A 69,607-nucleotide genomic window follows, 5' to 3' on the forward strand; every position below is an offset into this window, starting at 1 on the left:
GACTTGTATGTGCTCAAGGGGGACCAGATTTTGGTGTCAATTAGCAATCTCTACCACATTTCCTATAATGCTCCTGAGCCTATCCAACAGGTACAGGCTTTTCCATAGCCAAAGACATACTCCACCATTCCCCCTGGCTGCCTGGGTCCCCCTTCCTTCAAAGGTTGGAGCTAATCGCCCTTTCCTGCGATGTGAGCCAGACTCCATGTCTTGCTTCCAATTGATAGAACGTGGTAGAAGTAATGGTGTGCGGCTTTGGAGGCTAGGTCGCAAAAGACATGGCCCCTTTGTCGGCTTTCTCTTGAAATGTTCACTCTGGAAGAAACCAGCTGGTATACCTTGTGGACCTTTGAGAAGCCTGTAAGAGCAGGGATTTGAGGCTTTCTGCCAAGGGCCAGTACCAGCTTGTGAGGGGGCCACAGTGAAGGAAGTTTCTCCTGCCCCAGTCTTGCCTTCGGATGACTACAGCCCAGGCTGATATCATGAGTCTCTGAGCCAGCATGGTGTACAAGCTCAGCCACTTCCTAATTCCTGACCCACAAGTAACTGTGAGATAACAAATGCTTATCATTATTTGTAGGCACTGTGTTTGGATTTTTTTTGTTGTTGTTACAGTGATAGGGGACTATTACACTGCCCACCATAGTGGTATAATAGAACTTCTCTGAGCCAGTCCCAGACTTGAGGGACAAGTTGTCTCAGCCCTCAGATCCCTAAGCTTAAACTGGGCTTCGAGCCAGTCATTCAAGCTGCTCACAAATATTTCAACTCTCAGTCCTTCTGCATACATGAGGGGTTGCTCTTCCTCATGCTCATGAAGTATGGTATGGCCAGGAGACTCAATTTGGCCAAGGAGCAGGTGTCATCTGTGGGTGGAAACTTTTAAGAATGAATGTGGGTTTTCTTCTTTTTTTCCCTCTCTGCCAGAGTCTTGACCAGCCAGCCATAATGACATGAGTAAAAAATAAGTTTTCTGTTTTAAGCCACTGAATTTTGAGACTGCCTGTTACAGCAGCATAACCTAGCTCGCCCTGACTAATACAGGCATCTTTCATGTCCTTTCACCCCTGCCACACTCAGAAGCCCCCATGTTCACCTCCAGATCTATTGTTTCCCCTTGTCCTTGAATCTCTTTCCCCTCCCCAGCTCCAAAGTCCCCCCTCCCTTCCTTTTTTTTTTTTAACTTTTTAAACTTTTATGTATGTATTTATTTATTTACTTATTTGGGGGGAGAGGGACAGAAGGAAAAAGTAGACTCTGAACTGAACGTGAAGCTCAAAGCAGGACTCGATTTCACAACCCTGAGATCACGACCTGAGCTGAAACCAAGAATTGGAGGCTTAACCAACTGCACCACCCAGGCACCCCTCCCTTCCATTTTTAATAACCTCAGGTGCAAAGATTAAGTAAATCATAATCTTCATTTCATAAAGCTTATAAAAATAGCCAGCACTTCGATAGTGTTTGGTATGTACTACTCTAAACACTATCTGTCTTATTTAATCCTTGGGATAACCCCATAATGTAGGGACACTTGTCATTTCATTTTATGGATGAGGCAGCTATGGCACCGTGAGTTACCTAATTTGCCTGAGGCCACCCAGTGATTAAGTGAAAGAGCTTAATTATTAATTAATTCAAGCACAGGCAGTCTGACCCCAGCAGTACACTTAACCACCTGGTTCACACAAAGCAGGTGTTAGTTTGATTTATTTCCAATTTAGTGACTCCACATTGCTTTCTTGCTAGAGCCGCCACTGTCGTGTTTATTGTATCCTTTTGTTCGTAGGTGTTCTTACACATTGTGTATTTTTGGTTGGGATAGATGGATCTTAAAGTTATATCAGCAGCACTGGGTGGGAGGTCTGGCTCTGTTTCTTACTATTGTCACTCCAACCCAGCCTTCTTGGTGCAGGCATGTCTGTTGCTTCTGGTGGCTGCAGAATCCTCTGCCCTGGACACTCTGGGGCACCTCCTCCTCCCTGGTGAGGGACACCAGGTTGCCTTTGACACACCCGCCATGAACAACATTGTGATGAACACTTTGCCCCCTAGTGGGTGAGTGTGAGAATTTCTTCAGCCTCCGCCTCAAAAAAAAAAAAAAAAAGGAATTGCCAGACTCTGAAATCTGGAGATGCTTGATTTAACTAAGTTTTACCAAATTGCACTTGAACGTGGAGGCATTACCAGAGAAACAAAACCGGTTCTGCTTCCTGATTCTTCCTGCCTTGCACCTGGACCTGAGGATTTGGTGCTTAGAAGCTGGGGGATTTACAGTTTTTGTTCTCCTACCTTTGTTTTCCATCCCCTTCTGAAAACTTCTTTGGGCAAATAGTCCCTTGACTCACTGGCTACATGGGGCATAGTAATGGAGGAAGAGGAAAGACCATCAAATTCATAGATAGCTCAGTTCTTATCTCAAATGACTCCATGGCATAAGCTAGGATTATAGGTGGCTAATTCTGGGTGGGCGAGGGCCACAGGAAGTCAAGGGTGAGACTCAGGTGGGAGTGAGGGGAGAATTTCATCCGGGTGTGAGCGTCCCCTTGTGGCCAATTTTCTCATTACACTTTACGTGATTCCCCGCATCAACCCCCAGCTAATTTAATCACATGTAATCGATTCAAATGGTATGAATTGGGTATCACCTATGTGCTAGACTAGCGATGTCCATTTGAAATATAATGTGAGTCCCACATGTAATTTCAAAATTTCTGCTAGCCATGTTAAAAAGTAAAAAGAAGGGGCGCCTGGGTCGCTCAGTTGGTTGAGCTCAGGTCATGACCCCAGGGTCCTGGGATCCAGCCCACGGTGGAGCCCCCTGCTCAACGGGAGTCTGCTTCTCCCTCCCAGGTTGAATGAATGAATGAATGAATGATCCAGGGATACAAGGCAGAGACCTGTGTTTTTCTAGACTCTCTCCCTAGAGAGACCAGTGTTTTTCTAGACTCTCCCTAGCTTCTAGAACCATGCTTGACGCCTCAGCAAACACGTGCCTTTGCGCAGTGTTCCTCCTTCCCCCACCGCCGCCCTAACCCGCCCTTACCTAGGGGGGGGTGGGGCTGGGCAGCTTTCCTCTGTGAGGTCACAAAGACCCTGCCATGCCTCTGGCCTCAGCCCTCCTGCTGCTGTTGGGCCTGAGCGCCCACGGAGGCTGGGGCTGCCTGCAGTGTGACCGCTCAGTGCAGGAGGCCCTGAGACAGCTGCACTCCGCCCTCATCCCCAAGCGCTTCCATTTCCAGCAGCTGCTGGAGCGTGCCCAGGCCGTGCTCCTGGGCATGGAGGGGCCTTTCTTCCGGGACTACGCTCTGAACGCGTTTGTGGGGAAAGTGGGTGCGTGCTGGAGAGGGCAGGGTTTCTGGCACTGAAGGAGGTGGTGTGGAGGAGGGGAGACCCGTGGGGTAGCCCGAGGCTGGGGTGGGAGACAAACACTTTGGGGTCTGCCTTTCCAAGTGGGGAGGGTGGAACCATTTCTGGATGAAGATGGGGGTGTCCCCTGGCTCTCTGAGGGACCCACTGGAATTTCCTCCCGTCTTGCCCCCAGGGATAGATCACCTGGATCATGTGACGGCCTTTATCAAGAACCAGACAAGCCACTTAATGGTTAATTCTCTAAGAGGTAGGAGCTAAGAGGGAAAACCTTTTCCCAACCCCCTTCTCCGTCCTCCCTTTCCAGGAGTCCACCACACGTTCTCTTGATATTAAAAACAAAACAAGCAAAACAAAACACATGAGTATAGCCTTTAGTGTGTGTCAGGGTTCTAAGTGTTTTACTCAAAAAAGTCGAGGGACAGTTCATCACTGTGGGCGCTACTCTGATCTGCCCTTTACAGAGCGGGAGGCTGAGGTTCAGAGAAGTTAGGTAACCTGTCCGAAGTACACAGCGCAGACTAATTCCTAACCACCACGCTGGGGTGTCTCTTCTGGTTTTGCATTCAGTGACCTTATAACATTCCCCAGTAGCGAGCAGTAGAGGGCCCCATGGATGCTTGACTTTTTCTTTTCTTTTTTTTTTTTTAAGATTTTATTTATTTATTTGACAAACAGATTACAAATAGGCAGAGAGGCAGGCAGAGAGAGAGAAGGTGAAGCAGGCTCCCCGCTGAGAAGAGAGCCCAATGCGGGGATTGAACCCAGGACCCTGGGATCATGACCAGAGCCGAAGGCAGAGGCTTTAACCCACTGAGCCACCCAGGTGCCCCGATGTTTGACTTATTTGTGCCTCAGTTTCTTCATCTGTAAAACAGGAATAATAGCACTTACTTCATGGTCACTGAGAAGGGTAAATGAGTTTGTGCATGTGCATTTAGAACAAAGCCAGGCAAACAGTAAGTGCCCAATAAATGTTAGCTATTAAGATCATTATGCTACATCTAGCCTCCCTGCCTAGAACAGAGGTTGGCAAAATACAGCTGGGGGCGAAAGCCTTTTGCCAGCCCCCTGTTTTATAAATAAAGTTTTATTAGAACAATAATAATTTACATATTGTCTTCCACACACAAGGTTTAGAGCAGCAGGTCTCAACTCAGGCTGCACATTCGAATCCCCTAGAGAGCTTTTAAGACATTCTAGAAGCCCGGGCAGTGGCCAAGAAAATTAGAATATCAGGTGTGGGGCCTGAGTATCAGTAATTTTAAAGCTCTAGTTGAAAGCAGTAGCTAAAGCTCTCACCTTTTAAAAAGGTGATTTTTGGGGCGCCTGGGTGGCTCAGTGGGTTAAGCTGCTGCCTTCGGCTCAGGTCATGATCTCAGGGTCCTGGGATCGAGCCCTGCGTCAGGCTCTCTGCTCAGCGGGGGGCCTGCTTCCTCCTCTCTCTCTGCCTGTCTCTCTGCCTACTTGTGATCTCTGTCAAATAAATAAATTTTTTAAAAAGGTTATTTTTGTATTTTGAGAAAATTCCAGTAGTTATAAAAGTTGCAAGAATAGTACCGTGAACACCTATACATCATTTGTTCACCTTAACACATTGCCTCGTTCGTCCCGTGTGTGTAGCTTTTAAGAGTTAGTGACACTTCAACATTAATTTCTTCAATGAAGGATCTCCTGAGAACAAGGAAAGGTATTTTCTGGCACTATGAGTGGACCTAGGAAATTTAATGCCAGCTCCATACTATCCGATATCCAGTCCTCAAATTTCTCCAATGGTCACAGTCATGGCTTTCATCACTACCTTTCTTCCAATCCTTGATCTGCTCTGGGATCATGCACTTCATTCGTTTCTCTTTATGACACTGACATTTTTGAAGACCCCTGGCCAGCCATTTTACCAACTATTATTGTATCATTTGGGGCTTGGTCATGTTGGTGCGGAGAACTCAAGTGGCTGACGTAGCTGCTTGGTCTCCGGCCTCTCCAGAGGTCAAGCTGCTACCATGTGACACTCTTTTTGGTAGGCTCCATGCCCAATGTGGGGCTTGAACTCACGACCCTGGGAGTGGGTCGCATGCTGTACTAACGAGCCAGCCAGGCATCCCCAGAAAGACATCCTTCCCAGGCAGGATATTCCAGGGACTTAGAGGAACCAGACCTTTTTTTTTTAATGTGCAGGGTTTGGACAAACCAGACCTGCTGAGTTAACCCTTTACTGCATAACATAAATGAGAACAAATACTATGGAAAAAATACCGCAGGGGCCAGGGGATGGGGGTACTAGGAGTAGGGTGGGGGCCGCAGTATGAAGTCAAGCAGCCAAAGGGATGTCACCGACAAGTTGGCATGTGAGCAGACCTGAAGGATAGGGGGAAGCCTCAGGAAGCAGCTGGGGTAGAAGACTGCAGGCAGAAAGAACAGCTAGAACACATTTCTGAGATGGGCCTATGTTTGGCATATTCACAGAACCTCAAGGAAGCCAGGGAGGCTGGAGTGCAGAGAGGGAGAGATGTGGAAGATGAGGTCCTAGAGGTAAGGGGGCGGGGATGGGCAAGTGGGCTAGAGCCTTCCAGGCCATGGTGAGGACTTTTGGCTTCTATTCTGGGTCACATGGGAGGCCTCTGAGCAGAAGAAGGGGGATACAGGTGAGCTTACTGTGGTTCTAAGAGCATACCTCTGGTTGTGGAGAAGAGATTTGAGCAGGACATGGGGGAGCCTGGCAGACCAGCAAGAAGCTGCTGTGGTGTCCCAGGCAAGACATGATCATGGCTAGAACAGGATGGTAGCTGGGGAAGGGTTGAGAGGGAGATCATATTCCTGGATCTGTCTTGAATATATATTTTTAAAGATTTTATTTATTTATCTGAGTGAGAGCATAAGAGGTGGAGAGGGGCAAAGGGAGAAGGAGAAGCAGACCCCCAGCTGAGTAGGGAGCCCAATGCGGGGCTCGATCCCAGGACCCTGGGATCATAACCTGAGCCGAAGGCAGACGCTTAACCAACTGAGCCACCCAGGCGCCCTATCTTGGATATTGAACAGACAGGTTTTGTTCATATAACATGCATGTTGACAGACTGCATGCAGGGTGTGAGGAAAAAGGAGGCAAAGCACCAAGGACTGGACTGAACAATTAGAATCAGACACCTCCCATCTCCTAAGGTGGAGAAGACTCGAGGGTTGGGAGTAGGCTTGGAGGAATGTGTCAAGGTTCTGTTTTGGACTTAGTGATTATAAGATGCCCATCAGACCAGAGCAGAGTTCCTAAGTGGGTATTTGACTCCATGCATCTGGACTTCAGGGAGTGAGTGCTCAGGCAGTGAGCGGTCTAGGCTAGGGACATCGATGTGGGAGAAACTGGTGTACACAGAACAGTGCTGTCCGGTGGAGATACGATGTGAGGCACAAGTAGGAGTCACACGTAATTTTAAATTCTCTAGTAGCCGCGGGTTTAAAAAGGTAACAGAAACAGATGAAATTAATTTTAATATATTTTATTTAGCCCAATACCTAAATGACGTTTGCAACATCAAGCAACATAAAAATTATTGAGGTTTTTTTTTTTTTAGTTATTTTATTCAAACCATGTCTTCAAACTCCAACACGCATTTTATACTAACAGCAGACCTCGATTCAGAATAGCACATTTCGAGTACTCAATAGCCATGTGGGCTAGTGCCTGCCAATATTGGACAGTGCAGATCTAGGTAATATACAAAACCATGAAGCTGGATGAAATCAGCTGGATGAAGGAGTGAGTGTAGACAGGAGAGGAGAACAAGACAGAGGAAAGGAAGGGAGAGCTAACCAAAGTCTGTTCTACTACTTACCAGATCAGAAAACTGAGGCTAGAGGAAGGTGGATTGTCCTGGCCCCCACAGTGGATCAGAAGCTAGACATAAGACCACCCAGGCCACAACTTAAGTAATACCTGATCTTGTTACTCTTGGTGAATGAAAAGGGGTTTCCTCATCTCTTTGAAGCTGCAGATGGGGTGGGCTTGCTGGACACCTCCCACCCCACAAGGATATCTGTATCTCTCTCTCTCTCTTTCTCCTCAGATGGGCCTCTGCTAGAGGAGCTGGTGGCTCTCAGGGAGAGAGTGATCAAGGAACTCAAGAAAGGTTTAAAATCGTATGAACAGAAAGGTGCAGCATCTCTCTCCACCAAGCCCCTCCTCCCCTATTATCACTCAATTCCCTTCTCCCACTTTGTCTCCCAGACTCCTTGCTCACCTCCCCTGTGACTCAGTCTTCTCTGCCTCTCCCCAATATTCCTTGCTCTCATTTCCAGACACACTTCTCCCTCCCCTGGTCCCTTCCCATTAAATTCTCAAATTGCTTTCCCGACTTAACTCACTTCAGCTCTTTTCTCTTGCAGCCTGCCATCGCAAAATTTGCCGTGAGTCCTGGATTTATTTTCTGTCCCTCCCTTCTCTACCCTTCCGCACCTCTTTACCCTATCTCCCCCCAAATCAAGCTCCACCATCATCTACTCCATCTGGTGGCTCCCCCTCCCCAAAACTATAATATCTAGGGATATCTGATTTTTGAGGGCTCATGGAAGTGGTTGCAACCTGCAAAAAAGCATTTTGGGGGATGTCAGGATGGACAGACCAGGTCATAGAGCAAATAAACACCACATCTCAGTGGTTTAACAAAAGAAAGATTTCTCTCTTACTCAAATTCCTTTGAGAGTTGAGCTTTTCTTCCAAGTGGTAGCCCGGGGATATAGCCTGGACCTGTGTTGTGGCTTCTAAGCTAACTTTAGAAGGAAGAGAGAAGGGACACCTGGGTGGCTCAGTGGATTAAAGCCTCTGCCTTGGGCTCAGGTCATGATCTCAGGGTCCTGGGATCGAGCCCCACATTGGGTTCTCTGCTCCGCAGGGAGCCTGCTTCCCCCTCTCTCTCTCTCTGCCCACCTCTCTGCCTACTTGTGATCTCTCTTTCTGTCAAATAAATAAATAAAATCTTTAAAAAAAAAAAAAAAGGAAGAGAGAATAGGGAAAACTCCGACAGGAACTTATTTGTCACGGCCTAGAACTGGCTGCATCTGTCTGCCCAATTTCCATTGGCCAGAACTCTGGTCACATGGTTGCAACCTACTGCAAAGGAGCCTGGGAAATGGAGAGAGAGAGAAAGAGAGAAGAGAGCGTCAGGAAGAGGAGGAGACAGATTCATGAGCATCTACCCATTATCTGTCACAGGGGCCTGCAAAACGGGAATGTAGAAATGCAAGCATTCTGTTTGTGGACGTTTAATCTACAGATGCCTACAAATTAAATGATCTGTAGACACTCAATCAACAAATCTAACATTTGTGCAACTAATTAGATGTCTACAAGCAAATGCTGGACAACAGGACAACTGCAACTCAATTCAACTCTTCAATGATTCTATAAAAAATTTTTTCTTTAATTTTTAAGATCTTAATCTTAAGTCATCTCTATACCCAACTTGGGGCTCAAACTTACAACCCCAAGATCAAGAGTCACATGCTCCACTGACTGAGCCAAGCAGGTGCCCCTAAAAATTATTTTTAATGTGAATCAGGGCACTTTTACCATCTTCCTGTGCTGTACAGGGGACCTCCAAATTCAGGAGGGCCAAAGACTCCCATCTCTTTCCCCCCCGCCTTCCTGCCCCTTGCCAGTCCTCTGATACCTGCCTTTATCACACTTCTCCCTTCCCACCTTTCCAGGCTTGCTAAGAGAAGAAGTCTTAGACTGTTTACATTGCCAGAAGATCAGTCCCAGCTGCATTAAAAAAAAGTACTGTTTTGGTAAGTTCCTGCAGGTGAGGGAAGACAGGGGTGCATGAGAGATGAAGACAGCCATGACCCAGCAGATATGGGTTTTGAGATCGCCCACATATGGCCTTGAATCCTGCACTTACCACTTGCCTACAGTGTGATGCAGATGGTGCTTCCACATTCTGAAATTCACTTTCCGCCTCCTGTTAACTGGGAAGATTCTGCTGTAACTTTAAAATGCCTCTAATTCCTAGCAGGTGCTAGGAAAACATTTTCTTTTTTCACCAGTGCCACACCTGGGGAGTACAGAAGAATCTGCTGAATTTGTTCACTTATTCATTCATTCAGAGATTTTTTAAAAAGATTTTTAAATTTTTAAATGATCGCTACCCCCATCAGGGGGCTCAAACCTACAACCCTGAGATCAAGAGTTGCATGCTGCACTGACTAAGCCAGCCAGGTGACCCCAGATATTTTTTAAATGTAAATCCTTATAGCAGTGAGAATAGTACAGTGAACCCCCATATATCCATCAAGATTGAAAAATCATGTTGTTCCCTCTCTGTCACACTATTCCTATCACTCCTTTATTTCAGAAAAGTCTTCAAGTTCACCATCTCAAAGGCTCCCTGATCACACTCGCTAAAGTAGCACTTTTTATCAAATTATGTTGACAGTGGACATGCCTCCACATTTGGTTTACTTATTTATTGCCATGGTATTTTTTTAAGGTTATCTCTATACACAAACTCACCACTGCAAGATCAAGAGTCACGTTCTCTGCCAACTGAGGCAGTCAGGCACTCCATTCACTCGTTGCTTTTTTTTTTAAGATTTTATTTATTTAATTAGGGATGCCTGGGTGGCTCAGTGTGTTAAACCTCTGCCTTTGGCTCAGGTCATGATCTCAGGGTCCTGGGATCGAACCCCACATTGAGCCCAGCATCGGGGCTTCCCCCTCTCCCTCTGCCTGCCTCTGCCTACTTGTGATCTCTCTCTCTCTGTCAAATAAATACATGAAATCTAAAAAAAAAAAAAAGTTTAAAAAGATTTTATTAATTTATTTAGGCAGAGAGGCAGGCAGAGTGGGGGGGGGGGCAGGCTGCCCACTGAGCAGAGAGCCCAATATGGGGCTCAATCCCAGGACCCTGGGACCACGACCAGAGCAAAAGGCAGAGGCTTTAACCCACTGAGCCACCCAGGCGCCCCTGCCATGGTATTTTAAAAGAAATCAAGCGTTATGAGATTTCACCCGTACATAGTGTGTGCCTCTAAAAATAAGGACATTTCCTTTGGGCGCCTGGGTGGCTCAGTGGGTTAAGCCGCTGCCTTCGGCTCAGGTCATGATCTCAGGGTCCTGGGATCGAGTCCCGCATGGGGCTCTCTGCTCAGCGGGGAGCCTGCTTCCTCCTCTCTCTCTGCCTGCCTCTCCGACTACTTGTGATTTCTCTCTGTCAAATAAATAAATAAAATCTTTAAAAAATAAAAAAAATAAAAAATAAAAAAATAAGGACATTTCCTATGTAACCACACTGCCATTCTCACACCAAAAAAACCTAGCAACAATTCTTCAATATCAAGTAATTCTAAGCCCTTTTGCAACTTCCCTAATTGTCCGTGGAATATATTTCACAGCTGATTCATTCAAACCAGGACCCAATTATAGGACTTCGCATATAATTCAACTGTAGGGTTTTCCCCACTTTTTTTCATCTAGAAGAGTCATTAGTTCCTTCCTCCCCCTCCATGACACTGACTAGCTGCAAAAAAGGAATTTGTCCATTGGCTCCTTTAGGACGGTGGTTAACTACAACATATTTTGAGGACCCCATTATGCTCCCAAACTGAGGATCAGCAGAAGGGAAGACAAATGTCTCATATTGCCTGCATTTTAATGGGGTGAAGGGTTAACGAGGGTTTCTCTTAGCGCTGCTGACAGCTGCGGCTGGACAGTCTTTGTTATAAGGGCTGTCCTGTGTATTGCAGGATGGTTCAGTAGCACCCCTAGCCTCTACCCCACTAAATGCCAGTACTACTCCCCTTGCCAAAGTCAGGACAATCATTTCTAGTCTCCAGACCTTTCCAAATATCCCGTGGGAGACATAATTGTCTCCAGCTGAGAACCACTGTCAGACAATTACATGAAGGAATAAATGGACTGATTCTAGATAGCAAGTGTGTTCTAATGAAAACAAAACAGGAAAATTTGATAGAAAGTGCCTGGGAGAAAGGGAGGGACGGAGCTACTTTAGAGAGTGCAGGCAGCGGGACATCTCTAAAGAAATGGTGTTTGGGATCTAGAGGGAGTGAGCAAGTAAGGAACAGTGACAGAGGGAACAGCTAGTGCAAGGATCCAACATGGTTGAGCAACAAGAGGGAGGCTAGTGTGGCCAGAGCCAAATGAATGAAGAAGGGCATAGTAGCTAGCAAGTCACATGGTGACCAGATTGTGCAAAGCCTGGTGGACCGTGATGAGGATTTAGGTCTTTATTTTGAGTTAGAGGCCAGCTTAGGGGAGGCTCTGCGGAAAGAGGTACTGGAGAGGGCTTAGGTGTTGACAGGCGCCCTCTGGCTGCCAGGTGGGGGACTGTAGGGCAAGGAGAACCCCGAGAGAGAGCTGATAGGGGGCTGGACCAGGTTGGTAGCCCACGAGATGGATCCAGGACGTGGATCAGACTCTGGATACATTCTGAAGGTGGAGCCAAGAGGCTCTGCTGACAGAATGAAAGAGTCGGGGGGAGGGGACGACTTGAAGATGCCGAATGGAACTCTCAAGGATCTTCAGGGTCCCCAGCTAAGATGCAGGTTTACTTGTCTTGAGACTGTCAGAATATTACATCTGGTGTTCACCGGCAGTCGAAGGATCCACGTCCACCCCCCACCCCCTAGCCGCTGAGTCATATTTAGCGCTGAGCTCTTCGCTGTCACTGGGATGTGCTGTGTAGACTGCCAGTGCCACGACGGCAGAGTTGTTTGCCAGTGGAGCTCGTAGAAGTATGCAGCACACCTAAAACAGTGCCTGGGACACAGAGTTTGAGGAATGGAGGAATGCACTCAGACTCCAGGAGAGAGGGCAGCAGACAGGTAGGGAGGAGGGAGAGAGAGGCTGAGGTTGCTGGGTGAGCAGGTGGGAGTGGGTGCAAAGCCAAGGAAGGGGAGGTGACTTGGAAATCAGATTTGTCTCCCCCACCTCACCAGTTGATGCGCAGCCCCGCGTGGCTCTGCAGTACCAGAAGGAGGAGGAGAGCCTGCAGGATAGAGGTGCCATCATTTCCATTTTTCTCGCTCTTCTTTCCTTCGGGGTCATCGTGGCTGCGTGAGTCATCTCCGCCCTCTCCTGAGGCTTCCAAATGCACCACTGGGCCCCACAAAAATGCCCCTGCCCTGTATTGGTCCCTGTGTCATTTGGGAATCTCCTCCTCACTGACTTTGTGTCTCTCCTCCTTTCTCTCCATCTCTTCTCCTACCCACCCTCATCTCTATCTCTCTGTCCATCTCTCCTTCTCTCACACCTCCTCTTCCTCTCACCCCTGGACCACCTTTTATCTTTCCTGGGTCCTCAGCACTTTTGCCTCTCTGGATCTCTTCCTCCATAAAATGTAAATATAATTATAAATACAAATATAAATATAAATACAAATATATATATAATTGTATTTCATGCATGTGCCATGGTATGAAGACAGATGTCATCAGAGCTGAATTCATTATTATATATTCTTCTTCACCATCATCGTTATATTAATTTATTCTGTTCTGCTTTCCAAAGTGGTTAAAATGAAAATATTTCCATGGGTCCCAAGCACTGAACCCAGGGTGCGAGGGGGGAAGTGGACCTCACCCTCCTCTTTGCCCTTCTGAGGGACTCTCCCACCTCTGCCTACCTGTCGCCCCACCAGCTTCTCTCCTCTCCTCTCCTCTCTTCCCCCTTTTCTGTCATCTCTGCTTCCTCCACCTACCCCTCAACCTCCCTTCCCACTGCCTAGTGGTGAGTCAAATCAGCACTCAGCACAATGAATGTCTGCTCCCACTGTGAGCTTGTTCGGTCTGTGTCCCCTTCTTTCTCCCTCTCTCTGCCTCTCCCACTGGGCTTTCTCCTCCCCTCCCTGTCCCCATCTCAATCCTGGGGTCCCCCATACCCCAGGTTGAATCCCTCCCACCTCCCCTCTCTTTCTCCAGTACCTTCCCCATTGCTCTTTCCCACTCCCCCATGTTCAAACCCCTTCATCACCACCCCAGTCTTTACTAGGTCTTCATTTCTGTCTTGAATCTTGTTTTTCTCTCCCTAAGCCTCTTGCCCAAGGTCTGTCTCACTCCTTGGTCTCTTTGGCATCCTTGGCATTCCTTGGCTCATGGCTTCCCTCCAATCTCTGCCCACCCACCTCCCATCTTCAGATGGATTTTTCCTCTGCGACACCTTCTCCTATGAGGACACCCGGCTTTGAATGTAGGATCCATCCTAAATCCTAAATGATCTTAATTACATCCACCAAGACCCAATTTCCAAACAAGGTCACATTTGCAGGTCCTGGGGATTAGGACTTGGATAACGCGGGCGGGGTGGGGTGGGGTGGGGAGATGGACACAGTTCAATTCAGCACATTTACTTCTCTCTCTTCCTCATTTCCTTCTCTTTCTTTCTCTTCTCCATGAGTCTCTTGCCTTATGTCTATGTCTTTCAGAGTCTCCTTCAGACTTTCCCACTCTTTCTGTTTTCACGTTTTACCCTCACTCCCAGTCCCAGATTTTCTCTCCTCCTCATTCATGTACCAACACTGAATGGCTGGGAACCCTGGAAATCTGCCCAGATACCCGTGATGTCACAGGCTGGAACAAATAAGGCTGATGATTGGAGGGTGACATGGAGGGACCTGGAGGGACCTGAAGTTCTCTTTGTAACCTCCAGGCTTTTTCTCTCTGACCAGGGCTATTACGTACAGGCAAAACCGAAAACTCCTGCTGCAGTAGGGTGGTGGTTTGGGGTTCTGTAAGGGGAAAGGAAAAGAAGTTTAATAAAGTCTATGACAAATTCCTTGATGTCTCTGTCAGTTTCTGGAGGGCCCTCCTCCCAGTTGGGTGTCAAGGGTTGGGACGAGGTCTCACTCATCCATAGGTACCAATGATCCTACATCAAAGTAGAAGTGATTTGGATCTTCAAGAGGAATAGACAACTTGCGATGAGAGCTTGAAAGGACAGCCATTCCTTCTTTGAGGAGGAATGCATCCTAAAGGAGATGACACCATAGACCCTCAAGGATGGTGTGACAGAAGAACAGCAGTAGTTAATGCAGAAAATACAGGTTTCCCTCCCTATCTGAACTAAATTTTCACTCTGCTGTGTTCCTGAATAGATTCATATACATTGTCATGTAAATCGTTTGCTGTCTGAACTCTTGCTACCTGCTAACCCAAAGTAGGAAGCAAATAAATTTAGATGACTGGTATCCTTATGTTTCTGAACTTGCTAGAAAAACTATTGCTACCTCATTCAGGATCTGGATAATGAAGATGTTTGGTGGGAAGAATATGCATTGATAAGAAAAACGAAATTTACTGCAGATTCGGTGCCATGCACAAGGCTTGACCCAGAGCAGGCAGGCACTCAGTAAATATTTGTTGAATAAATGAGGATGATGGTGTTGTAGGAAGGGGAGGAAGCCTGCAAAAGAGATACTGATCCATACATTGAGGTCCTTTAAACGTCAGGGAAAGGAGCTTGGTGGTTTTTCCCAGGGATTGAAACCCCAAATACTGATGGGTCCAGGAATATAAAGTGAACCGCATCCATGGAGGATAGAAAGTACCCAGCTCCATTCTATTGCAGTCACAGTGAAATAACAGCCCAGTGTTTTCAGATCTTCAGAGTTTTCAAGAGTCCCCAGAAATTCAGATTTTTAAAAAATATAATTGCCATCATTGTAAGGTGACAGGAGAAACCTCTGAGGCTGAGTGCTGCCCATATTTTTTATGCTAGAGACTATTGGTAAATGAAGCTTTAAGTGTAGCTAGAGCTCGCTGGACTCTCTAACTACATTTCCCAGAATCCTCTCCACCTACAACTTGCGTCCGTTGCCATAGATACTACCGAGCCCCATTAAAGCTAGCGGGGTATGCACTTGAAGAGCTCGACTCCAGCCATCCGTTGCCAAAATACCAATCTCGCTTATGCGCAGTAAGGAGCGCTTAGACTAGGGCAGTTCGGGAAAGAAGGAGCAGAGGCTGCAACCCAGAGGATTGTGGAAATTAGGTAGTTTCCAGGATCCCCCACATCCCCCTCCCACGCAGGCGCCCTTCTGTGGAGGCAACGGGATGCTGTCGCCCTGGTGACGTCACTCCTGGCAGGCATGACGTCACCCTCACTAAGCGCGCTAGCTGGGAGGCAAGGCTACACCAGGCAAGTCAAAGCAGCCCGACTTCAAGTTCACTTCTTCTTTTTTTTTTTTTAACCTTTTTTTTTTTTTTAAGATTTTATTTATTTATTTGACAGAGAGAGAGATAGCCACAGAGGGAATGCAAGCAGGGGGAGTGGGAGAGGGAAAAGCAGACTCCCTGAGGGGTGTGGAGCCCGCTGGAGGGCTCCATCCCAGGATCCTGGGATCATGACCCCAGCGGAAGGTGGAGACGCCCAACGACTGTGCCACCCAGGCGCCCTTTCACGCTCACTTTTTTTTTTTTTTATTTGACACAGAGAGGGAGAGATCACAAGTAGGCAGAGAGACAGGCAGAGAGAGAGGGGTAAGCAGGCTCTCCGCCGAGCAGAGAGCCTGACGCAGGACTCAATCCCAGGACCCCGAGATCATGACCCAAGCCGAAGTCAGAGGCCCAACCCACTGAGCCACCCAGGTGCCCACGCTCACTTCTTAAGCTGATCCAAACCCATTCCGGTGAAGGCCTGGGGGTCGTAAGTTGGTGGCCCTAAGGTGCTTTTAGCTTGGGTAACAGTGTTTGGTTTTGTAAATGTCTTCCTGCTACAAGTCCAGCTACTCCCTTAACTTTCTGTGAATTTACTGGGAAGCAGTGCACAATAAACAGATAATTAAGATGTGCAGAAATAGTAGTGTGATGAATGCTCCCAGAGAGCACAATCTGGGGCAGGAGAGACAGTTACCAAATAATTAGAATATAATGATAATATCAGCGTTAGGTTCAGGTGGAACTCGGGAAGGGAGAGGAGTTGCTCCAGCTGGGCTGGGTGGGTGTAGGGGAAAGTTTCCTATAGGAATGGCTGCAAGCGCTAGTGGCAAGAAATGGAGTTTTCCAAGAGCAACAGAGGAAAAGAACATTCCAGACAGAGGAAAAAGCACGTAGGAAGGTCAAGAGGGGGGAAATATTAATAACTTTTAAAAATAGTATTTGGGGCGCCTGGGTGGCTCAGTGGGTTAAGCCACTGCCTTCGGCTCAGGTCATGATCTCAGGGTCCTGGGATCGAGTCCCACATCGGGCTCTCTGCTCTGCGGGGAGCCTGCTTCTTCCTCTCTCTCTCTGCCTGCCTCTCTGCCTACTTGTGATCTCTCTGTGTCAAATAAATAAATAAAATCTAAAAAATAAATAAATAAAAATAAAAATAGTATTTAATGTCAATAATATTGATAGCAAACAGAAGGTGGTGTTTTCTGTACCATACTGTTTTAATGCCTTTAGTCATATCAACCTAGTCAAATGTCATTTATTAGTGTATCTATTATCTTTTATTTTTATTAGTGTATCTATTATCTATTATCTATTAGTGTATCTATTATCTCCCCATGTACAATGAGGATATGGAGGTATAGAGAGGTTAATGACTTTCAGTGAATAAGTAGGAGTAATCATTATTCTGTGTGGCCCTTGCTAATGGATTCTACTTGCAAAGCACTGTGCCATTTGTCTTCTATAGAACATCAAATCCTATTGGAGCAGGATCCTACCCTTTTGAGCTCATTTAACTTTAATTACTTCTCCAAATACCCTATCTCCAAATAAAGTCTCTTTGAGGGTTAGGGCTTCAAAACATCAATTTGGGGGATAACAGACATTCAATCCATAGCACTTTTCTACACCCACACTTGCATGCCAGACTCAAAAAGCTACTTAAATCTCTTTCTCTGACTCTAGGCTTCCATACACTCTGTTCCCTCTGCGTCCAATAGCCCATCTCGTTCTGTGCCTTCACTGGTCACATTTATGTCTCTTAGTCTGTTGGTTCTTATCTTCCAACCTACAGCCAAGGTGAGACCTCCTCCAAAAGTCATCCCTGATTGCCCAGAGCGGGTTAGAGGTCGTCCTCTGTGCTCATACGATGCCCTGGGCTACCCCCATCAAGCACAAAATATCACACTAGGGCCAACTGCCTGTAACCATGAAATTATCATGTACCCTAATCCTAGCAATAGTGATTGGCCCAAGGGGTGGGCCCAAGAACCAAGAAGGACCAATCAGAACCCCTCCCTGGGATTACTATATGAATTCAGTTGCACCCATGCTATTGGCTTCAGCCAATGAGATGTGGATGAAAGTGACATATGTCACTGATCTCATTCAACTTGCATGACTATCCAGAGAGGAAGGAGGATTTAAGTAACCCATACAAGACCCACAGTTGGTCAAGGACAGTAGCAGGACTAATGTCCTTATAAAAAAGAGGAAGAAACACCAGAGTTCTCTCTCCACATGATCCTGTACCAAGGAAAAACCATGTGATGATGTATCCAGAAGGTGGCCATCTCCAAGCAAGGAAGAGAGTTCTCACCAGAAATCAACCATGCTGGCTGCAGGATCTAGGAGTTCCAGGCTGCAGAACTGAGAGAAAAGTAGGTTTAGTTTATGGTATTTTATTATGGCCACCCGAGCTGATTAAGATAGAGTGCCATGGGCCACCTGCGTGGCTTAGTCATTAAGCGGCTGCCTTTGGCTCAGGTCATGATCCTAGAGTCCTGGGATTGAGCCCCACATCGGGCTCCCTGTGAAGTGGGAAGCCTGCTTCTCCCTTTCCGACTCCCCCTGCTTGTGTTCCCTCTCTCGCTGTCTGTCTCTCTCTCTCTCTGTCAAATAAATAAATAAAATCTTTAAAAAAAATTTTTTTAAAGAGCATCATGAAGTGAAGGCTGTCTTCAGGCTCACTGGGCTTCAGGTACCAGGCTAAGACCTGGACACTTTGCTGAGGGCAGTGCCAAGCCAGAGGAAGGACTGGATCTGCTTTGGGTACAAAAAGACCATTCTGGGTTGGGGGTCGTGGGCTCCTGGGTGGTGCAGTCAGATAAGCATCTGACTCTTGATTTGGGCTCAGGTTGTGATCCCATGGATTATGAGATCGAGCCCCATGTCAGGCTCTGAGCTCAGCACAGAGTCTGCTTGGAATTTTTTATCCCTGTCCCTCTGCCCCTCCCCAAGCTTGTGCACGCTCGCTCGCTCTCTCTCCCTCCCTCAAATAAGTAAATATTTAAAAAGAAAGAAAGAAAGACACTTCTGGGGTGGGGGGGACAGACAATAGGGGAGACACTATCGGCCAGGAGGTTTGAGATGAGATCGCAGTGAGGTTGTAGGGTGAGGACAAGATTTGAGCCATGGCCAAGTTCATGGGCATGGAGAGGGCAGCAGACCTGGGGAGCCTGAGGGTGAGAAGAGGGACTTCCCTGGACCCACTGTCGCTGGCTGGATCATTGAGCCTTGGGGTTGCAAAGGTCTCCCTAGGGCTGTTGGACACATCTTCCCAGGGTAGCTGTATGAGTTAATTAAGCTAATAAAGCCCACTGCATTTTGTCATTAAGTGACAGCTGGTCTTTTTCAGTTTGACAGTGGTTCATCTAGGTTTTACTCATGTGTATACATAGATTTTACATCTTTATAAATATGAAAGATATATAACTTTGTGATTTTTCTTCTTTTAATGTTCATTCACAAGTATTTCCCCAGTTATTGTGTCCTGATCATAATCATTTCAGGCTCAATAACATTTCATAGGTCGGATATACCATTGTTTATTTAACCAATCCCCTGAGTTCATATAACTGAAAATAACTATTTGTTATTTGGTTTCTGATTGGAGATTCCCCACCACCCCAGTGACAATTCAGGGAGTTAGGCTTCTTCCGTTTTCAACATAGGACTTCCAGGGTCATAGTCTTCATCTACAGCCACAGAAGGGAAAAGACTGTGGGAGGTGACAAGTGAGAGGTTTCAATGGGCCAGGTCTGGGTTTGGCATGCATGTTCACTTCTCTCATTTTATTGGATAGAACTTAGTCATGTGGCCACCCCAGATTACAAGGGAGGCTGGAAAATGTAGTCTAGCTGTGTGCAGAGAAAATAGGGGAAAGACTGAAGAAGCGCTATCTGCCTCACATTACCCCCAATGAGGGATTACAGAGAAGAAAACCTCGTAGACAGTGGAAGAGAACTGCCCCAGATCACAAAGAGATTACAATCTGTAGGGCAAATATGGCACTAAAATCCAAATAGCCCCTTTTTTCATTAGATTTTTCATCACTCTTCTTTGAAAAGCAAAAACCTATGGGATTTTATTAATCTTGTACCCAGTAATTTTATATAATTATGTTGTGGCTTATCTTAGTGTTTCTTTTGATTCTCTGACTTCCAAGATAAAAATCATATCACATTTAAAGAAGGATGAAAACCCAGACTTCTCCGTTCAGATGATACCTTTTCTTTCTCTCGTCTAACTACACTGATAGTTCTTCCAAAAGTGGTCATGCTAGACAGTTTGTTTTGTTTGGACTGACAGTTTGTTCTGACTTTAATGGTGAATCTTTTGGTTTTTAGCATTAAGCCTGATTTGGGGTTTTAATGATATGCATACAATTAAAAACAAGAGAGAGGCAAGTAACTCCTTAAGATTTTTGTCATTATTGAGGCACCTAGGTGGCTCAGTTGGTTAAGCAACTGCCTTTGGCTCAAGTCATGATCTCAAGGTCCTGCAATGGGGCCTGGGTTGGGCTCCCTGCTCAGTGGGGGTTCTGCTTCTCCCTCTCCCTCTGCCCCCCCACCACCCCCACTAGTGCTCCCTCTCTCAAATAAATAAAATTGTCATTACTATTCAAGATGGGCCTATTTTTTTAAAGATTTTATTTTATTTATTTAACAGAGATCACAAGTAGGCATAGAGGCAGGCAGAGAGAGAGAGGAAGAAGTCGACTCCCTGCTGAGCAGAGAGCCCAATGCTGGGTTCAATCCCAGGACCCTGGGATCATGACCTGAGCCGAAGGCAGAGGTTTTAACCCAATGAGCCACCCAGGCGCCCCAAGATGGGCCTATTCTTAAATATATTAAGTTTATGTAGACATGGCTTATTACTGGAGGTTCTCAAAACCCTTTTCATAGCCATGGATGTGATGGCATTACTTTGATATATCAATTAGCAAATTCTGTGATAGCCCAATATCAAACCATCCTTGCATTCCTGGACATATACCTCCCAGCTCCCACTACAGGGGTCTGTTTCCCTTACCATACCACCCTTTAAGAGGTGGTGAAACTGAGGCAAACAGGAAGCAGATGCCCAGGGATAGCAAGTAATTAAGTGACAGAGGCTCAATTCATTCACCATCAATTTAGATGGGGCCAACTTCTTTGTGTCCTGTGGACTTCAACTACAGGGGTAACTTTGTTAGATGGGTTAAATGGGCTATGATGTGCCCTCCTGTGAAGGGCAGCGAAAAGACTGGCTAAAATGGGTGTGTTCGCTGTGTCTCTACAGCCAGACATTTCTCAATACCAGGTTCCCTCCTGCCCCACATCGTTCTCCCAGACTCCATTTCCCAACATTCCCCGGCTATAGAGACCTGAGGCCGGGAGGAGCGTGAGCCCGCTATGACTTCTGGAAAATGTAGTCCTGCTGCGAAGTCGCGTCGGGGCTTGATAGTACCGAGACAACTACCGCGCAGGCGCATTCCACGGCCCGCCAGAGGGAGGGAAGGCCTGGCCACTTTCCGCAACCCGCGGAGGCGCACAGGTGAGTCCCGACCTACCGGCGGGAGCGGGTGGGTGCGGGCCGAGCGGGACAGGCTGGTGGGTGCTCAGGACGGCGGGCCCGAGTCCTGCCTGGGGGCACGCTGTGCGGTGTCCCGCCCCCTCCTATCTCTCGCGAGGCGGCCCCAGAGCGCCGCTGCCAGCCCGAGGATCTCAACGCGCAGGAATTGGGCGCCTGCTGTTTGCCAGGAGTCAGCGAGCGCGGAACTGTGCGATCTCCCAGGAGGGAGACTGTGCGTTTCCATACTTCGCTGGTGAAGAAACAGACTAGGCGGCTTCTCGCAGGTCCCAGTGGTCGGCCTGGGGTGTTTGCCCCGAAAGCCCACCGCGTACTCTGCACAGTCACGCCCACGGTCTCTGTCCTTATCCTGAGAATGCCACCCTTTTTCTGGGTCTCTAATCGCTCTGTGTTCTCCCCCCACCCTCCCAAACCCCTTTCAGTCCCTCTTTCTGTGTGTCTGCGCGCCCCTCTTCCGAGTCTGTGTCTGTTTCTAAAAACAGGGCCATTATCTTCCAAGACCACAGGACCATGATCACACAGCAGGACAGTAACATCGATAAAAACTATTAGCTAATCTGCAGACCCTCAGATTTTGCTAACTGTCCCAGTAATGTACTTAATGGCAAAAGCAAAGCCCACACCACACACTGGGTAAGTTGTTAGCGCCCTTTAGTCTCCGTGAACCAGACGCAGTTCCTCAGTCTTTCTTTGATTTTGATGATCTTGGCATTTCTGAAGATTACAGACCAGGTACTTCTAGAATGTCCTTGGTCTGGATATGTTCGGTGTTTCCTCTCTATTAGATTTAGGTTTGGCGGGAATACCTAAATTCAGGGTGATGCAGTGTCTCATCAGAGCAGGAGCCCGTCATGTTTGCCCATCACAGGTCATGTGCGTCTTGATCACTTGGCTGCGGTGGTGTCCGCCAGGCATTTCTGCTCTAAAGTTACCTTCTTTTTGTGATTATTTAGTAACTTACGAGGACATAGGGGAGAGTCTGTAAGACTTTCCTTCTCATTTCCTCATCAGAATTTCGCCCACTGCTTTCAGCCTTCAGCTGCTGGCGTTCCTCTGTAACTGGAAACAGGTGCGAGGCTGTGTCTTATTTCTGGGCTGTTTTAGTTTCCTGTTGCTGCTGTAACAAGTGACCACAAACTTGGTGGCTTTAAACAGCACGAATGTGTTCTCTTACAGTTCGGGAGGTCAGAAGTCTGCAGTGGGTTTTACCATGCTGAAATCAAGGTGTCAACAGAGTGGTGCTCCCTTGTGGGCTCTAGGGGACAATCTGTTTCCTTGCCATATTCCCGCAGCTTCTAGAAGCTGCTTGTTTCTTAGATGAGGCCTCTTCCAGCTTCAAAGCCAGAGAGACAGTGTCTTCTCTCTCTGACTCTGCTCCTCTTTACTTCCCTCACTTGGCCTTCTCCTCCCAATCAAATACCCCCCTGCCTCCCTCTTCTAAGGACACTTATGATTGCATTTAGGCCCCACCAGATAATCCAGGATAATCTTCCTATTTAGAGGCACTTAACTTAATCACATCACAGGTTCATCGCACAAGATACAAGAATGGGGCCATTGCTCCACCAACCATCTGGCCTATATCCAGGCCTGTCTCCCCCACCAGGTGGGGAGCCCCTTTAGGGCAGAGCCTCATCTCGCTCGTTATTATGTCCTCAGATGAGCCTGTCACTCTCACATGAGTCTCAGAGCATATCTGATGAATAAACAGAAGTGACCATAGTCCAAATTCTTCTTTGGCAGAGTTTTTTGTTTGTTTGTTTTTTGGGAGGTTTTTTGCAGGGACTTTTGAACTTTATTTCAACAGGTGGGACATTTCTTCAAACAACATCTTAAGAGAGATCAGGATCCTTATGCTGGATTTGTAAGGCAAATAGAAGGAGCTCTGTAAGGGCACCTGAGTGGCTCATTTGGACTCTTGATCTCAGCTCAGGTCTTGATCTCAGAGTTCAAGAACTGCATTGGACTCTACACCTTTTTTTTTTTCCCTTAAAGAAGGAGCTCTGCAAAAAAGGGTAGATCCATGCCACAGAATACTATTCAGACATAAAAAGAAATGAAAACTTGGGTGCCTGGGTGGCTCAGTGGGTTAAGCCTCTGCCTTCGGCTCAGGTCATGATCTAAGGGTCCTCGATCAAGTCCCGCATCAGACTCTCTGCTTGGCAGGGAGCCTGCTTCCTCCTCTCTCTCTCCCTGCCTCTCTGCCTACTTGTGATCTCTCTCTGTCAAATAAATAAATAAAATCTTTAAAAGAAAAAAAGGAATGAAAACTTGATACGTAGTGGAACATGAATGAATCTGGAACACAGTATGCTAAATGAAAGAGGCCGAATACAAAAAGCCACATATTATATGATTCCATTCATAGGAAAGGTCCATAATAGGCAAATCCATTAAGACAGAAAGATGAGGGGCGCCTGGGTGGCTCAGTGGGTTAAAGCCTCTGCCTTCTGCTCAGGTCATGACCTTAGAGTCCTGGGATCGAGCCCCGCATTGGGATCTCTGCTCGGTGGGGAGCCTGCTTCCCTCTCTCTCTCTCTGCCTGCCTCTCCGACTACTTGTGATCTCTCTCTGTGTCAAATAAATAAATAAAATCTTAAAAAAAAAAAAAAGAAAGAAAGAAAGAAAGATGAGGGGTGCCTGGGTGGCGCAGTCAGTTGAGTGATTGGTTTCAGCTCAGGTGGTGATCTCAAGGTCATGGGATTGAGCTCCGAGTCAGGCTCTGCGCTCAGTGCGGAGTCTGCTTAGGATTCTGTCCCTCTCCCTCTACCCCTAACCCCTCAGTAAAATAAATAAACCAATCTTTTCTAAAAAAAGAAAGAAAGACGAGTAGTTTTCAGGGGCTGGCATTGGAGGGCTGGGACAGAACGGGGAGATTTGGGAGTGACTGGTTAACGTTTCCTTTTAGGGCAATGATGAAAATGTTATGGAACCAGATTGTAATGATGGTTGCACAACATTGTGAACATCCTAAATGCCACTGAACTGTGTCATTTAAAGTGATTAAAGTGGGGACACCTGAGTGGCTCAGTTGGTTAAGCGTCTGCCTTCGGCTCAGGTCCTGAACCTGGGGTCTTGGGATTGAGTCCTGCATCAGGCTCCTTGCTCAGTGGGGTGCCTGCTTCTCCCTCTGCCTGTTGCTCCTTCTGGTTCTGCTCAACAAACAAACAAATAAATAAATAAATATAAATTTTTAATAAGTATTAACAACAAATAAATAAAATATTTTTTTAAAAAATGAAGTGGTTAAGATGTTATGTTACATGTTATATGCATTTAACCACAAGGAAAAATAAAAGTAAGAATGAAAAGATGGCTTAGCTCCGCAGCCAGACTTCTGGTTATGAGTCCCAGTCTGACACTTGAAATCTCTGACCTTGAGCAAGGGCATTGACCTCTTGTTCTTCTATTTCCTTCTCTCGGGATAATTCTAGTGTCGTCTTTTGGAGCTGTTATGTGGGTGCAGTGAGCCGAGGTGCCTGATTGCTACCAGTTGTTAGTATAAAGGGTCCCCTCTGTTATGAGGCATCTTTGGGAAAACGTTTATCTGTCTGTCTGGGCCAGAACTGACCCTCTCTGTGCTCCAGTCTCCTCCTCCAGCTCTGCAGACTCAGGCCTGGTCTTTTCTCCTGGAGACACATGCCCAGGACCCTGCAAGGGCCACAGGACCCTGATGGCTGAGGACCAGGTGAGTTCGGGCTTCCCCATCCCCAGGATGATTTTGTGGACCCCAGAGGGCCATCACATCTCTGTCTATTGGCTGAAGATTTCTCCCCCTGCCAGGCATGGGGAAGAGACTATGGTGGGAGGGGTTCTGGGCCTGGGAAGTGCTGGGAGGAGAAGAGAAGGAAGGGCAGGATGCCCTGAGCTGGGACTTTATGACCCGTTCTAAAAACCACTCTAATGCTCAGCTGACTTTGAGTTGCCAAAAGAGGTGGGCAGTGGATGGTTTTGCTTCACTCTAGAGCCTTATCCTTGGAGTCAGGGATGAGGATTAGGATCCCAGTGCAGGTCTGGGATGGGGTGCCACTTAGTTATCACTCTTACACACGTCTTGATTTTTAAAAAAGTGTTTCTTAAGGATGTCATATACAGGTGTGCAGGTTGTGCACTGCACAAGGGTGCCTCATCTCAGTGGCGGGATTCACATCATATACCTCATACACTGGTACATAATGTCAGTTTTCATGCAGATGGCAGTAAACAATGATTTACTAAAATAATTGGCATATTATAAAGACTTTCCAACAGATGGCAGTAAAGAGTCACGCAAAAGGAAGCTTTTTCCACCTGCCAAGGAAGCTCTGGGCTAGTAGCTGCCCCAGATTTTCTACATTTCTGTGGACCATTTTAATTCAGTTTTCTCAAACCTGCTGAGTCTGTATGTTCCAGCCTGAAATGTTAAGAGCTGGTTCAACCACTAGCAATGGTAGGCTCTTAACCCATGACCTCTCTGGGTTCAGAGTTCTAGAAGGATGTGCCCCTCCACCATGTAAAATTGGCCCTTGCAGGAATCATTGACCTTTAAGGATGTGGCTGTGGACTTCACCCTGGAGGAGTGGGGCCAGCTGGGGCCTAGCCAGAGGGAGCTGTACCGGGATGTGATGCTGGAGAACTACCAGAACCTTCTTTCCCTGGGTAAGGCCCTGCCCCTGCCTTCCCAGGAAGAGGCGTGATGGCCCTGCTTCTGCTCTCATCTCTTTTGTGCCCACCCACTGCTCAACAGTGGGCATTTGCTGAGGTCATGGGGTGCCCTCTCTGCTCTTCTCACTGGTCCCTCCCGCCTGGCCTCTGTCTGTCCCTCTGTCTCTCTGCCGCTTCTCCTAGAGTCTCTGTGTCCCCCAGGGCCCCAAGTCCTCTGCGTGTCCTGCAAAATCCTCAACCTGTGCCCCCACCTTCTCTTCTTGCTTCCCTTTCCATGTGTGGTGACCTCAGGCTCTTCCCTGCAATGCCTGTTCTAGAATCTCAGACTCCAGATGCATCCTTGGATGTCCTCCAGTCATCTGGCTCCATCTTGAGAAGGCACAGAAATGCTGTTCCCCAAATATGTCTCTCTAGTCCTGTGTTGTCCACCCACCCACCTACTGCACCCCGTCAACACCCTTCACATTTGTCACCCTCACCCTGAGCTCCACATCTCCATGCTGTCCTGTTCCTCCTCCCCTGGGCCCCCTGCCCCCAGACCAGACACCCCCAGCCCCATCCTCGCTCCTCCCTACCACCTCCTCAACAGCCCCTCATATCCTCTCTGCCTCCCAACAATCTCTACCCATCCCCTCCTCTCTGTCCCTGCAGCCCCGCCCTGACCCACTCTGGCCTCTTCAGCTGTCTGTCTGGCCACCTCCATCTCTCCTCAACTTCTTTTTCTGATTCTTCTATCTGGCCTTTTCCCTGTAAGCTCTGGTGCTTTGACACTCCTTCCTCAGCTGTCCTCACTCACACACTTTCACTGGACAAACTCACCAAAAACCAAAAACTCACCATAAACTTCTGCATCAGGGACTGCAGGAAAGCCTCCAGGTAAGCCCCCAGGTTTGGGGGTTTGAGGAAGGAGGCCCCCCAGGCCTCAGTTGCACTCACACTGCAACGAAAGGACACCAAGCGCAGTCAGCTAAGAGATAAGCCATGTGGGGTGATGTCTAGGGGAGACCAGGCCAGAGTCCCCTCCCCAAGTAATCACACAGGACATCCAACAGGATGTGACAGTACATGTGAGGTGTTGCCCACCAGGGGATGCTCGTTAGAGACCTCCCACCCCCACCCCTCCCCAGTCAGCGCCCAGGGTTTTCACTGAGGTCCAGTCACGTCAGCGGCCAAACTCTAGACTCCCCAAAGGAAAGCAGGGGTTCAGCAGAAAACATGCTGTGGGCCCAGCAGCTTGGGCACGGGGAACCCTCCTGTCAGTCAGGGAACACTGAGAACCCTCCTGAATCCCAGCTGTCCAGACGCCAGCCACAGGCTGCCTTGTGAGCAGGCCTTTCCAAGGAGAGCCTGCTGTGTGACCCCTTTTCTGCACAAGTTAGGTGTAAAGAGTGAAGTTGCTTTTGCCTGTCCTCTGCAGAAATATATTTCTTCACAGTTCAGAGGCCAGAAGTGCAAAATCCAGCTGTGATCAGGGCCCTGCTCCCACTGGAGGGTCCAGGCCAGAGTCCTTCCTGGATGCAGCTTCTGGAGGCTCCTGGCAGCCCTTGCTGTTCCTTGCCCTGTACCCCCTCACCCCAATCTTGGCCTCCATCTTCACATGACCTTTTCTCCACATGTGTCTGTCTCTCCTCTTCAAACAAGGAGTCTTTGGACTCAGGGCCCAGCCTGCTCCCAGAGGACCTCATCACTAATTACAGCTGCAAAGCCCCTGTTTCTGAGTAGGGTCACATTCTGCAGTTTCTGTGGACGAAATTTTGGGAGAGCCCTGTTCAGCCCACTCTGGGAAAAGGGGAATCAGTGTGGTTTCAAAGACAGCAGGCATAAAAAAAAGGAGATAGAAAGAGATGAGATTAATTTTAGGGGTGTATTTTCTTGTACCTAGTCCATCCAAAAAATGGTCATTTTGGCACCTGTTGAGATGATAATCAATGTGCCAATTATTGATGATTTTTTTCTATTTTTCTTCTCGATAAGTCAGTCTTTGAATTTCAGTGTGTACCTCACACTCAGCTTGAACAGCACAGAACCAAAGATTGATTGATTGATTAACTGATTTTAGAGAGAGTGAGAGACTTTGAGTGGGGGGAGGGACAGAAGGAGAAGGAGAGAGAAAGGGAAAGGGAGTCTCAAACAGACTTCCCGTTGAGCATGGAGCCAGGACCCTGAGATCACGATCTGAGCTGAAACCCAGAGTCAGACACTTAACCAACTAAGCCGCCCACATTCCTGGAACATTAGAGTTTCTCATCATTAGGCACCCAATGTATACAGCTCCCCTGCAGACCCAGGGCCTGGGGCTGAGCTCTAAGGCCTCCTGATGACTTCCAGCCATGGCCAAATCTGGTATCTTTTCCAGGGGCCGGGCCTCCTGGGTCCAAACCTGATGTGATCTCCCGTCTGGAGCGAGGGGAGGAGCCCAGAATGGAGAACAGGGAAGCCCAGCTAGCTGCCTGTCCAGGTGGGTAAGTTCGTCCAGCAGATGTGAGCTATCTGCCTACCCTGTCTGTCTGGATCAGTGACAAAAACGAGGCAGCGTCTCACACAGCCATAGTCATGGGCAGTGGGCTCAAATCCCAGCCCCAGAACTTCCTGGCTCTGTGACCTTCAGGCAGGTCATTTTGCCCCTTGATTTCCTCGCCTGCAAAATGGGGTCAGTAATAGTACCCTGGGTTGGAAAAGATGAATGAATGAACACATAAAAGTATAGCCCAGCACCCGGCACGTCGTAACCCCCCTGGTCAGAATAGGCTACGGTGATTCTTTATCGGGAATCATCTGTGTAGGGACCCAAAAGTGGGACCCCACTGGACATGCTGGGGGACAGGAGTCCAGATGTATGCCCCCCACTGGCCCATGAACTCCATGAGGGGAGGGGGTTGGAGCTTCTTTGTTTCCATCACTGTCCACCATGTTGTGGGGTGAGACTTGCCCCCTCATTCCCCTTCACCACAGCCCATTGGTCCCCAGTGCTGCCCTCCTACCCCCTAACTTTTCCCAGACTGCTGTGCTGTCTCCCACAACCCTGGCTCAGGCCTCAGATTCCCTTGGTCAGACCCTCAGCCCAACCTCCTCCCTCACCCCCCAGGCCCCCGTTCATCTCACACAGCCTGAGAGGGGTTTTTCCACACCTTGAGCTAATCCCACTCCTCCCCTACTCACAGCGCCCCCCATGGCTCCTAGTACCCCTGACAGCAAACCCTAGCACTGTGGTTAGCACGTATCAGGTATGCAATTCATAGGGGTCCCAAGAACAGATCTACTAGCATCAAAAAATCCATCCCCTCCAACAAATCCCACATGGATATGCTTCCCGCTTATCATCTCTTCTCTATACTTCCCTTTCTCCAAATTGCAATATTGTGCTGCAAAAGCCTCACACACATTTAATATTTATTGACCTTTTTTAAAAAAGATTTTATTTGTTTGAGAGAGAGCCAGAACAAGCAGGGAAAGGGGCAGAGGAACAAGAAGACTCCCTGCTGAGTGGGGAGCCTGACACGGGGCTCAATCCCAGGACCCTGAGATTGTGACCTGTGCCAAAGGCAGACACTTAACTGACTGAGCCAGCCAGGTGCCCCTATTTATTAATATCTCTTGATCAAATTAAAGTTATGTGTGTTCATCACAGAAACTTTGAAAATCTAAATAAGAATAAGGCAGGAAATGAAACTCTCCCCATAATGCTGCTTATCTCTCAAAAAAATTTACTTTTCTCATTTTACCCCAAAGCTTTACTATATATATATTTTTTTAAGATTTTACTTATTTGACAGAGAGATCACAAGTAGGTAGAGAGGCAGGCAGAGAGCGAGAGGGAAGCAGGCTCCCCGCTGAGCAGAGAGCCCGATGCGGGACTCGATCCCAGGACCCTGAGATCATGACCTGAGCCGAAGGCAGCGGCCCAACCCACTGAGCCACCCAGGCACCCCAGCTTTACTATATTTTTTAAAAGATTTTATTTATTTATTTGACAGAGAGAGACACAGCGAGAGAGAACACAAGCAGGGGGAGTGGTAGAGGGAGAAGCAAGATTCCCGCCAAGCAGGGAGCCCAATGCAGGGCGCGATCCCAGGACCCTGGGATCAGGACCTGAGCCGAAGGCAGACACTTAACCAACTGAACTCCCTTTTTTTTAATTACAAAAGTAAATAACAACAACATGAAAAACCTTGAGGACATGATGCTAAATTAAATAAGCCAGACACAAAATGACAAATATTGTATGATTCCACTTACATGAGGTGCCTAGAGTAGGCAAATTCATTGAACCAGAGTTGAGTGTGGTGCCCAGGGGCTGGGGAAGGAGCAGCAGGCGTTAGTTTTTAATGAGTACAATGTTTCAGTCTGGGAAGATGAAAAGGTTCTGGAGGTGGATGGTGGTGGTGATTGCACCCTAGCGTGAGTGCTCACATGCAACCCAATGCCTAAAAATGACCTAAATGTCACATTTTATGATGTATGTATTTTACCACAATAAAAAAGTAAATAATAATAAAGTCAAAATGTTCCAACTTGGTGGGGGGGTGGGGGTGCCTAGGTGGCTCAGTTGGTTAGGTGTCTGTCTTTTTCTCATGTCATGATCCCGGGATCGAGCCCTGCATCAAGCTCCCTGCTCAGCAGGGGAGTCTGCTTCTCCCTTTACCTCTGCTGCTCCCCATGCTCATGCCCTTACTCACTTACTCTCTCAAATAAATAGGTAAAAAAAAAAAATTTTTTTAACATATTTTTATTTTTAGGGTATTTGGAAGCCATCCTTCCATGTCACAACACAAATCTCCCTTGCCTTTTGAAAGAGCTACCTAAACTTTGAAACTTGCCTTTTAAAGTTTTCCAGTGTCAGTTCAACTTAATCATCAGTGTCCTTGGTCCTGACGCAGATGATAGTCACATTTTCCATGTCTTTCAGCCTTGGATACCAGCTCTGCAACACCTCAGGAGACACTTCTGAGAGAGAGCATTTCTGAAGAGGCCACTTCCCCTGTGGGAAAGAGGGAGGGGGTTTTAAGGGCAATGCTTGGAGATGCCAGGCTGGGGGGATCCTGGGCCTGGAGCTGTCGGTTGGAGGACCAGGAAAAGCAAGAGAGGCGTTTGAGGTGTTTGTTTGCTCCTTGCAAGGAAACCATCTGTGGGGAGAGAGGCATGGGGTGTCTCAAGCTGGGGCAGAGCTTCAGACAGACCTCAGCCTTCATCAAGAAGCAAAGAGGGCTGGTGGGAGAGAGAACTTGGAAGAGGAATGGACCAAGAAAGATCCTGAAATGCCAAAGAACCTTCATAGAAAAGAAGCCATTTAACTGCATAGAATGTGGGAAAACCTTCATTTACCATTCAGACTATATTCTGCACCAGAGGATTCACACGGGAGAGAAACCCTACAAGTGCAATGATTGTGGGAAGGCATTTAGCAACAGTTCATATTTCATTCAGCACCACATCATACACACAGGAGAGAAGCCCTACGTGTGCGGTGAGTGCGGCAAGACCTTTACTCAGAGCTCATCGCTTACTGAGCATCAAAGGATCCACACTGGAGAGAAGCCATACAAATGCAAGGAATGTGGGAAGGCTTTCACCCAGAGCTCCTCCCTCATTAAACACCAGCGGTGCCATACTGGGGAAAAACCCTATAAATGCAACCAGTGTGGGAAGTTCTACTCACAGGTGTCCCACCTCACCCGCCACCAGAAAATCCACACAGGGGAGAAGCCCTACAAATGTGCCGAGTGTGGCAAAGCCTTCTGTCACACTTCCTCCTTGACTCAGCACCAGACCATCCACACCGGAGAGAAACCCTACAAATGTAATGAGTGTGGGAAAACCTTCAGCCACAGCTCGTCCCTGTCCCAGCACCAGCGAGTTCACACGGGAGAGAAACCCTATGAGTGCTCTGAGTGTGGAAAGGCCTTCAGCCACAGTTCATCCCTGACTCAGCATCAGAGAATTCACACTGGTGAGAAACCCTATGAGTGTAACGAGTGTGGGAAGGCTTATACACAGATTTCCCACCTCATGAGGCACCAGAGCGTTCACATGGGAGAAAAACCCTACATATGTAATGAATGTGGAAAGGCTTTCAGTCACACCTCGTCCTTCACACAACACCAGACAATTCACACTGGTGAGAAGCCCTACAAATGTAACGAATGTGGAAAAACCTTCAGCCAGAACTCTTCGCTCACCCGCCACCAGAGGATTCACACTGGGGAGAAGCCTTATGAGTGTAAAGTTTGCGGGAAGGCCTATACCCAGATTTCCCACCTCATCCAACACCAGAGGATTCACACTGGAGAGAAGCCTTATGAGTGCAGTGACTGTGGGAAAGCCTTCAGCCGGAGCACCCACCTTATTGAGCATCAGAAAATCCACACGGGCGAGAAACCCTACAAGTGCAGAGAATGTGGGAAAACATTCAGTCACAACTCCTCCCTCACCCAACATCAGAGAATTCACACTGGCGAGAAACCCTATGCCTGTAAGGAATGCGGGAAAGCCTTCAACCAGAGCATCCACCTTATTCAGCATCAAAGGACCCATACCGGAGAGAAGCCCTATAAATGTAACAACTGTGGAAAAACCTACACCCAGATTTCACACCTTATTCAACACCAGAAGGTTCATGTGGGTGGAAAACGCTATGTGTGTAAGGAATGTGGGGAGGATTTCAGCTGGAGTTCACATCTGGCTAAACACCGGAGGCTTCACGCTATGCACAGCACCTACGTCTGCAATGATTTTGAGAAACCCTTTGCATGGAGCACACAGCTTGCTGATATTCCAAGAACTCTTGCTGACCAGAAAGCCTAAGAAATTAGCCCGTGGGCGATTCTGATGCTGGGTTCAGTGCAGCCTTCATCAGCACCAGTAACTTCCTCCCAGAGAGGAACCCTAACACCATATACTGTGAGAGAGAGTTGCTTCTCTGTTTCTTACAAGGAGCTGGTGCCATTGATCACCTGCTGGGACACCTTCTGATCATTTTAGGAGCTCCCTCCTAAAATCTCAGCTTCCCCCCTATTTTTCAATCTTATGGCGTCCCCAGAGGGTGGTGTAAATGAAACGAGACATCATCTGATATCTTTAACAAGGTCTCTGTGAACTTTTTTTATTAAAGATTTTATTTGTTTGACAGAGAGTGATCACAAGTAGGCAGAGAAGCAGGAAGAGAGAGGGGGTGGGGAAAGCAGGCTCCCTGCAGAGCAGAGAGCCCTATGCGGAGCTCGATCTCAGGACCCTGAGATCATGACCTGAGCCGAAGGCAGAGGCTTAACCCAACTGAGCCACCCAGGTGCCTCTCTGTGAACTTTTTAAATTTATCGACCAAAATAAATAAAGAAATATGAGACTGACGCGCTACCTACTGCGCTAACAAGGCACCTAAAATAAATAAATAAATAAATTTATCAATCAGTCATTAAATTAGAGCTTGAAAATTCAAGAAAAAAAATCACAACTGGAAAGATTAACCCTTTAGAGTACAAGTTTATGTAGCTGAGCATCAACACTAGATTTTAGTATCTTACAAAACTTCAAGCTACAAATTTCATGACCATGCCTGCAGTTGGCTTAAACACAGTATGTTCCACTATTTACAGTCATTTTTTTTTTTTAAAGATTTTATTTATTTATTTGACAGAGAGAAATCACAAGTAGATGGAGAGGCAGGCAGAGAGAGAGAGAGGGAAGCAGGCTCTCCGCTGAGCTGAGAGCCCGATGCGGGACTCGATCCCAGGACTCTGAGATCATGACCTGAGCCGAAGGCAGCGGCTTAACCCACTGAGCCACCCAGGCGCCCTACAGTCATTTTTAAAGGCTTATTTTTTGCATCTTTCTCATGTCCAGGATTTATGCTCTATAAAGGAGTTGCCATCTTAAACATCATTTTCTGTTTTACTTCATGCCCAAAAGTAAGTTTTTCTTTCATCATATTTTATCATAAAAACATACTATTAAAAAAGGGGGCAGGTCGTGCCTGGGTAGCTCAGTCCGTTAAGTGTCTGACTCTTGACTCCAGCTCATGTCTTGATCTCAGGGTTGTGAGATTGAGCCCCGAGTCAGGCTCTGCACTGATTGTGGAGCCTACTTAAGATTCTCTCCCTCTGTCTGTCTGTCTGTCTCTCTCTCTCTAAAAAACCACCCAAAAACAACAAACAAAAAAACCATAGTGTTTGTATTTTATTATAAAAATAATGCACATACTTTTATAACGGGAAACATTTTTAAGTAAAATAACATTTGCTTTGTAAAGGATAATTTGGAAAGTATCAAGAAGTATGGAATAAAATACAAATTCTCTGTAACCACACAGCCCATGGAGAGCCCATCATTTTGTGTGTACTTCTTCCTGGTTTTGTTTTACTCTGTCTTCCATATCCATATATTTTTTTAAAGATTATTTATTTATTTATTTATTTATTTATTTATTTATTTATTTATTTATTCATTTGACAGAGATCATAAGTAGGCAGAGAGTCAGGCAGTTTCGGGGGAGAACAGGTTCCCTGCTGAGCAGAGAGCCCAGTTCAGGAATTGATCCCAGGATCCTGAGATCACGATCTGAGCCAAAGGCAGAGGCTTAACCCACTGAGCCACCCAGGTGCCCCATATCCATATTTTTAATCATGAAACAAAAGCAATATACTCACCCTCAACTTGGCCACCCTCAGAAGTCCTATGGTCTTGATTTTTTTTTATTCCCTTTCAAGTATCATCTTAAAATAAGTGTTCTTTTATTTCATTGTGATCAGAGTGTAGAAACAATTTTGGCTTCTCAGATTTGCCCTGTTATACACTGAGAATTGTCTTTTGTAATCCCATACACTTCATACTCCTCATCATTCGGGCTAATAATATTTCACTGGTGGGTGTAAAATTTTCAAGTCCATTCTCCCACATGGGTTTTGTTTTAAGCCCCTCATTGACACAGGTGCTTCACCAGTTTTCCCAATTATGAATGTTGGAATGAGTATTTCCACACCTGCTTCCTCTGTTCTTCTCAGGAGATTTTTTCTCTAAGTCATATTCCCAGGATGGAAATAGGAGAAGCACGATTCTAATGATTTTCCTGAATACTGGAACATTTTGTCAAGTTGCTTTCCAAATTGGCCGGACCCAGTCTGCCTGGGACAAGCTGGGCATGAGGACTGCCATCCACATTTTACCAGCACTGAACATCCATAATTTTTTCCTCTGTCAAATATATGAGATGACAAACATTTTTTTAGTAACTTACTATGTGCCAAGTTCTGTCCCAAGCCCTTGGTATGTATGAATTCTCTTTCTTTGAACAATTCCACCTGTTCAGGACTGTATTGTCCCATTTTACAGGTGAGGACACCAAAGCACAGGGAAACGAAGTGGCCAAAACCTCACGGCTATGAGCTTGTGGAATATAGAGATTCAAGCCCAGGTAGTCAGGCTCAGAAGCTATGCTCTGAACATCTATGGGGATTGAACACATTTCACATATAACATTTCCTTCTTAAAATAATGTTTATTATTATAAAAATCAATACATGCTTCTTATAGAAAATTTAGAAGATCCAAGAAATCCAGAAAATTTCACCCAAAGTCTAGTGTCATGCAGAGATATCTGTTAACATTTGGGTCACTTCTGCTATTTTAAAAATAATATATAATATTATAGGTGCTTTAATAAATTTGGGGTATACTGAATATGCAATTTGTCATACTTCTAGTTTACTTTATTATCACGAGCCCCTATCATTAAATATACCCATATCATTAAATCCTCTTTAACAACCAGATGTTTGGGGGATAGTTTGCATACTAATTCAGCCAGTAACTTCATCAATCCCCTGTTGGACACCTTGGTTGTTTCCAGTTTTTGACTTTTATAAATGTCTCTTGAGCTGAAGTCTGTGGTTGAGCACCTGACCAATTTCCAAGTGAAATCCTGGCAGGGAAGTCATGGGATCAAAGGAAGAATGTTTCAGTGATCCCAGACATGTGGGCCAATGGTTTCCCAGAACTTTTTTTTTTTTTTAATTTTATTTATTTGACAGAGAGAGGGAAATCACAAGTAGGCAGAGAGGCAGGCAGAGAGAGAGAGTGGGGAGGAAGCAGGCTCCCTGCGGAGCAGAGAGCCCGATGTGGGACTCGATCCCAGCATCCTGGGATCATGACCTGAGCCGAAGGCAGAGGCTTTAACCCACTGAGCCACCCAGGCACCCCAGAACTTTTGTATCTGTTGGCAATCTGACCATCAGAGGACAGGACTATGTCTCACCAACATCACCCATGGTAACTATTACCATGTTTATAGTCTTCCCAGTTATTTCTTTTAGTATATGACTCCTTTCATGGTTGAATAAATGCTCGTTTATGGTGAATAATTCAGAAAACAAAAATGAAAGCAATGACTCCCTGTAAATCTTTATTCCAAAGATTCTAGATTTTTTTTCTGTAAATATGAACTTCCTTTTTTGTTTTTCCTTTTTTGTTTTCCTTTTTTGTTTTTATAAAACTGGTTGTGTGTATACACACGTGTATATATCAACGTAAATACAGTAGACAATTTGTATGGTATATGCACACATATGACTTAAGATTTTTATTTTTTTAAGTAATCTCTACACCCAACATAGGGCTTGAACCCACAACCCCCAGATCAAGAGTCACATGCTCCACCCACAGCCAGCCAGGCGACCCCACACATACAATTTTAGAAGTGACTTTTTTCACAAATGTGGATATTTTCCCATGATAATGCAAACATGTTTATATATAAACATATATAAATATATAGAAATGTATATGTGTATCCTCATACTAGGGTTTCTTGAGTTTATTTAACCAATCCCTATTTTCTTAAAATATTTTATTTATTTATTTGTCAGAGAGAGAGAGAGAGAGAACACACAAGCAGGCAGAGTGGCAGGCAGAGGCGGAGAGAGAAGCCGGCTCCCTGCCTAGCAAGGAGCCCCAGGACCCTGGGATCATGATCTGAGCTGAAGGCAGTGGCTTAACTGACTGAGCCACCCAGGCGTCCCTAACCAATCCCTATTAACGGACATTGAGATTGTTTTCTTTTCTATCATTGGACATTTACTATTTGACGCTTGTGCAAGTTATCTCCATAAGATAAATTCCTAGAAATAAACTTGTGGGACAAAAAATGTCCACGTTTAAATTTTGATAATTACTGATAAATAATCCTCCAAAAAAAGGATGAACCAATTTACATGACTCTTGACTATATGAATATATGAATGCCTATTTCTCTGTTGCCCAACTTCCTTCAAAAATTACTCAGTACTGGGGTGCCTGGGTGGCTCAGTTGGTTAAAGCCTCTGCCTTCAGCTCAGGTCATGATCCCAGGGTCTTGGGATCGAGCCCCGCATCGGGCTCTCTGCTCAGCAGGGAGCCTGCTTCCCCCTCTCCCTGCCTGCCTCTCTGCCTACTTGTGATCTCTGTCTGTCAAATAAATAAATAAAATCTTTTTTTTTAAATTACTCAGTATTATTCTTCTAAAAATATTTCTAAGGGCACCTGGGTGGCCCAGTCGATTAAGTGTCTGCCTTCGGTTCAGGTCACGATCTCAGGGTACTGGGATTGAGCCTTGCATTGTGTTCCTTGCTCAGTGGGGAGTCTGCTTTTCTTTGTCTCTCCATGCTCCCTCTCCCTCTGTGCACTCCCTCTGCTCTCTCTCAAATAAATACATCTTTTAAAAAGTTTTTTAAAATATTTGTAATCCAATAAGTAAAGATGTCCTAGCAATAGTGAGATTAATGATCTTTTATATGTTTGTTAAGGTTTCATCTTCTTGGGATTGCTTATTTATGTATTTTGCCCACTTTTAATTGGGCTGCCTTTGTGTATTGATTTATAGGAGCAAGTCTTTATGTATTACATAGATTAACCCTTTGGTATATACATCACTAATATTTTCTCCAGGTTTATTGAAATTTTGTTTATGATGTATTTTGCTACATAGAATTTTTAAAATTTTAGTATTCAAATCTATTTGTATTTTCTTTTATCATCCTTGGACCTATTGTCATGCTAAGAAAGGCATTCCTCACTGCCAAGATTATCTTGTATTGTATTCTAATACTTTTATGACTTTTTAACAATTAAATTTTTATTGTCTGTATTTTTAAAAATGTCTTATGGTATGAACTTTCAATCTCTAGAGGCCACCTCCATTCTTTGGCTTGCAGCCCCTTCCTCCATGTTCAAAGTCAGCAGGGTAGCGTCTTTAAATGCCTTCTCCTAATATATTCCATCACATATGTACCTTTCTCAGCACATTTGATCCACTTCCTTCTCAAAGACTCACCCTCACCCTTTTATTCACATAATAATTTAGAATGCTCTTGAATTTTTTTTTAAAGGTTTTATTTATTTATTTGACAGAGAGAGATCACAAGTAGGCAGAGAGGCAGGCAGAGAGAGAGAGAGGAGGAAGCAGGCTCCCTGCCAAGCAGAGAGCCCGATGCGGGACTCGATCCCGGGACGCGAGATCATGACCTGAGCCGAAGGCAGCGGCTCAACCCACTGAGCCACCCAGGTGCCCCTGCTCTTGAATTTTTTTAGTCTAAAAAGAAGCTAATTTTGAATCTTGCCTTTGTCATTGTCTTACTATCTGATCCAGTTTCCTGATTTTTCTTATTTATTTATTTATTTGATAGACAGGAATCACAAGTAGGCAGAGAGGCAGGTGGAGAGAGAATGGGGGAAGCAGGCTCCCTGCTGAGCAGAGAGCCTGATACAGGACTTGATCCCAGGACCCTGAGATCATGACCTGAGCTGAAGGCAGAAGCTTAACCCTCTGAGACACCCAGGCACCCCGTTTCCTTATTTTTCAAAGGAGAATAATATGACTTTGTTATGAAGGATGTTTTAGGTTTCAAGTCATAGAAAACTCAGAGAATAGTTCAAACAAGAGAGATGGTTTACTTACTAAGCGACCAAAAAGACTAGGCATTCAACCTGTTTATCCTGGTACTTAAGAATGACTTCAATGGCAAGTAAAAGAAAACCCCAACTCAGATCCTCACAAGCTCCAGAAAGAAGAAATCTACAGGTAGGGAAACCTCTAGCTGCTAAACGCTAATATCTCTTTACAATTCACCTGAGATTTATTTGGCTTTTATTGCACGAGTATGTTCCCAAACATTTATATTTCCTGATCACAGAGGTGTCCTTTCATTGGTCTCAGCCGCTTGCCTGTTTACTTCACAGCACAAATCATAATTTCCCTTTATATGTCTCCTATGTACTGCCCTTCCCTGACCCCTGAAGGCAAGGTCCATGTGTGGTCTTCTACCACTAGCGCCTGGAGCACTGCGTGGAACAGACTAGGTTCTCAAAAAATAGTCAATTGTCTGGTCGACTTCAAGACTGAAGTCATTCCCCTCCCTGCCTGCACGGTACGAGAATGGTAGTTTCCCCACACCATCCTTAAGACTATGTCATACAGCTTCAAATTTTGACCAGAGAGATAAAGATGGCGGTTTTTTTTCTCCTTTTCTTCTCTTCCTGGTGACCTCCTATTCATCCCTCAGAACCTTATTCAAAGTTCCCATACTCTGGGAAACCTTCCTTACATCAACTCTTTCCTACCCTTCTTCGTGTTCGAACATATGTTTCCCATTAAGTCTTATGAGCAGAGCACGCTGTTTTGTTGAGCATCCTTGCTACTAAACGGGCCTGTAATGAGGGGCCTTCTCCTACCGCCAGCGCTTAGGCTGTTGCCATGGAGACAGACCTGTCGATGCCAGCTGACAGTTGCACTGGCGACAGACTGCTGGCGATGCTTCTCCACTCCACCTATAGAAGCAGAAGAACTCGGACATCTGTGTATCCCTGGCGAAGGCCGAGGAGGGCTCCGGGTTTTCTTCCTCCTTGACCGACGGTGGATGGTAGCCCAGAGGATGCTACAGGGATCTGGGAAGCGTAGTCCGTCGGGGAGTCGGTGCAGACGCAGACGCATGCACAGCTCTGGGGCTGCGCACGCAGTGTCGCCGCCGTGGTGGGGACGCCCCGTGCGGAGCGAGCTCCGCGTGGGAGGCCGACTCGAGGTCCAAGACACCTCGGGGCCCCAAGTGTTAACGACACTCGCCGCATCCTCCCCTCTTTGCCCAGAAAAGTGGTTCGGAGGGATCTCGAGGACTTAGGCACTTAACCCGGATGGAGACGCGTGAGAAGCCGAGTCCTTCCAGTGGAGCCGCAAAGTTGTGGCTGGCACGCGGCCTTAGGCGGGGCGGTGCGGGGTTGTGGGCGGGACTAGCGCGAGGATTAGCTGGGGTAAGCACGGGGGCGTGCCTGTGCCGGGGAAAAAGAGGGGAGACCTCAGCCAAAGAAGCAGGCTGGGCAGAAAATGCTGGCGTTTGTTCTGAGAATCCTTATGCACGGGCTCCTTCTTGAGTCCAGTGGAGAAACAGGGTCAGAGGGCGTGGAGGTTCGACCAGGGTTGTTAACTGATCCTCTCCAGCTCTTGGTTTAGGAATTCACTGGCTGAGTTGAACGGTGTGAACTAGCTCTATTTCAGTTTCTAACTCACTTTCTAAGGAAGGTGATTAGTAAATGCTTAGTAATAAAATCTACCACTATTACTGTTTTGCAAGTAATTCATTTCTCAGTCACTTATTAATCGCCAGGTGATGTGCTATGGTCAAGGTTAAGAGTAGGGTTCCAAATTTATAAATGCTAATCTTACAGAATAAATCACTAAAATTTACAATAATAAAATCAGTTGAGTGCCTATTATGAGCCAAGGGTAGTTTTAGTTTTAATGCTTAGTTTTAATGCTAATTATTACTAAAAATGATTAATTACACCGAAACAGCTAATATGTATGCATCCTGGGAGCCAACCACAGCTCTAAATATTTCACCAGTATTTACCCCTCACAGCCTCCTGGTGGAGTCCCAACATTGTTCTTGCCGTGTTGTATATAAGGAAACGCAGACTTGCAGGGGTGATGGCACCTGCCCAGGGTCACCAGATGTTTAGGAGACATGGGAGTCTTCCCCTTTCACATAGCGGTTAGGAGTCCAGGTGTGGAAGTTCAAAATCCTGGTTCAAATTCTGGCTCTAGAACTTCCGTACTGACCAACAGGGTCAGGTTTCCTTAACCTCATTGTCCCTAGGTTTCCTCATTTTTTAAGATGGGAGTGATACCAATATCTGTCTCATAGTGCAGCTCTGGGGGCTACTTTGATTTATGGAAAGCCCCTGGCACATGGTGAGTCCTCAGTGAATGTTAGATATCATCACTGCTTTGATTTGTTGTTGATTTGGGTATATGGTGTGAGGTAGGGCTATTTTATATCTGGTTATCCAGTTGTCCCTGGAGTGTTTGTTGAAGATTGTTATTTTCCCTTGAATTGTGGCACCCTTGTCAAAAATCCACTAGGTTTAAATTCCTTCTTTGTTATACTTGACTGTCTCTGAAGTAGTAGTGGTGGCTCAATTAAGGATCCTATCTTGATTTCAGCTCAGGTCATGATCTCAAGGCCATGATATCAAGCCCTGCATCCATCCAGCTCAGCGCTGAATGTGGAATTTGCTTGAAATTCTCTCTCCTCTCCCCTACCCCTGCCACTCACACTCTTCTCTAAAAAAGAAAGAAAATACAAATAAAGCAGGTAAGATCATGGAATTTCAAGGCTGGGTGTGGATGGTTTTGCTGTTTCCTGGCAGACCTTGGACAAGTCAGCCAACCTCTTTGAGGTCTCATTTCTGTTTCAAAACAGGCTGAGCAAAATTTACCTTAGAGGGATGTTGTGAAACTACGTGAAAACTACACGTTTAAGGAGCGCTTACAACCTGTGTGCTTGGTGATATCCTCATGTTACCCTGTGTGCTTTCATACCCATTATAGTGCTCACTTCAACAGCACATATATTATACCCATTATTTAGATGCAGAAAACTGAGGCATGGAGAGGTGATGCTACCTGAAGTTGCATAGGCAGGAAATAGACAGAGAGCAGATTGGCTGACTCCCAGTCCCTTGATAAACTCCTGCACCTACCCCTTCAGACCCAAGGTGGCTCATGGCCAGGGACTCACCGACACCAGGCAGAGCCTGGAAGCTGCCAACAGCCTTGAGAACACTGGAGCCCAGCAGAGTCCCGCATGCATGGAATAGAGGAAGGGGGTCTGGCACCAAGTATTCCTGGGACTGCAAGCCAGGCCGGTCTTCCTTCTTTCCTTCCCTCAGCTCTGTGGGCTCAGGGCTCTACCCTTCCATAAAAGGGGACCTCTGAGGAGGAAGGGGCAGCTTGGTGGCTGTGTGGATGTCCAGAGCTCAGGTGTGTCTTGCCTGAAAGGCCCTCAAATGTTGGGTTTACCCAGCCCAGTCAGAGGAGCAGTGAGCAGGGTACATCCCACACCCAGGGCTCAAGAAGACAGAGCAGTCAGTGACCAGTGATTGTTGGGCCCTGGTGTGTACCAGGGGTTCTGGGCACAGGAGACAGAGAGGAGAATGAGACAGAAGCCCCAGCCACTGTGGGGCACACAGCATAGGAAGACAGTTAGTGCCAATAAAAGGCCACTTGAACCACTTGCCTCAAATGGACCCCAACAAAGGGTTTGCTTGAGTCAGAACTCTTACATCCTGGCTCACACTTTCAGAGTCCAGCCCAAGTCCAGTGTCTTCTGAATATAACGCCCAGCTTCAGTGAGTGTAAAGACTGCACATCAACACTATGGGGGAGGGCTGTAGGATCACCCACTCCACAGATGCAGAAACTAAGGCCCAGAGGAGCCAAGTGACTCACTAGTGGTCCCACAGCTAGTAGGTAGAAAAGGAGACTAAAACTGAAACCCAGAAATAAGTCCATTTCGTCCTAGAGTTCACAACATGTAAATGTTATTTTATTTTATTTTATTTTATTTCATTTCATTTCATTTCATTTTTTGAGAGAGAGGGAGAACATGAGCAGGGGGAGGGGCTGAGGGAAGAAAGGGAGAAAGAGAATTCCAAGTAGGTTCCACACCCAGCACAGGGCCATACGCTGGGCTTGATCCCACAACCCTGAGATCCTAACCTAACCTGAAATCAAGAGTCAAATGCTTACCCAACTGAGCCACCCAACCTCCCCACAACATGCAGATTTTAGTCTCTGCTGTGTAGCAAGTCTCAGGACCAGGAGAATATTAATGGTTTCTTCTGACAAAATCATGGGAGAGTTCACTGGCACAATTGGTGGGGGGAGGCATCTCACAGAAACATGAAGGGCACCCGGCTCCCTGGGCAGGCCTGACCCATCTTGGGCCACATATGGGGGCCAGGCCCTGGCCCACACTCTTCACAAGGAGCCTGTCACAGAAGTGTCACATAACCCTGGGTTATGAGTGCCATGGGCCCCTAACAACAAACTTACACTTATTTTTGTGTCCTTAAGAGTGCAGGGGTCACGCCTAGGTGTTTGGCCTTGTCATTATTTTTATACTGAGTTTTTTGGGTCACCTTTGCTCTATGGGGCACACAGCCCATGCTGTTGTGCAACCATCCCCACTATCTAGATCTGAGACATTTACATCACCCCAAAAGGAGACCCCCTCCCTATTAAGCATTTATTCCCCATTCTCCACAACCCTGCCCCTGGCAGCCACTGATCTGGTTCTGTCTCTATGGATTTACCTATTCTGGAAGTTTCATATAAGTGGAATCACACAATAGGTGACTTTTTAATTTTGGTTGCTGCTGAACATCTGCTTTCCTTCTGGGAGTCTCTAATTTTGGTGCATCCCAGGCCAAGGGCATCTAGAGGACCAGCCCCCGGTACAAACTCTGGCAATGACTGGGTCTCTACTGAGCATCCCTGGTAGAGAACATTCCACACGCATTGTCATACCTCTCTGCTGGCGGAATTAATGTGACTTGTGTGGCTCCATGGGGAGAGGATTCTGGAAGCTGGCACTGGTCTCCCCTGGACTTCACCCCATGGGCCTTATCCCTTTTCTGATTTTGCTCTGCATGATTTTGCTGTAATGAGTCATGGCCGTGAGCATGGAGCGTGACATGGGGCTTGATCTCAGAACCCTTAGATCATGACTTGAGCCAAAATCAAGAGTCAGGCCCTTACCCACGCCACCCAGGCACCCCTAAACCGGTTTATTTTTAAGGACGACTTTCTATATTGCCACAACTGGGAAACTAGTATCTCTTGTCAGTAAAGGAAAAAGGGGGAGAAAGGAACTAAAATGCTGAGGGGAAAAAATTAATTTGTAGCTGCAGTGGTTGCCTGAGCCTGAGGCCTATTTGTAACTTTGTAACTAGAGAGGAGTGAACGACTTGTAGTCCATGTTTCCTCCTCAGTCAGGATCACACTAGAAGGAAGTGTGGTCTGATAATGTATCTGAGGACCAGCGGAAATTATGTGGCTCCCTGGTGTCCATGCCCCACCCACACTTGAGGAAACAGACATAACCATCCCCTCTCAAGGGGCAGTTTTCACCCTTAGAAGCCTTTCTCCTCCAGTACATAAGCACTTGGCTGGCATGGGAGCCCTTGTGTGCCCAGCATCTGGTAAGGTACATGGCACCAGGCTGAAAGAAGAAACCAACACTTTTAGACAAAACTTTAATCTGAGAACCAACACACATACATGAAGGGCACTTCCACACTGGCCCACAGCAATACAGGTCAGTAGTTACAGAGTCTGTCCCCCAGCATGACTGCCAATTTTCCACAGGGCCTCTGGCCTCTCTCTCTAGTGTCTCTCTCTCTCATTGAACACACTCATCAGTTCAAGTTCCTGCCTCTGTGCTGCCCCTTTGGTAGAGAACAGGCCCACTGCAGAGACTACACAGTGATCGGAGGGTGGGGACCACATGCAGTGAGCTCGCTGTTCTGGCCATTTGAAAATTAGTATGTTCCCCACTGGGTGTGGGCCCAATGGTCAGCCAGTCCGTTCCCAGTTTCAACAATAACAATCAACCAGAACAATGCAAGGTGCAAGGTTTAAAAAGCTCAAGAGCACATACTCCTAAGCTTTTTAGCGCCAAAAACATGAAAGATACCCAAAGTGTCAGTTTCTTCATTAGATTCTGTTTGTGCTTCAGGAAACCTGTCACTGGTCACTCAGAGGGTGGGACACAAAAACCCAGAGCTAAGAAGGTGTCATCAAGAGGGAGCCGTGTGGTTTCACGTGTTTCAGCTGTAGAACAGGCCTGGCAAACAGCTGACCTGAAGTTCCAACAAGAAGGATGGTATCCTCTCTGGGCTCTCTAGCACTCCTCCATGGTCCCAGAACTTGCTGTGACATGAGGCAATGTGGCATTTTAAGATGTCACTTGTAAATGAATGGTACCTCTCTGTGGAAATGGGGCCATCCGCTTCTCTTTGATTCCAGAAGTTTCAAGGCCAGAGCAGGGCTTACCACATTGTTATTCCCTACCCTGGAGCCTGACAAAGCACCTGGCTTGAACAAATGGTACATGAGGAACATTCTAGCTGTCAATTTCCATATACCACAATTTCTACTATCAAGCACATCTTCTGTGAACCATGTGGCAATATACAATGCAGCTTTCCCAAATGAATCCTACTGCTCCAGTACCACTAACTCCCACAGCAAACTGGGTCTCATACTGTATAACCAACTTTAAATGGGGGAAGGGAATTATGGGAAGAGGTGACATGTATATGTGGGAGGGTGTCCTTCTGCGTGGGAGGTTTGGGAGGTTAGAAGAGTGGAAAGTTCTAGCTATTTGGTGTTAGTTTACATGCTCTTCTTAGCTTCTGTGGTTTAGTTAAGAAAGTATGACAGAGCAAAGGGAAGGAAAAGTCTAGACTTTTTTTAAATAAAAGAGCAAGATGCTGGGTTTTGGAAACTAAATTTAGCCAGGGCCATGTTGGAGAAAACTTTTAAAAATGAAAGCTATATGGGGCACCTGGATGGCTCAGCTAGTTGACCATCCAACTCAGTTTTGGCTCAGGGTTGTGGGATCAAGCCCTGCATCAGGCTCTGTAGTCAGTGTGGAGTCTGCTTCAGATTCTCTCTTCCTCGCCCTCCCACTCACTCTCTCTAAAATAAATAAAATCTTTAAAAAAAAAAAACTATCTAAAAAAAAAAAGTGACACAAGGGCACCTAACTGGCTCAATAAGAAGAGAATATGGCTCTTTGTCTCAGGGTGGTGAGTTTGAGCCCCACATTGGGCATAGATACTACTTAAAAGTAAAGTCTTTTAAAAAAATGAGGCACAACTGGGTGGCTCAGTTATTTGGGCATCTACCTTTGGCTCAGGTCATGATCTCGGGGTCCTAGGATCGAATTTCAGGTTGGGCTCCCTGCTCATGCTCTCTCACAAGTAAATATCTTTTTAAAAACAATAAAAGCTACCACATAATATTAACTGCAGTAAATAGAGGATTGCTATATATATATATATATATATATATATATATATATTCGTTGTATCTCGTAAGTACTTGTAGCTCACATTTGGTGGCTACTCAGTTCAAAGTGCTTATTTACATCTATTTATTTATCCTCACAACAGCCCTCTGAGGTAGGTCTTGTGCCCATTTTACAGATGAGGATGCTGAGGCCCTAGGAGGTCCCATGACTCTCCCAGGATCACTCAGGTAGCAGGTGTCAGAGCTGAGATTTCAATCAGCCAACTATCTCTACCTCTGAATTCCCATGTTCTCAACTACTGTGTTTTCATGAAACTTGTGTACAAATTTTCTAATCACTCTTTGTAGATAAAGAGATGTATTTATTTGGGGGCAGGGAGCTTACAATGTGATTTCAACTTTAGGACTCAGATGAACTGTGTTCAGATGTATGGGGCTTTGCTGCCACCCAGTAGTAGGAAGTATTGCTACTTGTTACTTTCTAAACTCCTTGTTACCTGTAAGTGTGAACTTGCTAATGTCTGCTGAGACCTGCAGCAAAGGGCTGACAAGGTTGACACTGCTAGTTTCTCTTGGGTGTGAACCCTCTGGTGCTGACTGAGATGGGCACTGAGGCCAAAGGCTTTCCCACATATCCTACAAGCATAAGGCTTCTCCCCAGTGTGAATTCTCTCGTGCTGCATCAGATTTGCTTTCTGGGCAAAGGCTTTCCCACATTCAGCACACACATAAGGCTTCTCCCCAGTGTGAATTCTCTGGTGAACAGAAAGGCATGAGCTCTGGCTGAAGGCTTTCCCGCATTCCTGACAAACATAAGGCTTTTCTCCAGTGTGAATTCTCTGGTGAACAGAAAGGCACGAGCGCTGCCTGAAGGCTTTCCCGCATTCCTGACAAACATAAGGCTTTTCTCCAGTGTGAACTCGCTGGTGAACAGAAAGGCACGAGCTCTGGCTAAAGGCTTTCCCGCATTCCTGACAAACATAAGGCTTTTCTCCGGTGTGAACTCTCTGATGTTGAGTGAGTTGAGCACCCAGGCTGAAGGTTTTCCCACAGTCTGGGCATTTGTGGGGTTTCTCACCTGTGTGATCTCTCTGATGCTTGGAAAGGCATGAGCTCTGATGGATTGATTTTCCACATTTGTTACACTCAAAGGACTTCTTTCTAGCATGACCTCTCTGATCCTCAGTAAGGTAGTTACTGTGGGCAAAGGCTTTGTCGCACTTGTTAAACTGGAAGAGTTTCTCTGCAGTGTGTTCTGAAAGATGTGCGCTCTCACTGAAGGTCTTTCCACATTCATTACATTTAAAGGGGTGCTCACTCTTATGGACAGACTGATGTTTGGTGAGGGAAGTGCTGTGGATGAAGGCCTTCCCACAGTTCCCACATTCATACCGCCTTGCCCCAGAGTGGATGCTCTGGTGGCGAATGAGCTGTGTACTTTGGCCAAAGGCTTTTCCACACTGGTTACATTCAAAGGGCTTCACCCTGGTGTGAACCCTCTTGTGTTGAGTCAGGTATTTGCTGCGGCTAAAGGTTTTCTCACATTTGTTACATTTAAAGTGCTTCTCGTCTATCCTTGGTTGCTCCCTCTGCTCTGAGTCCTGATTCAAGATCCTCCCGCTCTCCCCAAGTCCTTGTTTTTCTCTGGTGTGAACAGTCTGGTGGCAAGTTAGGGTGGAGCTGCAGATGAAGTGCTCACCACACTCCTGACATTCATAAGGGGTCTCCACACTGTGCATTTTCTGGTGTTGGACAAGGTGTTCATTGTGGCTGAAAGTTTCCTTGCATTTAGCACAGCTGTAGGGCTTTTCTGTGGCATGGATGGACTGGTGTCGAATCAGGTGGGAGGGCCGGCTGAAACTCTTGATGCATTTGTGACATTTGTAAGGCCGGTAACCAGTGTGAATCCTCTGATGTTCATTAAGATGAGTGTTCCGGTAGAAGGCTTTCCCACACTCATTGCATTTGTAAGGCTTCTCTCCACTGTGAACCCTCTGGTGGATCTTTAGGGTTGAGATATTCCTGAAGGGTTTCCCACACTGATCACACTTGTAAGGCTTTTCTCCAGTATGAACAGACTGGTGTTTGGTGAGCAGCAAGCTCCGTCTGAAGACCTTCCCACACTCCTGACACTCAGAGGGAGTGTTTGCAGTATGGATTTTCTGGTGTCGGAGGAGATATTTACGGAAGTTGAAGGTTGCCTTGCATTTGGTACATTCATAGCATTTCTGGGTGTGGGTCTTCTGATGCTGTTTAAGGTGAAAGGTTCGGCTGAAACTTTTGCCACACTCACTGCATCTGTAGGACTGACTCCCTGTGTGGGTTTTCTGATGCTCAGCAGGCTGTAAGCTGAGATCCGATGGCTGGTCACCATCTTCATTCTTAGGTGGTTTTTCTCCAGTGTGATTTTTCTGATGCCACAGGTGGTGTATATTCTGACTGGAAGTCTTCCCGTACTTGGTAGACACGTGGGATTTGTAGCCTGTATGAGTCATCAGAGGCACAAAGAGGCAAGAACTCTGGCTGAAACCTTCCTCATACTCTTGATGCACAGTGGGTTTCTCTCTAGTATGAATAATCCAGTGCTGGATAAGGTGGTAACTCTGGCCAAAGCTCTTCCCACATTCACTACATTTATACAGTTTCTCCTCTTCCTGGACAGTCTCCTGTCGGCTCTGGTCTAAGTCACAGCCAAAGTCATTCCCATGTTCCAGAGATGTAGCTGGTGCCGGGCTCTTTTCAGGAAGATCGTGTATCACAGAATCCTCTCCTGTGGAAAGGAGGGACTCAGGACCGAAGTCTCCCTTGAGATCATGACTCCTGCCTTCTATGGGACTTTCCTTATTGGTAACAAAGTCAGACCTCAGAAAACTTTCTGGATCTCCTAGGAAACTATCTAACCAACTCTCGCCTACACAGGCTTTCCCCCAACTGGAGTTCCAGAGGCCATCCTTGGAAAACGTCTCCACAATCTCCTGGGAGAGTCCTTCTTCCAAGAAGTCTTGGCCCAGAAGACAGTTCTTGACCTCAGCCGGGTCTGAAAGAGAGGTAAAATGCAAATGTCTCCCCTTCCCTGGGGTAAAAAATGTCAGGAGCTGCAGGGTGAAAACACAGACAAGAGGGAGAACGAGTGATGGCTCCCCGGTAAGCCTGTCCTCAAGGCAATGAAGGAGAAGGGGTCAAAGTGGTGACCCGGCTAGAACTGGCATCGCAGGAAATAAAGAGCCCACTTCCAGGACAGTTAAGCGGGGAACTGGGCAGCCACGGGGTCTCCCCTGGGAACAGGAGTCTCTCAGCAGATAGTCTCTGCCACCACCCCCATTGGCTATGGCCTGCTTCCTCGAGAAGGGGCAGGAGATACAGATGATAATAATGCAGTACAGTTATTACTGCTGGAGGACAGATGTGGTTGGCAAAGGCACGGCTACACATGCTTGGAAACAGCATATATTGTTAAGGTACTGGGATTCTGTGCCTGGGCCAGTCACCTATGTACAAACACTGGTGCACTCAAAAGGAGGCTACAGAGGGTCTGAGCTCACAAGCTCATGAGTAGTGAGCCAAGAACAGAGCTGCATCCTGACTGGGTGGTGGAGGCCGAGACTGAGCCATGCAGCCACTACCCTGTGGTCTCTGATTCAGGGGCCCTTCTTATATGAATGATGTGACCATGAGAAAAGCCTTCTGTGCCCCAGACAAGGCCCCTGCCTCTGCCTTTTCCCACTGGGGACATCTCAACAAGGCTAACAGCCTCAATGCCTAACCTGCTCCCCCCCAAAGGAGCTGTGGCCTAGGGGAGACCCGAACAAATGTTCTGGGCTGCATCTAGGCCTGGGCTTGCTTATTCCCAGATGCAGCCACCCACTGTGCCCTGTGGGGCAGACCTATACAAAGAGGGGTGAAACAGACTGGGGGTTCGCAGGGGTCAAGGGGCACATGGCAGAAAGGTGGACAGACTAACTCAGGGCCTGAAAGGACCAAAGAAGGAACAAAAGAAAGCCACCAGACCAGCCACATGCTGAACACTGATGGAGACGGAGACAAGACAGGTCTGCAGAGGGAGGGTCCCAACCCATCAGGACAAGCGGACAGAAGCCAGCACACAGCAGAGCGACACTCATCAACACAGGGTCAAGATGTCTGGGTAAATGTTCTGGGTCTTCTGGAAGTTCCAAAGATGGGTGGCACACAAAGGGCCAGGTCCCACAGGCCCACTGCCCTCCCATCCCTGCCCACTCACTGGGGCCTGCTGATTCTGGGCTTTCTCTCTCCAGCACCTTCTGCTCTTCGGCGCCATCTGGCTGGGAGGTCAGTTTGGGTTTGGAGGGATCTGCAGGCAGAGAAGAGCCCTGTCATCCACCAGGACATGGAGGGCCAGCCGGCTGCATAGTGGGAACCTTCTGGCTGTCCTGCCCAGCCAGTGCTTTATTCAGCACACTGCTCCTGAGGGCCAGATATAGCGCTGAGTGACTCCAGGGATACCTGCCCTGCTGGGTTCCCAGTCTGGTGGAGGAGGGACCCAGTCACAATCCAGGGCGATCAGAGCTGTGACAGCCGAGGCTGGGGATACAAAGGACCTGCTGCAGCTCTTGAGGAATGAGCGGTCTGCCAGGTAGAGAGAGGCTTGTACTTACACCGCCATCCGTGGCTCCCACATTCACCAGGGAGTGCACATCACCCGAGGCCTCCGTGGGCCGGGCCAGGATGAAGCATGCCGGGTTCCCACGGACCAGTCGGCCCCGTGCTCTGCCCTCTGCAGACTGTTCAAGGAAGGGAGCAGAGTCATAATACCAGGGGGGACCGTACTACAGTGGAGGAAAAGCCCCTCCTGGCTTGAAATGAAAGGGCCATGAGCCAAGCAATGCAGGTGCCTCTAGAAGCTGAAAAGGGGCAAAGAAACACCCTTCCCTGGAGTCTCCCAAAGGATCGAGCCCTGCCAACACCCTGGTCTTCACCCTGTCAGACCCATTTTGTACTTCCAACCTCCAGAACTGTAAGAACTGTCTCACTGTGGTGTCCGTGGCAGGAGCAACCAGAGGAAGCTAGTAAGCCACTCAGACATGCACACAAGCACGCAGGGAAGTCAAGGGAAACATGCCTTTACCGAGGGCCCTACTTTAAAAACAGAAGACGCGGAGGTCTGAGCCAAGCTGCTTGTGTCACATACACCGAGCGGAGCTGAGAGAAAATCTGCAAGGCTGGCCTGTGGCTGGTGTCTGGGAACCTGGACTGGAGGAGGGTGCCCGATCTCCCGAACCAAGATGAGCGTGCCTCCATGGTCATGCTGAACTCCTGCTTTCCTGCTGGGAATCTAGAATCCCGTCATGTTCCAGGCAGAGGGCGTGTCTGTGACCAGCCCCCAAATAAAGACTATGGGAGCGGGGTCTCCTTAACACGTGTTTCCTGGTAGACATTTCACAGGTGCTGTCACCTCGGTAAGCATCCTGTGGGAGTCACAGAAAGAGGGCTCTGGGAGCTGGCTCTGGTTTCCCCTGGGCCGCCTGTGCTGGGTCCTTTCTCTGTCCCATGTCGTGGCTAGGAGTACGACTACATGTTGAGTCCTCCCGCCCTTGGGGAGCACCCGTCCCAGCTGCGGGAGACAAAGCATCAGGGGAGCAGTTAGCAAGTGCAGGGGGGGTGGGCGAGCAGAGCAGAAGACAGAGAAGAACTTGCTCACAGGCCGTCCTGGGGGCAGCGAGGGGATGAGTCTAGCAGAGGGGAAGGCAGATGCGAGGACCCTGTGTGTCAGCTCAACAAGGACAAAGAGGAAAGTGCTGACGAGGCCAGAGGGGCAGATGGAGGCCAATCAGGGTCTCTCAACCTCCTGACATTTGGGGTTGGATAATCCTCGGCTGTCGGGACTGTCCTTGCATTCCAGGACGTGTGGCAGTGAGCCTGGGCCCACCCCCCATTCCCAAGGGCCGACAATCAGCAAGGGCATTGCCAATGTCCCCAGAGTGGGGGTTGTGGCCAGAACCACCCAGCTGAGCAATGTTGGGCCACGTCATGCTTGTTCTTTGGTGCTCAGGAGCTGGGAGTTTATCCTGGGAGACAGGAGCCACTGGGTAGGGCAGTGACTGGGCCCCCAGAGCTGGAGGGGACACTCACTTAGAAGGAAAATGTTCTGGTAGTTGTCCAGCGCTGTGTCCCAGAACAAGTCCCCCTGGTCCAGCCCTAGGTGCTCCCAGTCCAAGGTGAAGTCCATGGCTGCATCCCCAAGAGGTGCAAATTCCTGAAATGTGACACGCCATCAGTGACACTGGGACTGGAGTCAGGGAGGGACCCAGTGGCTTACTCCATGCACCCCGCTGTCAACATACCAGGCCTTTAACAAAAATCATCTTCTGAAAAGCCTGAGACTTAAGGGACTGGGGCATCCCCATATTTTATAGGTGAGATATGGGGTCTTAGAGAGGGGACGTGAGATCCCCTCAAGGTCACACAGGCAGGACTTAAATCCACTTAAAGCTGCCTGTTGCTTAAATCTATTTTTGCTTTTGAGTGTTCATTCTGGGGCTCTTGCTTTGAGTGTTCATTCAAGATTTTAAGTTCTTATGGAAATTTTCAAACAAATACAGAAGTAGAGATTTGCAGGTGATAGACCTCCATGTACCTATAACCCAGCTTCAACCCCTGATAAGATTGGTCTATTTTGTTCATTAAAGGTTTTGGGGGGAGGGGGAGCAAAATATTTGAAAATGAATCCCAGGCAGGATCTGATTTCCCCTGTGAATACTTAAATATTTACAAAAGAACTCCTTAATCACTGACTACCTAGACCATATTCAAAGTCTGAATGCAGATTTGTCTAACATCTCAGTGGTGGTTTTTTTCCTTTTTTAATTGGTAAAAAAACAACAACAACAACAAATAAAACAAAAACAAAAACAAAAACAAAAAACCCACAACAGCAAAGTGCCACTTCGTCCAGTGGCATTAAACGCTCACATTATGAGGCCATCACCAGAACTTACTTAGTCTTGCAGAACTGGAAACTGTTCCCTTTATTTTTTTTAAGATTTTATTCATTGAAAAAAAAAAAAAGATTTTATTCATTTAATCATTTGTCAGAGAGCACAAGCAGGCAGAATGGCAGGTAGAGGCAGAGAGAGAAATGGGCTCCCCACTGGGCAAGGAGCCCGATGCGGGACAGGATTCCAGGACCCAGGGATCACGACCTGAGCCGAAGGCAGCGGCTTAACCGACTGAGCCACCCAGGCATCCCAACTCTGTCCCCTTGCTCAGTCCCATGACCCTGAGATCATGAGCTGAGCCAAAACCAAGAGTCGGAAGCTTAACCGACTACACCACCCAGGTGCCCCTAAAGGGATGTTTGACCTGAGAATGGAACCTGAGTCTCTAGCTGGGCTTGGCACTTGGCCCCACTACCTTCCCCTGTGGATGACCACTGGCAAGTAAGTCACATGCCCCTTCTGAACCCTGATTCCTACCTCATTAGTAAAATGGGACTAATGAGCCCCATGGCACAGGGCTACCCCAAGAAGCGACCGAGTCCTCCTACCACGTAGGAAGGACCCAAGCAAAGGAACCAAAGGACAGTTCCACCCTCTCCATCCCCATCACATGTCTCATCCAGGAGTCCTCATTCACCACCTCCTTGAAGGCTGGATTATCCCATTTACAAAAGACTGAGACCCAGAGAATCAGATTCACCTGCCCAAAGTCACACATTCTCTAAGTGGGGGCAAAGGAGCAAGAGCCCCATCGGCATGACCCTAGGATGCCAACCAGTTAGAGGCATGACTCTGTAGTCTGTCAGACCCCCAGATACAATTCTGGTTCTGCTATTTATGAACCGTGGGATCTTGTTATTCCATATCTCTAAGGCCTGGTTTCCTCATCTCTAAAATACAGCTACTGTGGGGATGCAGCGAGCCAAGGCCTGTCTGCACAGCAGCACTCATCGGCCAGGGACCACTGCGCACCTGCTCCAAGCCTGCCTCACACCAGGCACCCAGCAGAGAAGTCTAGTCCTTATGGGATTTAATCTGGGTGAGTCCTACTGATATTTGTGGAAAATGCTTTGTAAAACTCTTAAGAATTAACAGTCAACACACACACATGAGTATGTTAAAAAAAAATGCTCATCTTCAGAGGATGATAGTAAGGAACTGATCTTATATTGAAAATTGGTAAATAGGAGGAAAGAATCAAGCATTTATCCCACCTCTGCTATACGAACTGTACCAGTGGGTTACCAAATAGAAGATGAAAGGGGGTATCTTTTTTTTTAAGAGAGAGAGAGTGTGTGTGTATGCAGTGGGGGAGGGGCTGAAGGAGAGGGAGAGAGAGAATCTCAAGCAGACTCCACGCTCAGGGTAGAGTCCAATGCAGGGCTTGATCTCACAACCCTGAGATCATGACCTGAGCTGAAACCAAGAGTCAGACGCCTAACCAACTCAGCCACCCAGGCCCCCCCAGGGAGCTATCTTTTTGTAAGTGTATTCCAACTAATGAAAAGGAACGAGGGAATTAGAGCACCACCATCTCACCACAAGCCATGAGGAATGCAGAGATGAGAGCATAAGGGTGTCTGCCAGGATCAGAGAGAGAAAGAACCAGACATTGTGGGCCTCCCCAAGTTCTGCCAAAAGGATTAGCTGAGACTGATCAAGCCTCTGAATCCACCCACCAACTGAGAGGGTGCTGAATGGCAGCAAAAGTATGTAACCAGGAAAAAAAAAAAAAAAAAACAGACTGGGAGAAATTCTACAGACCAAACAGCCCTGGTTCTTCAATGGACAAACTACTAAGAACAGAACAGGACAGAGGAGGAACCTGTATGTTAAGAAACCCCCCCCCCCAAAAAAGCATTAAAAAAAGAGATGGGGCAAAAGGGACATGCATCTGGGTGATAAAACTGTTGTTCAAAAAACCAGAAGGAAGGAGCACCTCGGTGGCTCTGTAGGTTGGGTGTCTGGTCTTGATTTGAACTCAGGTCATGATCTCAGGGTGGTGGGAAGGAGTCCAGCATTGGGCTTCGTGCTGGGCATGGGGTCTGCTTGAGATTCTCTTTCTCCCTCTGCCTCTCCCCACCTCCCCCCAACACCAACTTCTCTGAAGGAAATGATGACTACAAAAGTCCGGTTATTTATGGGAACACAAGAGGGCTGGGATATAGCCCACTGAGGGCCTCCAGGATGGCCAAGTTCTCACTCTTAACCCGGTTCATGTTTGCCTTCACTAAGTCATTCATTTGACGTGCATTTCTGCATTTGTGCTTTATTTTACAACACAGATTTCGGGACACATTGGTGGCTCAGTCGGTTGAGCATCTAACTCTTGATCTCAATTCAGGTCTTGATTTCAGGGTCATGAGTCCAGGCCCCATGTTGGGCTCCATGCTGGGTGTAAAGCCTACTTAAAAAAATAAAAATAAAATAAAATAAATTTAAAAATTAAATTAAATTTTAAAAATACAACAGAAAGATTTCTCAAAAATTAAGCATATTAATGAAGCATATTCTCAACAAGTTCCCCCTCCTGGAAAATGTTTAAAGGTGGGAGGGCAGAGGCAGGGAGACAAGCAAAAGGACAAATTTCATGATCCAGGTGAGAAATGAAACAGGAATGGGGGAGGGTGAGATGTAGCATTTTGATGACGGTGCTGACACTTCCCAAGAGCCAATATAGCAAGTGAAAGAGAGGAACCCAGACATCACTAAGATTTTAGCCTGAGCAGCTGGAAGGACAGAGTTGTAGCTTCTGGAGATGTGAGAGAAGCAGGTTTCAGGGCAGAGTCTGAGTTTGGTTTGGTACAAGTTAAGTTTGAGATACCCTTTTAGACCTTAGACATAATGATCCCCTAAAGACATCCATGTTCTAATCCCCAGAACTCACGGCTATTACTTTGTACGGCAAAAAGGACACACCTGTAAAGGGTCCTAAGAAGGGGAGGATCTCCCAGATGATCAATGTGGGCCCTAAGTGTCAGGACCAATATCCTTATGGGGGCAGAAGGAGTCAAAGGAGGGAGAAGGCAAGGTGATGACAGATGCAGAGGTCAGAGGGATGGGACCTCGAGTCAAGGGAACACAGGCCCCTCTAGAAGCTTGCAAGAGGCATGGAAGGGATTCTCCCCCACAGCCTCCAAAACAAAGGAGCCCTGCTGACACCGTGACTTAGACTTCTAGCCTCCAGAACTAAGACAATAAATTTCTGTTGTTCAAGGCAGTTTGTTACAGCAGCCCTCGCAAACAGACCCGCTCTCACCACACCCCCCCATAACATGTGAGCTACAGGACGGCAGGGACCACATCAGCCAGTTCCCTAGTGTGTAGATACAGCGCCTGGAACAAAGCCCACTCATAGGAGGCACGTGGAGGCATGCAGTCCGGGCAGCTGTTTTGGGACAAGGCCGGAGATGACAGATAGTGAGGTTCAGAGATGGCAACAATAAACTGGGTCCTGATCACACTGGGTGAGCTGGCGGATCAAGCCAGCACCCGCGCTGGCCTTTCCAGTTATGTGCGCTAGAATCTGCTGGCTGTTTAAACTGGGTTGAGTCAAGTGTTCTTTTATTTGTAGATGAAACTGTTGGTATCTCTACCCTGTTGGAAGGGATTAACCAAAGAGATTTTCTCAGCGGGCGCCCGATTATAGAGTCCCAAGGAGTTCCTTTCCTGGACTCCTCGACCTTGAGGGACAGCAGCACCCCTGAAATGGTGATGGAGGATGTGGGAAGACCCTGGCCTTGATCAATGGGGCACTAGGGAGCCACGAAGAGTTTTATACTGGATGGTGACAAGGTGAGAGCATGCATTCATTCCTTCAACAGTCATTTCTCTTGTGTGCCAGAACCCTCTGAGAAGGCTGGAGGCATAGAGGGCAGCTGTTTTGGGACAAGGCCGGAGATGACAGATAGTGTCCCCTGACCTGGAGGGGACACTCAGGGATGCTGATAGTGAGCATAAGGAGATGACAGGGCTGTGACAGAGGGCAGTGTCCAGGGCTGTGTCCGGGAAAGGGTGTGAGAACATTGCCTTGGAGTCAGGGAAAGCTTCCTGATCAGGTGAGATATTCAAGTTGGGCCGTTAAGGATAAGCAGGTATTTACCAGGGAGAGGAAGGTTTTCATTCATCATTCAAGCAACACCTCAAGAACTCCCATGTACCAGGCCTGTGCTGGTCCCTGGGGGCCCAGAGGTGAGTCCCAATCAGTACCCGTCCCCAAGGAGCACCGTGTGTGGTGGGGCTGCCGGACAGGGGCAGGGACAACCACATCCAGGTGGGCCTGTGCTGCGGGGAGACAGCAGGGGGTGCTAAGGGAGAGCAGAGCAGAGCTGGGGAGAGCTGACGCCCAGAGAAGGTGCAGGGATTGAGCTGTGTCTTGAAGACTGTGGAAGACACCCTGACGGCGGGCAGGGTATTCTGACAGAGGGTGGAGCCAGAGCAGAGGCTGGGAATCTGGAAAGTACAGTGGAACATTTTACCACCAGGCCAAGAAGGGAGTTTAGAAGGGAGTTTTGGTTATACAGGGAAGCAGAGAAGATGCTGTAAGGGGGTGGGACTCAGATCACACAGGATCGTGCTGAGAAATGTGGATTTCATCTTATAAGCAGCAAGGATTCCTGGAAGGAATCCACAGGGGAGTGACAGTATAACAAGAGAATCACTTGGGGGCCACCAGAGGAAAATGAGCCCAGAATAAAGGCAGGTCAGCTGTGCACGCTCTGGGGATGACCAATTAGGATGGAGGGGCCCTCAACTCACCACAGTCACAGCCAACTAGGGCCCAGCAGCTTGGAGGTCTCGTTCAAGCTCCCTCTCCTTTTCCTCCACGTTCCCCACTGGCAGGGCTGCAGGGGGGATAAGAGAACTGGGGCAAAGTCTCCCTTCCTCTGAGGGCTGACTCCCTGGCCATGCTGGATGAGCCCCAAAATGTCCAGAAGTAGGAGGACCAGGCAGAATGTGAGTCTCCGTGCAGGAATCACAACAACAATTTTGTACTTATTGAAACTCCCCCAGCCCCCCATTTCCACTGTGCTTCAGAGCCTACAAAGCGACTTCATGACCATCCTTGGCACTTGTTAGAGTCCAGGTGCATGTTTGGGAGAGATGCTGACTATGGTGGTGGGACCTTCAATTAAGGTGATGGGACTTCCTGTCTCGCTCACTACAGCACAGTAAATACTTCTTACACGTTTTTTGACAGAATGCAAAGTCTAATTGAACCCCTGGGATGACACTTCTGGGATTTCGAATGACCATCTCTAGGATATAAGTCCAGATGAGTTGGCCTCCAAAACTTGCTATTCTACAATAGCAAGATTTCTCCAACTTTTTTTTTTTTTTTAACCATGACCCACAGGAACAAAGACAATATATACCATTACTACTCATTCACATGCATAACTGAACAAAAGCTTCATAAAATAATACTGAATCCTATAAAGCAAAATGTACCAGGATCTTTTCTATTTTACTTCATTTAAATATATATATATATACATATATATATATATATATGTATATATATATATATATATATATATATATATTATGGACACTGCCCATTGAGCTATTTTCTTAACCCATAATATACAAAATACTGTAGCATAGGGCTTTTTACACATCGGTAGCCACTGTGACCTTCCTAGTTGGCACGTATCTGTGGAGTGATGAAAACACCCCCAGTCACAAAGCAGCAGGACTTAATGATGGGCCCACAAGTCTTAAGCCTCTGGGCCCAGATGTGCTTCAAAGTTCAGAAATGTTCAGGTTTTTTTTAGAAGGTGATATACCATATATACAATATATTTCATTAAATTTCACAGTGCAGTGTGGGATAGGCAGCATTTGGTAATTAAACACATCGATAGTTCATGTGAAGGGTATAAATATTCACTCTAGGTAGGATAAAGGTTGTAACTCTTAGCAGTTCCAATCAGCAGATACCAAATTTATGGAAAAAATATCTCCAAGACTTTCCAGATTTTGATTGCAGATAAGGCAAAGTAGCAGACTTGTAAGTGCTAACATTTACTCATCAGTGGTTTTCCTCACATGACGGAGGTTAAGTCTCAACTTGTAAGTATAATTTGGTCCACAGATGTGGTTTTTTTGCCCACAGTGCTGGCAGATAGGTTTTGAAAGAAAATTAAGTAGTCTCAAACTTGAAAACTGGGAAATTTCGCTTAAAAATTTTATTTCCAGGGGCGCCTGGGTGGCTCAGTGGGTTAAGGCCTCTGCCTTCGGCTCAGGTCATGATCCCAGGGTCCTGGGATTGAGCCCCGAATCGGGCTCTCTGCTCAGCAGGGAGCCTGCCTCCACCTCTCTCTCTGCCTGCCTCTGCCTACTTGTGATCTCTGTCAAACAAATAACTAAAATCTTTTTTTTAAAAATTCTATTTCCAGTTTCCAAAAATTTCTAGGATTTGGCCCACTGAACTGTTTATTGGTACCTATTTAAAGCTCTCTCCCTTAGATGGGGCACACGCTCCGTGATGCCCCTACAGTCCTCCTCCAGTTGGATTCTCTCCTTTAACTTCTCTGTCTGACTCTCAGAGACATCTGAGTTTGAGACCTGTCTACAGTTTTCACATCACATTCTGTCCATATCTCATACACTCTAAGCTCTGGGACAGAAGAAACTGGAGCCTGACTGTGAAGCTCAAGGTCACCCAGCCTGTCAGAATAACTTGAGCCAAACAACTACAGGACTGAAAAATCTTGGGCCCTGGAGTTGGGAAATCTTGCTTCTTCTTAATGTGGGGCCATGGCTAGATCTAGATCATTCATGCTCTCTGCGTCTGGTTACCACGTGCACAAAATGGAACAAATTATAAGATCCACAGTGCCCTATCTGTAATTCTAAAAACCGAAAAGAGTTCTGAAAAACAGAACTTTATTCATAAACTGACAGCAAAACAGAACCCTTCACACTATTGTGAAGATACACGCCTTTCCCAGCAGAAATAATCAATTTCCAAGAATTGTCCCAGATCCCTCTGGGGTATGCCTAACTATGAAATATGCACCCTATTAACTTTCTAAGCTCTGAAAAATTGTGATTCCCGAGACGCTTCCAAGGGAGCCGATAAAAGCGAGGAGCTGCCCTTGGCACAGTTGCAGAGATCCCAGCAGGAAATCCGAGAACAGCGCGGCGCCTGGCACGCAGGAGGCGCGCTCAAATGTGAAGCGGAGCGACCTCCTGAAGAACTCCCATTCATTCGTCCCTCGAGATCTGCCCCGCTTCAACTTTGGGCAACTCAACGCCTCCTTCGGTCTCAGACTCCTCAATCAAAAGTAAAATAAAAATTTAACCGCTCCTCTCAAGGGCTCCATCAGCGAGAGCCCGACCCAGAACAGGTTCTGAACCGACAGCCTTCAAGACCCTATCTAGACACCTTACCGTCCAAGACCGCGCACCCTTTGCCGAAATCGCCCCGTGAAGGTTCCGTAACCCTTCAGGAAGGACTGAACACCCAAGCGTCCGGAGTACTCAGCAACACCAGCCAAGGCGTCTCCTCACCTGAAAGACTGCTCCGCCGGATTAACAGATGCGACTCCCGCCGGGAGGGAAAAGCCGACCCAACTCCTCTCACTCGCGCCTCATAACCACTTCCGCCGCCGCGTGAATTTCCTCAAACTACTCCACCGAGGAGACTCCGCACCGGCTCGAAGACTCCGTTTCCCAGAACACTGTGCGAGCTCCTTTCTCTAGTCTTCCTATCTCCACCCGCTTCTTGGACTTAGAGGTTCCGCTGAGCACTCTGGGAATAGAATAGAAACAAAATCGGGGCTAGGTGGCCTGTGGGTATTGTAGTTCAGTTTTTACACTGTTGAAGGCGACCGAGGATTGCCATGGGAACGCGTTGAGAGGGCAGTTCCTGAAAAGACGCTTGGACGTAAGGGGCGGAGTTAAGGCGGGAAAATGATAATATGGCCTTTCTCTGATAGGCGGAGAGATGCCTCATGCTTCATCCCTCCTTATGATTGGCTCCAGGTTAGCACATGCGCAATAGAACCAGGAAACTTCCAAAAGAGGGTGGAATGGGGGTGAACGATGAGGAAATAATCTCTCCCCGGCACAGCCCGGGGGCCATCTGGTTGTCAGCAGCGCCTGCGCGGGAGCTATCCTCCCTCCCGGTGGAGGATGCGCGCGCAGCGCTTTCGGCCATCCGGAAGTTTGCGTAGGACAGCTAAGGTGAGTCCTACTCTTTGGGAAGGGTAGGAGAATTTGGCCGCAGCCGTCTGGCTCCCTATCCCGGTCACGGAGTCCAGAGGTGAGGGGAAGGTGAGGCGGAGCAGGGGGAGGTCTCCCGATCCACTGACCGCAGTCCAGTAGTGGTGCCTATGCCGTCTGCACGATCCTTTGTGGAAGACAGAGTCCCCGGGGGCAGGGGTCTGGATGAAAGAAACTTCTGGCGGCCGGGATAACTGCCCTGCCCTTGCGACCCCTGCAAGCCACTTGTTGACTCTTGGTGGTCGTGACTACGACCGAGGTGGGCGGAGCTAGTGAGGAGTTTGACAGGTGCCCCTCCTTGGCACTACGTCATCCCTGGTTTCTTTTGAGGGCGGGGCCTAGGCGAATCCGGGTTATCTCGACACCTGTCCCTCCTGCTGGGAGGTGGAATCCAGCCTTTAGCTCTTCTGCTGTGCTGTGGCTGAGAACATGCCAGGACGGAAACATTTTTTTTTTTTTAAGATTTTATTTATTTGACACAGAGATGATCACAAGTAGGCAGAGAGGCAGGCAGAGAGAGGGGGAAGCAGGCTCCCTGCTGAGCAGAGAGTCCGATGCAGGGCTTGATCCCAGAACCCTGAGATCATGACCTGAGCCGAAAGCAGAGGCTTAACCCACTGAGCTACCCAGGTGCCCCGATGGACGTAATTCTTAACACAGAGATGTTCAGTAAATATTGTTGAATAAATAAAATAAATGGGTGAATGAATGATAAAGACCCCTGAGTGTTGGAGCCTTGGGTTTAAGTCCTAGCCATGTGATCTTCAACTGGTGACTTCACTTGGAAACTCCCTTCTTCCATCCGTATTTCTTGAGCGTTTTCTATAGCACTAAATTCATCTGACCTATTAAACTGTTGCTCATTTGTTTATTAATGTCCCCTTCTGACACTAGAATGTGAGCTTTCTCCAGTCAGGAGCCTGTTTGTTGCCTTTGCTGCTGTATCCCAGTGGTCAGCACATATCAGGCATTCAAGTGAATGATTACTGAATGAATGAATGAACTTAGCACACTCTGGCTATGTTGCCAATGATCAATAAACACTAACCTTATATGTGAAGTGGGCCTGAGTCAACCTCTCCACTTTCATTCACTTACAGGATACTGTTAAGATGGAGTTGCCAGCCCAGTGAATCGGAGGGCCAGACCGTGACCCCTTAAAGGTACCATCCCCTCAGGGACATGCCCCTTAAGGCCTTTTCCCCATCAACACCTGCTACTATTCCATCTCCTCCATGTTGCTACTTTCAGACTTCACTCCTAGGAGGAAGGTTATCATGGGCATGGCAGGGTCACTGAGTTAGACTTTTGCCCCGCCCTAGAGGCCATCTTTAACCAAGGCACTTGGCACTGGGGAAAATTCCACATAAAGCAAAGCCACTTAAAAATGCCATGGATTTTCATTTTTTTTAATTTTTATTTATTTTTTAGAGAGAGCATGAGCAGGGGTGGGGGCAGAGGGGGCAGGAGAAGCAGACTCCCCGCTGAGCAGGGAGCCTGTTCCAGGATTCAGTCCCAGGACCCCTCGATCATGACCTGAGCCGAAGGCAGCTGTTTCACTGACTGAGCCACCCAGGCATGCCCGGATTTTCATATTTCTCGTTTCATAAGTAACCTAGTAAAGTTCTAGTATGCTAGTCTGTTGAGGCTAGACTACGCTGCAGTAGCAGCAGCCCCCAAATCTCAGTGGCTTAACCCAAATACAATTTTCTCACTAAAAACAAAGTCTGGAACAGCTCCTTAGGGTAGCCACCCTCTAGGCAATCTTGATCTTGTGGCTCTGATGTCAACACCAAGGCTTCAGGTTTGTTGTGGCCTAAAGGGAGAAAGGGGAAGTGGAGGTGACTTCTCCAGCTTAACAAAAATACTCACCAGTATTTGTACCTTCAAGAAGGTAGAGATGTCCTTTTAAATGTCATGATGAGGACAACAAATTATCAAGTGACACAACCAGTCAGAATTACAGGTTTCGTGGAGGCTAAAGGATACTTGGCGACAGTCTTTGGTGTCTGGTGTCATACACCACTTGTTTGTGTGAAATGAAGGAAGGGCAACTCTTTCCTACAGGAAAAAAATGGTTTCTGCTTTTCTGAAGACCAACAGGAGGAGGAACCCTTGTCCCCTCTCGCTGAGATTTCTTTCGTTCACTGTCTGGATAGCATAGGGTTTTCAAGGGCAAGCACTAGAATTCCATAAGTCAGCACCAAGAGGAAATGGGGAGGCCTGCGAGGCTCAGGACTTATGGACAGAGAAAGGGAGAAATGGAAACATTAACAACTGAAATATAAGTTGGACACAGGGCGTGATACAGTAATAACATCCACTACCATAAAAGGCTTTCCGTAGGCCAGGTCCTGTTCTCAGCAGGGGTGTGGGACTCAATCTTAGGACCTGAGATCATGACCTGAGTGGAAACCAAGAGTCAGACGTGTGACAGACCCAGGCCCCCTAGGCACCCCATTCTCACACCTTGATATCAGACTTCTAGCCTCAAAAATTCTGAGAAAATTAATTCCTGTCCTTGAAACCACCCAGGGAGTGGTGTTTAGGGAGGGTAGCCCAAGCAAATGAATACTCCTGCCCTGTCCTCCTTTGTAGTGGGTTCTATGTGTGATTTTGGTCTTGATTTTGACAAGTTTTAGGGAATATTCCAGAGACAGGCAAGGCCTGGAGGACAGTGCTATGAAATCCAGTGTCTCACTAAGTACATCAGGATGAGACCCACTGCATAGCTCTAACCAACTCTAAAGCCCTGGTGGCTTCATGTGACATAAGTTTATTTGCTGATCCTGAGATTCCAATGTGGACCAGGCCACCCTCCTCCATTTTGCAGCTATGCCCCCCCCCCCCCGGAGCATGCCACCCCCAGAAGTCTCCAAGCTGCGGGCTGGTGGATGGAGAAGGAACTCCAGCTTTTCACAGCCTCAGCTGGGAAGTGACTTCCACTCACATGCCATTGGCCAGAACTAGTCACATGGCCCCAATCTGCTTGGGATGGGGGTTTTGTGTCCGAGATGTGTAGGGGAAAATGTGGGTGATTGGCCAGCTTTCACCTTCTCTCCCGTCCCTGTCGTGGGTTCCAAGAAATGAACATCACAGATGATGGCAGAAAACCCTCCGTGCTCCCACGCCTGGAGCAGAACTCCTACATGATGTCCGTTGACTCAGAGGCACGACCGTGTTGCATTTTTCTGCTTTTCACCACCACCACCCACACACCCACCCCCCCCCCCCCCCAGGCCACAAGGGAGAGAGGAGTGGCTGGAGGCTGAATCCAGGGGCCAGGAATTCATTTCCAAAGTGGCCACTTCCTAATTCCTAAGACAGTCTGCTCCAACAGGATAACTTTCCTCCCTTTTCCAGTCTGGTAACCACAGGGAGCGCAGGGGACGACTCACTGGTGGTGCGTTTGGTTTTTGCCTTCAGCTTCCTGTTCCCTCCCTCCACTTCTTGTTTTCTAGCATGTTCACCTTCTGTCCAGACTGTGGCAAAAGTATTGAAGCCTCATTCAAGTTCTGCCCCTACTGCGGAAAACCTTTGTCCTTAGCAGAGCATGAAGGGTCCCAGACCTTTGTCAGACCGCGTACGTCATCCTTCCGAGGTAAGAACCAGGCCTTCAAGGGATGATGCGTGTGTGCGTGCATTTAGGGAGGGAGGACAGTCACCTTTGCAGCCTGTCTGATGCTGCATTGATCCCAGAGCTGCCTGGGGACTCAGGCTCAGTCTACACTCAGTTTCTTGGCATCTGATCAGCCCCGTTAAAGTTGACAACTCACACATTTCTGTCTCCAGTCTGAACTCCTCCCCTGAAATCCAAATTCATATGTGTATGTATTCACCCGCTGCACCTGTTGTGTGTCCCATATGCATCTCCACACATGCCCAGGGCTGAGCTCCTGATGTGACTCTCACCCACCCATCTATCCCTTCCGTAGACTTTGCATCACAGTATACGTGGCAACCGTGTAATCCGGTTTCCCAGACCAGACTCTGCAGTCACCATCCTTCAGTCCTCTTTCTCTCCCATCCCGCAACTTCAGCTCTCCAGCAAATCTTGGCCACTTCTGCCACCTCCTGAGCCACCACCCTGCCCCGTCCGTCCCCTCCTCTCAGTGCCCTACCTCTCAGGACCTGGCAGAGTTGGGTGCTGAGAAATCTCACAAATTGATGGACTGAATGAGTGAAATATCAGCAGTAGGTCCTGGCCAATGGCAAGCCCAAGCATATCCTGCCTTGAGAAATCAAAGCGAGCGAGCTTGTCTGAAGGCCACAGAAGGAAGTCAGCATACGTGACATTCATTTTATCATTTGAGATTGCATTTGGCTGCAAGTAACAGAAAAATGCTTCCTCAAGAGTTTGTGTGTGTGGGGGGGGGGTGGTTTAAATGAATGGGTTTACTTTTCATACTAAAAAAGTCTTCAGGGACCAGTCCAGTGGAGGAATGGGGTCCCCCGATGCCATAGGGACCCAGGCTCTCCCCGTCTTTCTGTTCGGACATTCTGAACAGAAGGGTTTCCCCCCATGCTTATTGCCTTGAGTTTTCAAGATGGCTTCTCCTCTCCGGTGTCGTGTCTGCATTCCAGACAGTTGCTGACAATATTTACCTTCACCTGAGTTCAGAGTCTGAGGGTTTGGTTTTGCTTCTGGTTTTTTCTTTTTTAAGATTTATTTATTTCAGAAAGTGAGAGACAGAGAGTGCGCAAGCATGAGCAAGAGGGGCAGAGGGAGAGAGAATCTCAAGCAGACTCTGTTCTGAGCACAGAGCCCGACTTGGGGCTCGATCTCACAACCCTGAGATCATGACCTGAGCCAAAGCCAAGAGTCAGATGCTTAACCAGTGACGCCCCCAGAGCCTGAGTTTTAACCATGGCCTTCTCTAATGCCAACCTAGGACTCAGTTCATTATTCATTCACCTGGACCGCCTCCTGTGTACCTAGGTGCTGTCTGTCCCAGACAAGTAGTAACACACACAATACGTACCAGGTGTCTGGTTTCTCAGAGCTTTTGAAAGTCAGTAAGGCAAACAGACATTGAATAAGCAACTACCAGGAGAGCATATAATAACAGAAGGGAAATGGATGGATCATGGAACCCACTGAAAAGAATTTTGTTTCTGGGGGGGATCTGGGAAAGCCTCACTTGTAGGTCACATTTGAGCCCAAACCAAGGGGTGATAAAAATTAGCTAAGTGAAGAGTGGGGTCAAGTTGAGGGAGTCAGGAAAGTTCCACACACTGGGGCACGGTAAAGGGAAAGGCCATGTGGTGGGGGGAGGCATGCATGTAGGAAAAATAAAGGCGGACATCTTGACTGGGGTAGATAGGCAGGGCTCTGTAGACCCTGGGTAAGGAGGTTAGTAATCACTGATGTAGTCGGGAGCTGTGGAGGGTTTCTACCAAGTGGGAGATACAATATGATTTGCATTTTGAAAAGATCTCTGTGGAAAGTGGGGGCGCCTGGGTGGCTCAGTCAGTTAAGTGTCTGACACTTGATTTTGGCTCAGGTCACAATCTCAGAGTCTTGGAATGGAGCCTTGTGTCAGGCTCCATACTGCATGAGAAGCCTGCTTAAGATTCTATTCTCTCTCCCTCTGCCCCTCCTCCCACTCATACTCATGCTCTCTCTTTCAAAAACAAGAAGAAGAAGAAGAAGAAGAAGAAGAAGAGGGGTGCCTGGGTGGCTCAGTGGGTTAAGGCCTCTGCCTTCGGCTCAAGTCATGATCCCAGAGTCCTGGGATCAAGCCCCATATTGGGCTCTCTGCTCAGCAGGGAGCCTGCTTCCCTTCCTCTCTCTCTGCCTGCCTCTCTGCCTACTTGTGATCTCTCTCTCTCTCTCTCTCTCTCTGTGTGTGTCAAATAAATAAATAAAATCTTTAAAAAAAAAAAAAAAGACACGGGGCACCTGGGTGGCTCAGTGGATTAAAGCATCTGCCTTCGGCTCAGGTCATGATCTCAGGGGTCCTGGGATCGAGCCCCTCATTGGGCTCTCTGCTCAGCAGAGAGCCTGCTTTCTCCTCTCTCTCTCTCTGCCTGCCTCTCTGCTTACTTGTGAGCTTTGTCTGTTAAATAAATAAATAAAATCTTTAAAAAAAAAAAAATAAGACAGATCTTAGAGGAGCGCCTAGGTGGCTCAGTCAGTTAAGGATCTGACTCTTGATTTTGGCTCAGGTCATGATCTTGGGATCATGAGACTGAGCCCGGATGAGGCTCTGTGCTGGGTGTGGAGCATGCTTAAGATTCTCTCCTGCTGCCTCTGCCTTAGAGAATTCTCTTAGGACCAGGAGCTCCCAGTCAATCAAAAGATACCAGGAAAGACACCTGGGTAGCTCATTTGACTGGACATCTGCCTTCAGCTCAGGTCATGATTCCAAGGTCCTAGGATCGAGCCCCACACCAGGCTTTCAGTTCAGTGGGGAATCTTCTTCTCCGTCTCCCTCTGCTGCTTGTGCTCTCTTGCTTGCTTTCCTGCTCTCTTTCAAATGAATAAATAAAATCTTTAAAATAAAAGACACCAGGAAAAGGCCAGTGTCAGGACAAACAACAAACTATAAAATCACACCCATGATGACCAGAGACCTCAGAATTAACAGATGAGAATATGTTCGAAACACACTTAACATAGTTAAAGAAATAAAAGAAGAAATTCAAAATATGGTGAAGAAGCAGAAGTTAGTTAGAATTGTAAAGGAACCAAAACAATTTGAAAAGGAACCAAACATCATCATGGTGACCAGAAACTTGCTGGATGGTTTAACTGCTGACCAGACAAAGCTGAAGGGAGAATTAGCAAATTGGAAGATAGATTCAAAGAAATTGCCTAGAAGAAAGCAGAATGACAAAGCAATAGAAGACACACAAGAGACGCCAAGACCCAAGGAGGAAAAGCAAATAACTAAAATGAAGGGAAGTTTGCTTAGATATTTAGGTGACAAGAGAACCAATACTTGGCTCTGGGGGTCCAAGGGAAGAGAGTAGTCGAATGTGCCCTCAGAGTTCCTGGTTTAGGGGTTCCTAGAAGAGGCTTTGTAATCCCAGTTTGTGTCTGGTCTCCCTTTCTATAGGCTCAAGGAGACAAAGCAACTCCAGTCCTGAGATCCCTTGTAAGAAAGTGAAATGGTCCAGCTCTGTCACCTCCCCCTCCTCATCCCTCTGCTTAGATGGTGACAGTTCTGGGTCTGAAGATACTGTGAGATCCAAAGGTAAGAGTTGGGGTCAATCCCGCTTGACTCGATGGGGAAAAGGCGGGTTGTTGGACAGAGTTCCGGGCTTCGTTCCCCTGCTCGGGCATCCTCTACCCTGCCTGGGGCCCTCATCCTTTCTGCCTCACTTGCTGGACTGACAGTCCTGTGTGGGCAGGGACCAGGTAGATTCATCTCCATAAGCCTGGTGCCTGCCAACAAGTGTGGGAGTCTTGAGGACCCTGTGCTCATCTCCCTCCCAGGTGGCCCTTGGATCTAAAGTCTCAGCCCTCGGTGCCTTGCTTCCATCCCCTGTTATCCTCCAGACCCCTCTGCCTCTTGCCATTCTATGCCTTAGGTGGATGGTGGGTGGGAAGAATGCATTAGACAATATCCTTTCTTGTGTCCACATCTCTCTCCTGACCATGACATCCCATTCTCTTGCCAGACTGGGAGCCCCTCAAGGACAGGGTCTTGGTCTAACAAATTTCTGAAGCTTCTTTATACTCAGCACAAGGCCAGGGCCTGGTTTGGGATGTTTCTGGTTGAGTATCTGGAATGTCTTTTTTCTCCTTCATAAAATTCTGCTCATCCAACAAGACCCAACTCAAATGTCCCCTCCTCCAGAAAGCCTCTCTTGACTTCTCAAGGCACCAAAAATCTTTTTCTCATATTCCTCTCTATGGCCCTGTTTCAGACTCAGTTCTGACCAACTATGTCCAGATCAGCCTCCCGCACCAAATTAGGGGCTCCCAAGGGACAGGGCCCAGGTCTGAGTCCTGTCTGGATCTCCAGCTTTATCCCACGAGGCTCTGACTCATGAAAGGTCCCAGGAAGCATCTGTTGAATGAGCAAATGAATAAATGAGCAGAGTGGCAAGCCTTGTCCTATTACCCATATAACTGTGTTCTCCCAGATGCTGCTTTTTCTTTAATCTGAGCATCATTCCGCAGGGTCCTGGAGCAGACCCCCAACCCCCAAAAGCAGCCCACAGGCAACCAAGCGAAGCCCGCAGGCAACGAAGAGAAGCCCACAGACACTGAAGCGGAGCCGGGTGACAACCTCACTTGAGGCTCTGCCCACAGGGGTGGTGGTGACAGACAAGAGTGGGCGGCACTGGAAGCTGGGACCCCTCCAGACCAGGGATG

General features: G+C 47.5%; 4 protein-coding genes across 8 annotated transcripts in view; 3 read left to right on the forward strand and 1 right to left on the reverse strand.

Moving 5' to 3' along the window:
- Positions 1-3,101: 3,101 nt before the first annotated feature.
- On the forward strand, positions 3,102-14,085 carry IZUMO2 (IZUMO family member 2). Its single transcript, XM_059383496.1, has 7 exons — positions 3,102-3,333; positions 3,545-3,619; positions 7,428-7,514; positions 7,747-7,767; positions 9,067-9,147; positions 12,316-12,433; positions 14,043-14,085. The coding sequence occupies exons 1-7, from the start codon at positions 3,102-3,104 to the stop codon at positions 14,083-14,085; spliced, it is 657 nt and encodes a 218-aa protein (XP_059239479.1).
- A 6,920-nt stretch (positions 14,086-21,005) lies between these two features.
- Positions 21,006-34,044, forward strand: LOC132005959 (zinc finger protein 260-like). The gene is made up of 5 exons (XM_059383492.1): positions 21,006-21,063; positions 24,687-24,787; positions 25,611-25,737; positions 28,100-28,201; positions 30,650-34,044. Exons 2-5 carry the CDS (start codon positions 24,773-24,775, stop codon positions 32,542-32,544), a joined length of 2,139 nt encoding a protein of 712 aa, XP_059239475.1. The 5' UTR covers positions 21,006-21,063; positions 24,687-24,772; the 3' UTR covers positions 32,545-34,044.
- Positions 34,045-46,177: 12,133 nt separating this feature from the next.
- ZNF473 (zinc finger protein 473) lies at positions 46,178-61,055 on the reverse strand. Of its 3 annotated transcripts, XM_059383491.1 has the most exons (4): positions 60,568-61,055; positions 52,184-52,307; positions 50,316-50,405; positions 46,178-49,112 (listed from the first exon to the last, which is right to left on the reverse strand). In XM_059383491.1, exons 2-4 carry the CDS (start codon positions 52,278-52,280, stop codon positions 46,543-46,545), a joined length of 2,757 nt encoding a protein of 918 aa, XP_059239474.1. In that variant the 5' UTR covers positions 52,281-52,307; positions 60,568-61,055; the 3' UTR covers positions 46,178-46,542. The 3 variants fall into 3 exon arrangements, 1 of the variants encoding a protein (XP_059239474.1); XR_009400939.1 differs by lacking the exons at positions 46,178-49,112; positions 50,316-50,405; positions 52,184-52,307 and adding exons at positions 55,190-55,456; positions 57,808-57,893 and having other exon boundaries at positions 60,568-60,930; XR_009400938.1 differs by lacking the exons at positions 46,178-49,112; positions 50,316-50,405; positions 52,184-52,307 and adding exons at positions 55,210-55,453; positions 57,808-57,893 and having other exon boundaries at positions 60,568-60,920.
- Positions 61,056-61,073: 18 nt separating this feature from the next.
- The window catches only part of VRK3 (VRK serine/threonine kinase 3), a 32,106-nt gene continuing 23,572 nt past the window's right edge, over positions 61,074-69,607 (forward strand). The window contains exons 1-5 of one of the 3 annotated variants that reach the window (XM_059383493.1): positions 61,074-61,242; positions 62,382-62,444; positions 64,743-64,882; positions 68,343-68,480; positions 69,413-69,607. The exon at positions 69,413-69,607 is cut by the window's right edge and continues 21 nt beyond it. In XM_059383493.1, the coding sequence (XP_059239476.1) occupies positions 64,744-64,882; positions 68,343-68,480; positions 69,413-69,607 (472 nt within the window). In that variant the 5' untranslated portion in view covers positions 61,074-61,242; positions 62,382-62,444; position 64,743. Of the gene's footprint in view, positions 61,333-62,381; positions 62,445-64,742; positions 64,883-68,342; positions 68,481-69,412 lie in introns of all 3 variants that reach the window. The other 2 variants (XM_059383494.1, XM_059383495.1) reach the window with 2 other exon arrangements.

Source organism: Mustela nigripes, chromosome 17, assembly GCF_022355385.1.
Source record: "Mustela nigripes isolate SB6536 chromosome 17, MUSNIG.SB6536, whole genome shotgun sequence".
NCBI classification, from domain to species: Eukaryota; Metazoa; Chordata; class Mammalia; order Carnivora; family Mustelidae; genus Mustela; species Mustela nigripes.

What these genes read in the sequence shown, in the direction of transcription:
- IZUMO2 (XM_059383496.1), top strand. Translation starts at nt 3,102, where the DNA reads ATGCCTCTGGCCTCAGCCCTCCTGCTGCTGTTGGGCCTGAGCGCCCAC. An exon ending in AATGGTTAATTCTCTAAGAG is followed by an intron (nt 3,620 to 7,427) that starts GTAGGAGCTAAG and finishes CTTTCTCCTCAG; the next exon opens with ATGGGCCTCTGCTAGAGGAG. An exon ending in CTGCCATCGCAAAATTTGCC is followed by an intron (nt 7,768 to 9,066) that starts GTGAGTCCTGGA and finishes CCACCTTTCCAG; the next exon opens with GCTTGCTAAGAGAAGAAGTC.
- LOC132005959 (XM_059383492.1), top strand. An exon ending in CCAGAACCTTCTTTCCCTGG is followed by an intron (nt 25,738 to 28,099) that starts GTAAGGCCCTGC and finishes TATCTTTTCCAG; the next exon opens with GGGCCGGGCCTCCTGGGTCC. An exon ending in CCAGCTAGCTGCCTGTCCAG is followed by an intron (nt 28,202 to 30,649) that starts GTGGGTAAGTTC and finishes CATGTCTTTCAG; the next exon opens with CCTTGGATACCAGCTCTGCA.
- ZNF473 (XM_059383491.1), bottom strand. Translation starts at nt 52,280, where the DNA reads ATGGACTTCACCTTGGACTGGGAGCACCTAGGGCTGGACCAGGGGGAC. An exon ending in CCAGAACATTTTCCTTCTAA is followed by an intron (nt 50,406 to 52,183) that starts GTGAGTGTCCCC and finishes CTCTGCCTGCAG; the next exon opens with ATCCCTCCAAACCCAAACTG. An exon ending in CCCAGAATCAGCAGGCCCCA is followed by an intron (nt 49,113 to 50,315) that starts GTGAGTGGGCAG and finishes CCTCTCTTTCAG; the next exon opens with ACCCGGCTGAGGTCAAGAAC.